Here is a 72089-nt window from a genome sequence, read left to right as displayed (position 1 = left end):
CTTTGTAAAAGGCTTGGGCATGTACAACGTGTCTAGCTTCAGCCACCTCCTTCTCCTCCATTGCCAAAGAAGCAGAAGCCAAGGAACCATCTCCTTATTGTTCTCTTGCATAAATGGGCCAACTGCCCATTGGGGGAGGGTGGCGCCTAGACATTTACGTGACCTGCTGTGGAAGGGTGGGGTTACTGTCTCAAAATCCCTGCTCTTAAAAACTAGGGAAAGAAGGCCCTTCTAAATAAAAGGAAAATAAAAATAATTGACCTGTAAGCCTGCTGGCTGCTACTAATGGGAAAGAATGCTAGAGCACTTCACTGCTAGCAAGGAGAGCTGAAGAAAATGCAGTCCAGGCCCATAAGAAACATGAAGATTGCCAGCCCGTCACCTTGCTGTTCAGCATCAGAAGGCCACCTTCTTTTGTTGTTTTTTTTTTTTTGACCAGACACACACAATCGAGCTCTTTTGAATCTGGCATCACAGATGTTGAGACATATTTTTGCAGAGCAGTTTATGATGACATTTATGAGCTATATTGCCTCACAGTGATCTCTCAAGGTGAGTGAAGGCAATCCAACAGATGTGGAAACTAAAGTCTTGGGAGCCCCGGCACAAGCCCCAACAGGTAGAAGCCCAAGAAAGGGAGTGACAAACCAACAAACTGTTCAAACCAACAAATGTAACTCCTGACTGGGGTGTATTTGTTTTTGAGTGAGAGAGGAAAAGTATATTTAGGGAGACAGTTGGATAAAAATAAGCATTGAGGGAAAGCTATAGGAGGCAAATCTAAATCAAACCTATCTTTAATATGCAGCCAACTCAAAGCATGAAAAAGTGTATTCTAGAAATATTACAAATATTCCTATATATTTTCTGTTCCTATAAATAGTTTCCTATTCCACTAATGAGGAACCTGCTTCCATCCAAACTGAGAGGAAAAGATAATTTCAAAGATATTAGACATGCAGGCTAAATTCAGTCCCAGCCAAAGAAACAGCAAAAGTTCAAAGTCAGACTGATATGTACCTAATGGCTGCAGGGATGACCCATATATTGCCCAGGTGGGTTTGAATGTTGCATTTCTGTCAGTGGCCTGATATCAGAGGACTTCTGTATAACCCTTTGGCTCAGAGAGCCTAAATACAAAATGTACTCTCTCTCTCTTTTTTAAAAAAAATTATTTATTTATTTATTTATTTATTTTTGGCTGCATGGGGTCTTCGTTGCTGTGCACGGGTTTTCTCTAGTTGCAGCTGGCGGGTGCTACTCTTCGTTGCGTTACACAGGCTTCTCATTGCGCTGGCTTCTCTTGATGCGGAGCCTGGGCTCTAGGCATGCAGGCTTCAGTAGTTGTGGCTCGTGGGCTTAGTTGCTCCGCGGCATGTGGGATCTTCCTGGACCAGGGCTTGAACCCATGTACCCTGCATTGGCAGGCAGATTCTTAACCACTGCACCACCAGTGAAGTCCCCAAAATATACTTTCTTTAAAGCATTGTGTCACATTACTACCATACAAGATTCTGGGTAAAGATGTATTTTCCACTCAAAAACTTTTAAATTTTTATTAAACTCCTCCAGCAAGATAACTGTTTTTAAACAAATTACTTTCAGAGGTGGTGTAAGCAAATCTGTGAGACAAAGGTTAAGATGAGATGTGCCATGTCACTTTTTTTTTGTAAGGACATTTTTAACAGCAGTTTTTTCCCCTCTTTAAAATGTTGATTCAATCCTATTTGCCATCAGTGAGGTATAAAGAGGTTGCATAGCATTGGAGAGAGAACATTGACGACCTTGTCAAAAAGGAGGTCATATCTCACCATGCTAACTGCAGTAAAGAATAAATTTCAGGTGCTGGGATTCTGCTTTTCAGATCTTAGCTCATGTTGTCTCTATTGTGCATGTAGCCTACTCAAAGCCATATTCTTTTTTTAGCCTTATTAAGTTTTTCATGTGCCTGGGGCATTGGAAGTATGGTCTCAGAACCGAGGCCGACCTGAAATTGGATCCCAGCTCCCAGCTTACAAGCTGGAGACCTTGAGCTTTCCTCCGTTTTTCTGTTTGTTCAGAGCTTTTCTATCTTGATCTGTTAAAAATGACATTAGATAATTATGAAGGCAAACCGAAGAACTGTGTTAAAGCAAATAGTGAATGGTAAGTGGCACCATGAAGCCAATCAGTTGCTAAAAAAGAAACTTGGACACCATCCTTGATTCGTCCCTCTCTCTCCAGTCCTGTCAATCCCTGCCTCTCCACTCTCACTCCCATTGCTTCATCCCAGGCCATTAGGCTCCCATCTCGAGTCTCACCCCCTTCCTAATGCATTCTCTGTGCTGCCACCATATTGTTCTTTCTGAACTGCAAATGTGATCCTGTTGTCGCCCACTCTGACTCCTTCAGTATCACCCACTGCACTCAGGATAAAGTCAAGCAACTCATCACCTGGCCCCAGTACATCTACCTCTCCAGTCTCATCTCTGGCTCTATCATCCCCTATCCCTATCCCTTCTTATCCCTCCCGTAACTCTCTCTGCTCCAACCATACTGGACTATTTACAGTAGTTAATATTAGAATTAGAATTATCTAAGATTTTGTTTAAGTGCCACCTCTTCTTGAAAACCTTCCCTGACTCATCCCCTACCCCATCCAGTATGGGTTGAAAGCCCTTCCCAAAGTCTCCCAAAGCACCCCATGCTCCCCTCAATTATAGCACATATTTCTCTGGGAAGTCTTTTTTGTCTTTGTAATCCCAACACCTAGCACAGTGCTTGGCATGTGGGATGCACTTCGTGGTTGTGAATGAATAAATAAATGAACTCATACACTTAGCACAGGGTCAAATGCATAGCAAACATTCAGTGAGTCTGCTTTCCTTTCCTTCTTTCTCGAATAAGGCCCAGAATCAAAGGATTTCTGAAATGGTGACTGTTCTGCAGGAACTACTGTGAAGTTTTGTCCTCCTTTTATTCATCTCAAGACATAACTATCTACTTTTTATCCCTCTCCTTCCCATCTCTCTAAACACACACACACACCACATCCCACAGAGGCATCTCTTAGCATCTCAGAGAGGTCCCTTAAACCGGCTTTCCCTTCCATGGAACCTCTAGACACTGGACCCTTGGAATTCCCCAAGAGTCACTTGGGGAGCTTGTGAAAATACAGACACCTGTGCCCCACCCTCCAGGCAAATTAGTCATGTTTCCATGAAAATTGTATCAGCATATAAATAATGCTGATAGGTATGATTTGATTTTCATCTCTTTTCCCTTTCCACCCCTTCTTCAAGGCCCTGAATAATCCACCCACGTTGCTGAGGTTTCACTACAATTCTGAAGAATTGGCTTCAATTCTGGGGTCATGCAGAGATGAAATTTCATGGGGGGGAAAGTCTGATCATTTAAAAAATCAACTTTTCCATGTGTAGCCTTTTAGTTTGCTACAGAAGAATAATCCCTCCAGGGAAACAGGAAGCCCAAACTAGGAGCAGCCGTTAAAAACACTTGACAACTTGTAGAAACCAAGGAGCTATAAAGCCAGAGCCCACAGCCAAGCCTTCAGCAAGTCTCATCGGCATTTCTCTCAAATATATCCCCAATCTAAATGCTTGCCCGCACCCCCCCCGCCACGCCCAATACTGCCACTCAGTCCTTCAGTCCTCACCTTGACTACAACAGCTCCTAAGTGTTATCTTACCATGCTGACCTCATTCCCTCCCTCCTGGAGAGGAGGAAGCTAGATGAGCGTGGTGCTAGAGAAGATTGGCAGGACCAGCTGGTCTTGGATGGCCCTTGAAAGCCACATGAGGAGTTTGGATTTTTTTCTGAGTGAGATGGGAAACCACTCAGAAAACTGGAAACTGTGGAGTTGTGATCTGGGAAATAACGTGATTCGATTTAAGTTTCTTTTAAAAATCACTCTGGTTGCTGCTTGGGGAATTGACTGCAGTAGGAGCCGAAGCAGGGACACCAGCCAGGAGGCTGCTGTAGCAGAAGAAGTGAAGTAAGACCTTGAGGCTCTCTTGTTTTTCCTTGAAAATGCCAATCTCCTTCCTACCCCTTTGCTCTTCTTGTACCCTTGGTCTTGAATACTGTTTCCCAGATCATCAAATACCTCATTTCTCTCCATTTATTCCTGCCTTAACTTAGATGTCACCTCCACAGAGGCTTTCACTGACCACTGTATCAAAGACAACTTCCATCTCTGCTGATCATTCTCCATCCTCTCACCTTTTTTCCTCCTACTATTCATTATTACCTAATATTTTACACAGTATATATCTTTGGTTGTTTAGTCTTATCTCTTCCACAAGAGTTTACATTCTATGGGAGCAGGGACCTTGTCTCTCTTCTTTGCCTGGCACAAATAAAAGTAAGTGAGACTCAATAAATATTTGCTGTACGCATGGGTGGATGGATAGATGAATACATTTATCTGTTTATAGCATGGTCTGAAACAAGTTAAATGAGACCAAGTTCTATTTCTTAGAAAACACTTATATTTCCAGAAAAAGGAAATAATGTGTAAAAAGCACCAAAGATTGCTGGTGTATGATAATTATTCATTTTTATTGAGGGTTCACTATATTCTAGGCAGTACTATGAGTTTTACTTAGTTTGTCTGATTGAATCTTTCAGCAAGCAGCCTTAAGAAGTAATAGATTTTATTATCCTGATTTTTAGACAAGGAAACTGAAACTTGGATACCTACCCATTATGGACTCAGGAACACTTGTAAGTTCATTGCCTTCCAATTCTGAGAAGCCCTTGAAAGGTGGCTTTAGCCTTGAAAAAGAAAAGTTGCTGATAGGCTTGTTTAAAATCCGAGAAGTTTTTACAGTTTTAAAGCCTAAATTGGACCTGGTGTCAGCTGATCTGACAACCTTCCCTTTTTTTAATCCCGGGTAATCCGGTAATCTCCCAGTGATGAGCAGAGCATGTACACTCCATTAATACTGGGTGCAATTAGACGCCGCAGCCTCAGCCTCAGGTGCCCAGCAGGAAGCCATAATTGACGATACAGATCTGAGTGGGGCAGCATGGTCACAGGCTGGTCACCTTTCCTGTCCGTCTTCCTCATGGAACTTGCTGCACTGATTTACTGCTCACCTCTTCTTTGACCAGTGACTAATGCCCTGAACTGGAAGTTCCTAGGTGCAATTCTGTTCCTAACCCAGATGATTGCTGAGGTGAGCTATAAACACCCCACTGAATCACACCTGAAAATTTACACAGAATTCTCTCTCTATTCTTCACTCCCACGATGGGCTAATACCCCCCAAATGTGTGAAGCTCCTCATAGGAAAGACATGTGTAGAGTCAAAGTTAATACTGTGAGTCTCAAATTCAACATTTAAAAAGGCACTGGCAGAAATAAATATTTGTAGATCTACTGCATCCTTAACAATGTAGTCATAATATGATCAATTTTATTTTCATCAAAAATTTTTTCTTTTGTTTCTAATCACAGAGACAGGAAAGATCCCCTTCCTGAAAATATTGGCTATGTATAATTTAGTTATAATTTTAGGTTATCCACAATTGGAATTTGATGTTTATATTTATCATTAATAAATGAGATCGTTTATATTTCTGTCTAGTATCCTAATAACATTAGCATGTCTCCCCCCGCCCCACCTTGTATGAATTAGACACCAGCTGATTCACCTCTTCCCACCTTTAGGGCTTTTCTAAACATTTTATTGTAAAGGAATTACCTTTTATAAAGATTTGGCATCTTTTTTTTCTTTCTTTCTTTCTTTTTTTTTTTTGCTCCCCTTTCATTAGGAAAACAGCAATGGATTCTTCTCAGAGATACACATTGATTTGTAGGAAGGCAGTCTAAGAAGCAATTTGTTCAAGAGCAGAGATTGTCGTCTGTACAGAAAATTGTACCAAGATCTCTTTCCAGGGTAAATTAGGGAGATATGTGGGTCTTATCCTTACACATCTAATGGGTACAAATCTTTCTTTTACTTCAGGGCCTGAGGTTGTTTACAAATAAACACAGACCAAGGTGATATTCTGCCCAAGATAGCACTATGATGGGAGTTACAGAGTCTTTTGGTTAATGACCTATTTGAAAAAATACACCACCACACATACACTTGATTCAGGGACAGAATGCAATGCCATGTTGGGTGGCCCAGTACTGAGTACTATGATGAAAGCCCTTCACAGTGGTTTCCAAAGAAGGGGAACCAGAAACACTAAAGTCATACTTTCACAGAGCTATAAGAGAAAGGAGTACTAGCAATGAGCCCCCATGGAAAAAGGCTGCCCTGGCTCCATGGCCCTAACTAAGCACAGCCCTGGGAACCATTAGAGAGGGGCTCTGGCAGATCTCAACTGACACATGAGTGAATGGCAGGAGGCAAGGGAAGGAAACTGGGGCCTACCCCAAGTCAGACTTCAGCGATGCAAGGCCATTACACACACACACACACACACACACACACACACACATACACACACACACCATTAACTGTCTTTAGGAAGGCACAGTTCGCATTTTAATGATAAGCAAATATAACAGTAAATTGTCTCCTCTTCTCATAGAGATGGAAAAGATGTAAGCTCTTTAAAAGGAACAAAGGAGGTAGAGACCTGAACTCCCAGGTCTGAAGGTGCTCTGTGAATGACTGGTTGATGGACACAATCAGCTTTTGGTTTCACTGTATTTGTTGTGCTTCAAGGAGCTCTGAGCATGTTACTTAGCATACCTCTGTAGGGAAAGTGTATCAGTAAAGGGCCAAGGTGGAAGGATGAAGTACAATTCTAAGTTAGTCAATTTTCTTCCTTAAAATGACTCCCTCTCCCCACACCCAGCATCAGTAATTCTGGGTGCTGTCCCACAACTCTGTCAGGCTCAGTCAACCCCAGCTTCATCACCTTTTCCCTTCGCACCGGTGGTTTCCAATTCAACGGTGCTCTCCCCCTGAATGTTCTTATGGCTGGATCTTTCCTATCATCCAATAGGAGCTAAAATGTCACCTTCTAAGAGAGAACCTCCCTGACCACACTGTCTAAAAATTACTTTTTTATTCTGTAAATACCTGTTTATTTTCCTCATTGCCCTTTTCCTAACCTGAAATTCTTTTTTAGATGTTTAATGCCTCTCTCCCCCTTTGAACATAAGCACTTTTATACGAGGGCCCATTTCTTCTTTATCGCCATCCTCCGCTCAACTCAGTAACTGTCATGTAGAAAATATTCAATAAATATTTACCGAAGGAATGAAAAGACTTAGCTGAAGTCTCACCTTTTCCATTTCAGTCCACAGTGGTCCCTTCCCTTTGCTGGGAAATAAAGCTCTTGAAATGAGTTCTGCATCCACATTGTGCAGTACTTCATTATAGGGTCTTGATGGTACATCGGTCATGTCATCTTACCTCATTTATATGCTATTGGAGTTAAGGATCAGATTTTCTACTCTTCTTTTTTCCCAAACCTCCCCCACCCCCAGCATAGATCTAGATTCACTTGTCTTGAAGCCTGTGTAACAGAAATGTTAGCTCTGGGGAGAACAGTCCTTTCCCCCAGTGTGGTCCTTCCCCCATAAAGCCCTCTAGAGAGCTGCAGACCTAATGCTCAGATACTGCTCTAAGAACATGATGTGAAAGCCCAGGCCTTGGGTTCAGAGTGTCAGGAGCAAGCTGTCACCTTCAGGAGAATGGGTTTGCTTGTGGAAGTCTTGAACTTCTTATAAACATTGCTCATTTCAGGCATACTGTGAAAAAGCTAAACAGCTCTAAGAGCTGATTGTAAATTATTGCAGATTTCCTCCTGTTGCTTTCAGATTATTTGTTTAAAAGGGTCTGGTAAATACCAGATCTTTATTATGATGACAAATGTCCTGCCAAAAGAAGAGGGAAAAAAGCTCTTTCAAAATTATTCTGCACAGAAATACAGGTGGCTCTGCCCAGCAGAGCAGACTCCCCCCACCCCCAGGCAGCCTGTCAGTTCTAAGCCTTGGAAAGAGCTCTTTTTAAGATTAGGACTTGCTTTCAAAATTGCTTTGACTAAGAAGCCAATGCCTGTTGTTTTGCTGACGTTTGCTCCGTGTTGTCAATCTTTGGTTGACAAAGCAAAATGACCCCCAAATCCAGAATCCAAATGAATAATTCAAGCATTAAACTTTAGAATATATGTTTGATTCTTCAAGATAGGGAGTCCCACCACCTGTCAGATGCTTTGGACGGGATAAGGCAGAAAGAAGAAGGCAGTGTACAAAATGCAAAAAAAAAAAAAAAAAAAAAAAAAAAAAATCATTTAGTTGAGCATCAACTCCAGATTTCCAATTCAGCCAAAATGGGAATTCAGAGACCTGGCTCAATTTTAACTAGAGAAAAAAATGGCAAAAGGAAAAGAAAGAAGCATTCGTTTTTCATCAGAGCCTTAATCATGCAAGATATCCTAAAATCCCAATTCTAGTGAACTCATATTTTCAAGACTTTATTTGTGGTGTGCTCTCTAGATAGCATCACACACATACACATGCAAACATACCACCACCACCGCATGTCTCAGAGATCGAATTAATATCTCACTCTTTCAGTAACTCTGATCAATTCCTAAACTACTTTTGCTCTGGAGATTCCCTCAAGGAATCTAAGTTGAGCTTAACTTTGAAAACATTAACGTGGTCTCATATCCCTATGAAATAAAGCTTTATACTGAGCAAATATATAATAAAAACGAAGTAATGAAAAAAATAATTGTGCTGTTTTTGAGCACTGCTGTGAACTGAATTGTATCCCCTTGAAATCAGTATGTTGAATCCCTAACTGCCAGTGTGACTGTATTTGGAGACAGGGCCTATAAGGAGTCTATTAAGATTAAATAAGGCCATAGAGTGGGACCTTAATCCAATAAATCTGGTGTACTTATAAGAACTAGCGTTCTTTTAAGAGACATCAGAGATCTCTCTTCTCTCCACATGCACAGAGGAAAGGCCACACGAGAACTCAGTCAGAAGGCAGGCACCTGCAAGGCAAGAAGAGAGGCTTCACCAGAAACCGACCCTGACAGCACATTCATTTTGGACTTCTAACCTTCCAGAACTGTGAGAAAATAAATTTCTGTTATGTCACCTAGTCAGTGGTATTCTGTATGGCAGCCCAAGCAAACTAAGACAAGCACTCACTCTTGCTTAGTGATTACCAAGTATTTCGTATGCATTATCTCTTTTAATCTTCATAATAAACCCTGTGAGTTAGGCACTATTATTATCCTCATTCTAAACATGAGGAAACTGAGACATAGAAGGGTTATGTAACTTGCCCAAAGTCACACACGGTGTCAGACCTCTCTGACTCCAGATGGTATCAGAATAAGTAAATGAAAATAAATATCTTTAAGATATATCAAGGCTTAAAATTTTAAATATTATGGCTCACATGTGTCATTTATTCCTTCCATTAATATTCCTGGATTTTTGTCAGTTGTGCTAAATTGAACTTAACTTGCGTTAATAATCCCAACCTAAATTAACCAACGTAATGAGCTCATAATGCTCACATTTAATCAATACCCACTAGGGAACAGTTACATTATCATTTTTCTCACACTGTTTTGCCTTTAGGGATGGTATAATCTGTTATTGAGTATAAAGTAGTAGGTGGATTTAAATCTTTTTATTAAGCAATGCTGTCAAGTACTACAGTTATAACTGCAAATCTTGACTCATCTGATGGGAAATGTGCTCTGGATTCTAAGTCTGTTCTTCTTTAGTGCGTATGATTTAATGGGAGGAACAAGATGATCACGAAAAATGTCTTGAAATATCTATTTTTATTTAGTGTACCATTTATTTTCCAAGAATACGAATGAGTTATATAGTTTTCATACATGGAGAACCCATGGAAAATAGGAACTTTGAGAATGTAATCTATTGGCAGGACACCAGAATGGTGATATACCCAGACTTGGAGTTATGCAAATATTGGCTCCATTTATAGTATTACTACTTACCACTAGTGTAGCCCAGACAAGTTACTTAACCCCTCTCTACCTCAGTTTCATCATGTATAAAGTGCAATTAATATATCAACTTCCAAAAGTGAATATAAAAATTAAATGGAATGATGTTTATAGAGAGCTCAGCATTCTGCCTGGCAAGTATTAATACTACATGTTCAATAAATGCTAGCCGTAGTTATTGACATCTGAATCAGGTGGGGTTTTCTTCTGCAATTTATTTATGTAGTCATTCAGCATCCTGGAAAAACTCCTGTTTGGCTCATGGGTATAATCAAAACAGATCCTGTGGGTACATTCAAGGTACTTTCAAGCCATCAGAAGATATAATATGGGAAGTGGGGTGGGGGAAACAGAGCTAGAAGTAGGAAAAAAAACATTTTTCAAAATGAAGAACTGTTATTTTCTAGCTCCCAAGAGACTTTCCAACAATAAACAGCAAAAAGTAGGAGATGATTACACTTTACACAGAGACAGCTATTTATAAAGGAGTTTTAAATGATACACAACAAACACTATTGGGTCCACCAACACAATAGACAGGGGTGCAAGCTGGTCTGTAGTTAATGCAGATGGCTTAGGAAATACCACAGAAAGTCACTAGAATGAGCTTGAACCCCAGTTACATAGACCCAGGCGTTAGACTAGCACCAGCTAAAGGCCTGGGAAGCCCCAGGCTTAACTAACAGAAATTGGTCAAGTAGCAAACACATGTAAACCGTGACCCTCAGCGTGGCTGCTGTTGTCCAAAAGAGCCCAGGTTGCCCTGAAATCAAATCATCACCCCGGTGACCCCAGTGGGAGAGGACAGACTGGTGAAAGGCTTCAAAGGATAAGGTCGGAAAAGCCTAGCTTTGACTTAGGTTATGTGGCAATGACAGTTAACTAATCCCCATAATCTGTTTCCCCTTCATGGTCTGGAGTTGTGGCAACATAGGTTGTGCAGCCAGGAAGATAATTTCTTAGCCAGAAAGATAATTGCATCTTGGCAATGTGATGTACCTGAGTTCTAGCTAACGGGGGGTGGGGGGGCTGGGTATGAGTAGAAGTGACGTGTGCTACTTCTAGGCCCACTTGTAAAACCTCCCACACTTGCCCTATTCTCCTCCAGCCACCAGCCAAAAAAAACCACTATGATGACTTTGGAAACTAAATGCTAAAGATTGCAGAAACTCCAGATATCAATACCTGGGTCCCTGAATGATGAGGAACACCCCCTCCTCCCCACTCCCCATTTGCCTTAAACAACTCAGGACATTTTATGGGCAAGAAACAAACTTCCATTGTGTGTGAACCCTTACACATTTTAGTGCCTGCTTGTTATAGCAGCTAGTGTTATCCTAACTAGCACAAGTTTTAAATATTTGGCATGTGAATATTGCTACATAGAGCACAGGAATTTAAACACTTTTTCTGTTCTGTGTTCTGTTTTCTTTTTCTATTCTGATCTTTGCCTTCAATTCCTCAAAGCCATAATTAGCATTAGAATATTGCCACTTTATTGAAATGTAGTGGGAATGAATAAAATGATACCTGACCTACCACTCTGAGCTCCCTGGGGTAAAAAGTATAGTAAATTAAGTATAGTATATACACAGTCAGGTTTTAAGGTACCTATTAAACACAAATCGAGTAGAAATCAAGTTATGTAAAACTTAAAGTTATCTAAAACCCAAGAATCCCAAGCCAACCCATTATGTACACAAGTGAGTGTGAACAGCATTATCTTGTATATTAAACAGGTAAAATTAGCTTTACTCCTCCTTGAGTTGCCTTAATAACTAAGAAGAGTCAGTAACTATGCAAAAACAATCTCTTTCATAGAAATGTAAACCTCTGGGTTTGGTGTTAGACATATGTAAATCTGTATAATCTTTCTGTGAAAGGTAGTGGCAACCTAACGGTGTTTCTGTGGTTGTTAGTCAGAGATGGAAGTCACTAATGGTGTCTCTAGCCTTTTGTGCTGATTTTAAAGACTAGAAGTATATCTTGAGCATATTTCTAACTAATTTGATTTTATAGTAATATCTCTTAAAGGTTATCTTACATTATGTTTGATCCAAGTTTCATAAAGGAAGACAAACACATGGTAGCTTAAAGTTAGGCTGAAGTTAGCCAACATTGGAAGATGAATTATTCGTCACCTGATGATCTGAACTTAGGAAAATCCCCAATCCTAGAACTTTAGCTAAGTTTAGCACCAAGTCATTCAAGATATATCCCTTCATGCCTATAGTTTCTTTACACTGCCATGATTCATTCATTCACAAATACTTACTGTGCCCCTGAACTTGAAGCTGGGGATTCAAAGATGCCTAAGTCACAGAGACACAGTCTAATAGAGAAGACAGTCATATAACTATGTGACCATAAGGCACAGCAATATATCTAATACAGCTGTGCACAGTGTCTAAATGCATCTCCAGCTCCATCATTGGATCATAGAGTATTATGGGATAGGAGCTAAGGGGAAATGTTGTATATTTTGCCATCTGAGCTGCAAATTTAATCTGAGGCTCTAAGGTTTGTGAGTTCACCTCAATTGCCCAATGTTCTGTTTCAACGTGACCAGCCAGCATAACACTATGGCCCTTTCTTATGATCTAGAAATTTTAGATGCTCAAGTGAAGAGGCTGCCATCTTGAACTGGCCAAAATTCATGTCATTCTCAGAAGTGAAAAGTCTTATTTACATGATTTCTGGCCTTTGATCCATCACTCTACCAAAATATTAAAAGCCCAATGTCCCCTCTTGTTTTTCTTTTACATATTCATACTTGGGCCAGAAAATATTAGTGAGAATATAGAGGCACTGAAGTAAGTGGTAGCCATCTGGCCTGGCCAACTTCTAAAAAAAAGAAAATTCCTGTAGAAGATAAGGCCTTCTTTGGATGACACCTGTGCTCCAGGGAAATTGACATATTATTATGAGCAAGAGAAAAAAGTCATTCTACCACATGGGAGTAATTGTTAGCAGGCAAGAGATCATGTAATACACAGCAGTTGTGGATTTTAAGGGCAAGATTCCAGACCCTGATATAAGCCCAGTTGTCTGTCCAAGGTTAATGGGGTAATGTCCTTGCTTACTTCAGCTCAGGGCTTCATTTACTTTGTAAACTCTGAGTATAGGTTCTGTCTTTTGTCTATAGGAGTCAGGATTTAGTGTTCTGAAGGGGACCAAAGGATTTAATGTTTAGTGGAGTGTTTGTCCCTCTTTTTGGCAGGCTACAAACACATCTCCCTTTCGAACACACCTCTCTGAAAAGAGACATGGAGAGGTGAGAGTCTTTGTTGACAAATATAATAAATTCTTACTTTGTTTAGAGAGATTTGTCAGGCATTGTGTTATGAGACTACCTGGCCTGCCTGCAGCTGTAATTACTACTACTGAAGCATAAGGTTTAAATCATCAAGTTCCATGAGGCCAGTAAGTGCTGTGTAGTATTTTTCATTGAGGCTCTCTCTATTCTGTACAAGCTGCCAAAATGGCTGCCAGTTTTTTAAGAAAAGCCATGCAAATGAGTTTGGCCTTGTTGGGTGGGGATGAGGGGGTATCCATCATGTATCAAGGCAGTGAATTGATTGACTCCATTTTTACTTTTCAACCAAATGTTTTGGCAGCCTGCAGAAGAAGGTCAGACAAGCTGTCCTGGTTGAATGCTATTGTCATCAGAGTGAAGGAGGCTAGTTTCAATGGCTGCAGTGCCATGTTCAACATCTATTTGCTTGGGAGCAAAATGATTATCATCGGAGAGCAGCAAAGCTCAACTGCGAATTTTGTATGATATTTACAAAATATCCCTTGCTCTATGAACATACTGACTGAGATGACAGTGGAGCTCCAGGATAAGTCCTTGAGAGAAGCAGCTTCAGAGAACCAGGTGTACCAACAGATTGCCCACTGCCCTGCAATTCAGAATTGGCCCATGTCCACCTTCTCAGGTCAGTGCCATTTTTGTTTGCTGGTAAAGACGTCCTTTTAACTGCAGTTCAAGAATGCTAAGTCAGCATCCCAAAGTGGTGGGAAGGCTTTACCTATTTTACACTCACCAAAAACATTTCCAGTACTGGGCATAGTCACACTGAAGAAAGGTAACAAAAAGTTAGAGAACCTGAGGAACCAGGAGAGCAGGCCTGATGCTGGACCTTTGTGCCTCAAATATTGAGGCTGCCATTGGTACTGGATACCATCTACCGAGAAACATTTCCAGAGTTTGATATTCTAAGGTAATGTGTTAAAGTATTTCCTTATGCCATATTCTCACCCCAAGAAAGCTCAGAAGCTAGTCAGGGACACAGACCTGTGTACAAATGACTTCATCACTGTATGATAAAGGTTAGTAATACAACCTGGGAATCGTGAACTTGTTTGGGGACCCTTCTAGTTTGGATGCACATCATTGAGGCTCTGTCTAAACAGTCAAAAACTTAGGATCAATAATTGGTCAATCCATCATAAAATTGGATTGCGATGATGCTTGCACAAATCTATAACCCTACTTTTAAAACATAATTGTACACTCACAATGGAAGAATTTTACAGTATGTAAAATTGCCCCAGTAAACATTAATAATTATGTTTACAATAAACAGTATTGTTAAATAAACAATAAATAGCCAATCTGTTATTTTCAGATATTTTGACAACTAGTTAGTGGGTTTTTTTTTCATATATTACCCCTTTTATTAAAAAAATTTTTTTTAACATCTTTATTGGACTATAATTGCTTTACAATGGTGTGTTAGTATCTGCTGTATGATAAAGTGAATCAGCTATACATATACATATATCCCCATATCTCCTCCCTCTTGCCTCTCCCTCCCATCCTCCCTCTCCCACCCCTCTAGGTGGACACAAAGCACCGAGCTGATCTCCCTGTGCTATGCGGCTGCTTCCCACTAGTTATCTATTTTACATTTGGTAGTGTATATATGTCCATGACACTCTCTCACTTCATCCCAGCTTACCCTTGGCCCTCCCTGTGTCCTCAAGTCCTTTCTCTAAGTCTGCGTCTTTATTCCTGTTGTGCCCCTAGGTTCTTCAGAACAATTTTTTTTTTTTTTAGATTCCGTATATATGTGTTAGCATATGGTATTTGTTTTTCTCTTTCTGACTTACTTCACTCTGTATGACAGACTCTAGGTCCATCCACCTCACTACAAATAACTCAATTTTGTTTCTTTTTATGGCTGAGTAATATTCCATTGTATATATGTGCCACATCTTCTTTATCCAGTCATCTGTCGATGGGCACTTAGGTTGCTTCCAAGTCCTGGCTATTGTAAATAGAGCTGCAATGAACATTGTGGTACATGTCTCTTTTTGAATTATGGTTTTCTCAGGATATATGCCCAGTAGTGGGATTGCTGGGTCATATGGTAGTTCTATTTTTAGTTTTTTAAGGATCCTCCATACTGTTCTCCATAGTGGCTGTATCAGTTTACATTCCCACCGAAAGTCTACGAGGATTCCCTTTTCTCCACACCCTCTCCAGCATTTATTGTGTGTAGATTTTTTGATGATGGCCATTCTGACCAGTGTGAGGTGATACCTCACTGTAGTTTTGACTTGCATTTCTCTAATGATTAGTGATGTTGAGCATCTTTCATGTGTTTGTTGGCAATCTGTATATCTTGTTTGGAGAAATGTCTATTTAGGTCTTCTGCCCATTTTTGGATTGGGTTTTTTTGGGGGGAGTTTGGGGGCTTTCTTGTTTTTTATTCTTGGCTGCGTTGGGTCTTCATTGCTCTGTGTGGGCTTTCTCTAGTTGCAGTGAGCGGGGGCTACTCTTCGTTGTGGTCCACGGGCTTCTCATTGTGGTGGCTTCTCTTGTTGTGGAGCACGGGCTCTAGGCATGTGGGCTTCCGTAGTTGTGGCACATGGGCTCAGTAGTTGTGGCGCACGGGCTTAGTTGCTCCGTGGCATGTGGGATCTTCCTGGACCAGGGCTCGAACCCATGTCCCCTGCATTGGCAGGTGGATTCTTAACCACTGTGCCACCAGGGAAGCCCTGTTAGTTTTTTTAATATCGAGCTGCATGAGCTGCTTGTATATTTTGGAGATTAATCCTTTGTCAGTTGCTTCACTTGCAAATATTTTCACCCACTCTGAGGATTGTCTTTTCGCCTTGTTTATGGTTTCCTTTGCTGTGCAAAAGCTTTTAAGTTTCATTAGGTCCCATTTGTTTATTTTTGTTTTTATTTCCATTTCTCTAGGAGGTGGGTCAAAAAGGATCTTGCTGTGATGTATGTCATAGAGTGTTCTGCCTATGTTTTTCCTCTAAGAGTTTTATAGTTTCTGATCTTACATTTAGGTCTTTAATCCATTTTGAGTTTATTTTTGTGTATGGTGTTATGGAGCGTTCTAATTTCATTCTTTTACATGTAGCTGTCCAGTTTTCCCAGCACTACTTATTGAAGAGGCTGTCTTTTCTCCATTGTATATTCTTGCCTCCTTTATCAAAGAAGAGGTGACATATGTGTGTGGGTTTATCTCTGGGCATTCTATCCTGTTCCATTGATCTATATTTCTGTTTTTGTGCCAGTACCATACTGTCTTGATTACTGTAGCTTTGTAGTATAGTCTAAAGTCAGGGAGCCTGATTCCTCCAGCTCCATTTTTCTTTCCCAAGATTGCTTTGGCTACTCGGGGTCTTTTGTGTTTCCATACAAATTGTGAAATTTTTGCTCTAGTTCTGTGAAAAATGCCATTGGGAGTTTGGTAGGGATTGCATTGAATCTGTAGATTGCTTTGGGTAGTATAGTCATTTTCACAATATTGATTCTTCCAATCCAGGAACATGGTATCTCTCTCCATCTGTTTGTATCATCTTTGATTTCTTTCATTGGTGTCTTATAGTTTTCTGCATGCTGGTCTTTTGTCTCCTTAGATAGGTTTATTCCTAGGTATTTTATTCTTTTTGTTGCAAAGGTAAATGGGGGTGTTTCCTTAATTTCTCTTTCAGATTTTTCATCATTAGTGTATAGGAATGCAAGGGATTTCTGTGCATTAATTTTGTATCCTGCTGCTTTACCTAATTCATTATTAGCTCTGGTAATTTTCTGGTAGCATCTTTAGGATTCTCTATGTATAGTATCATGTCATCTGCAAACAGTGACAGTTTTACTTCTTCTTTTCCAGTTTGGATTCCTTTTATTTCTTTTTCTTCTCTGATTGCTGTGGCTAAAACTTCTAAAACTATATTGAATAATAGTGGTGAGAGTGGGCAACCTTGTCTTGTTCCTGATCTTAGCGGAAATAGTTTCAGTTTTTCCCCATTGAGGACAATGTTGGCTGTGGGTTTGTCATATATGGCCTTTATTATGTTAAGTTCCCTCTATGCCGACTCTCTGGAGGGTTTTTATCATAAATGGGTGTTGAATTTTTTGACAACTAGTTTGAATTAACTTCATTCCTAGCCCAAGCAGTTTTGAAGAAATATGGCATTAATATAGCCCCTAAATGCCCCAATTTTTCATAAGAAATTATTTGTCAAAATCTGACCTGGCTTATGTACAACTAACCATTTTTAAATCAAGATGAACATTTGTTTTCTCATATCTCCAGCTAAACAGAGAATATCTTTTAGATCTAGGCAGCATAAATAAAAACAAGTATTTCAGTCATTGAGAAAGAATGAAAATAAGAATAATCTCACAATTGATCACAGAAAGTCCATCCCTTTAAGTATAATTATTCAATATTCTGATAAAACTGTATACATAAATTTCCCTCAGAGAAAGATAGTACTTAATTTTTTTAAGTGAAATCTCAGTAAACAATATGGCCTATTTCCCTAGGGCTAGATGCCTTACATAGAGGGGCAAAAAGTGCTCATCCATTTCACCATAACTACTAAACTTTTGGCTGAAAGAGAAATATCCTTCTTTCTTTAATGTAACTTCTGTTTTCACTGGTTTGAAATAATGACCATAAAATTTTAAACAGCGGGAAACCTTACAAAAGCCAATTATCATGGATTCAAGCTCTATGATCCTTGCCAGTTTATCTAAAACTAGTTTAGACCCAAAAGTAACTTCCCATAGAAAAAAGTTGCTTTTCTCGTGGTCTAAGAAATCAATCAACTCTCAAATACTATTTAATCTGTAATATAAGGAGACCACTATATCTCTAGGGGATTCATGGGAGGCAAATGGTGAACATCTAGAGCCCTCCATTTGCATCTAATTACCCTTTTTATTATAATACAAGTTTCAGTGAAATGCTTTTAGGTTTGAAATTACAAAATCATTTATTTCTACTATTTGCTGTTTTTCACTCATATAGGAATTAATTTTATGCAAAATGGCCTCACAATTATTATAAGGGGTAGAGGGATAACTGCGAATTTTCAGTTATTGTTTGGTCCTCACAATAATCTTTTAAGCCAGGTAATGTTATTATATATGTTCAATTGACGGAGAAGCTGAGGCTTAACAAAGCTGGAAGATAGTGGCTTAAGAAAAAAGCGTTCCCCAAGGACTGGCTAGAAGGGGGATTCTCCAGGGAGATGAGGTGTACGGTCTGTGAATTTCAGCCCCAAATGGAGCAGCCTATGCAGGACAGGACCTGGTTAGGTTAATAATATTTTTGACCTGTCACTTACTATGGAAAATTCTAAATTGACCACAGCTTCCAGCTGCTTCAGATGGGTTATTTTAATAAGAAATTGCACTCACAGACTGTCAGTTTCCTGACTGATAAACCTAAATGCAAATAGTATTTCATACTGTTTGAAAGAGGCAAAGATCAAGCTGAACAGTACCTTTTGGCTGGGAACTCCCTAAACATTTTCTAGGAGCTCTTTCTTCCTGCTGGCAGAAGAAAACAAATCTAGTTGGTTATTATAAGATGTTTCTTTTTCTTCTTTTTACCCTCAAAGAAAAATACACTTTCCTGAGAAATCTGATATTATAACGTGCTCTTTTAGATATTGCCACATAATTTACACTTCTGGCAAAGATTCTCCCAGCAGCCACTTGGGATACATTTTCATTCAGCACATTGGCACTCTTATGTAATTTTGATAAAGGTCTTATTCACTGGGATAACCATGATAACCCACTGTCCTTTGGTTGTCCCAACTGGACTATTTGTTGAATGGCTTGAATTGCTGAGTGACTGGATAACCGTGTTACCCACGAAGCACATTAGGTGGAGGTGAAACACAGATGATTACATTTAAGGGCTCATTAAGATCTGGCAAGGCAGAAGCTGGGTAGATCTGCTTGCATTAGCCAGGTCCTCCAAGTCTTTCTGTTCTCCATGTTGAAACTTGGCCAATCTTGTCAGTCCAGTGACAATGGAAAAAAAAGAAAAAAATGAAACTCTGTTAATAGGATTATACGATTTGGGGAGTAGAATGTTGTTACAGATGATTTATTTTGAAAGCTGATTTCGTTTTAGTGAAAACAAGCTCAACCCATTACACCAGAGGCCATGGTGCCAAACACAATCATTTCTAGTTTGAAAGATGTGATTGCTTTTTAATGTGGAAATTTCATGAGGTTACAAAGAGGAAAAAAATTCAACTACTTTCATGTAACAAAGTCACTTTGGGATGTGGGTTACAATGCCCTGACAGTGTCCAGATACCCTGACCACATCGCAAGTTAGAAAGGTGGATCTGTTTGATTTACACCATTTCTCAATTGTGTTTCTCTTATGCCTTTGAAATAACATAAGAGTTTTTTTTACCAAAATAAATAGAAAGTTAGATAACCTAAATACTGGAAGTATACAGAATCAGGCAAGGATAGGCAAGATAGAGGAAACAAATACAGGTAAAGAAACTTAGTCTACAGACCTCTGTGTGTGTGTGTGTGTGTGTGTGTGTGTGTGTGTGTGTGTGAGATAGAGAGAGAGAGAGAGAGAGAGGGAATTCTCCTTTGCCAGAACAGTTTTATTTGCTTACTCCAGTTTGACCAAACCAAAAGCCTGTTATTTAGCCTGTTCTAATTTAATCTGGTGATTTGCTTTCACCAGGTTCCATAGCATCTTCTTTTCTCACATGTACCTTTGGGGGATTTTAAAGGAAATAAAGACTCATCAAATCAATTTTTAATGTGTTCATAGGGTATGGCTGAGATTATCATAATGATGATGGCTAGGTTTTGACTCTGCCATAATTTATCAGATATTATAATTCTTTGTTAATGTGTAATATAATGTGAAATTCTTAGAAAACTGTTGATGGGACGAGGAAAAAGTGTTTCTACTGGTAAAAAAAATCACTAAATTGAGAATGATCAAAAAGTTAAGCCATCTTGAAGAGAATTGAATGTTTGTTATGTGGAATGCATCTCTCCATTCTTGAACTAGGCTTTTATCCCTAGCTGGGAAGGATGGAGCCATAGCAGGGAATATAGCCATGACAATGTAGCATCACTTTCAGAACCTTGGATAGGAATGACATATACACCATGAAACCTTTTTGTCCTTCCAGTAATTGGTTGTTATTTTTTGCCTGTGCATTTTGAATGCCTGTTCTTTGTGACTGGCAGAGGAAAAGCAGGTGAAGAATCCATATGATTGCAGTGCTTCTTGCAAAAGCTTGGCTGACAAAATTGCTACTGCATCTTTGGGAGCCAGCATAAAAGAACACAAATTTGAGCATCAAAGGAACTGGGACACTGGGAGGGAATGGTGCTGGCCTTTTGTTGGAGTAAAATTTAGTGGGAATGAGTTAGGAGTCTGATAAACAAGCAAAGCAAGACTACAATGTCCAGTTTCAAATTTAAGCAAATCCTAGTTAGCCCCTGACAGTTCCACTTAGCACACCATTCATTTAGTACTCAGGCCAACACTGAACTGCCAGATCAGCTAATGTGGTAAGTGTACATGTCCTTCCATTTTCCTTTTTTGATTATTTCTTTTCTGTTCATTGTCACTTCAGTTCTGATACCTAAATACCTACATAGATTATTTTACTTAACATCAATTCCTGTAAGAAGGAGACTTGAGTACAGTAAAGTAAAATTTGGGATCATTATGGATCAATGTAACTAGTGCTTAAGGGAAGGGCTAAGCACTTTAATTTATTGAATGACTACCATGTTCCAACTATTTCATGTACTTATTTAATCCTCACAAAACCTTGAGATATTATTATCCCACTTTGAAGAAGGAGGAATTGAGATGCAGGGATGTTAAGGTACCACAGATTCATCTACTCCAAAGCCCATGTTCATCCCACTAGTTCATTCTGTCTCCCAACTTCACTTATGGCAAAAGCCTATTGATTCTTGGGGCTGAGGAATGGACTTATTCAGTAATATGAAGTCTAGTTATGACTCCAATTAGGATCTCAGAGTCCTTGGTTATGAGACTTTGAGGAAAGGGTTTGGAGATCTTCAGATGAAAGAAAAATGGAGCATAACTTTCTGTAGTCAAATGTATATTTGATATATATATGACAAAGTGCTATTGGCTTATGTAGGTTTTTTCAGCAAATAAGTCTCTGAGACCTTCATCTCTATATTCTTGGTACCTAGAATAATGCCTGACACATAGTGGGTATCCAATGAATGTATGTTGAAATTAACTGTGGGATCCATAATTATGGGAATAAATCAGGAAATTTGTTAACTAGTGCAGAAATGATATTTCAGATTTATTTCCAAAGTTATCATATCTGAGGTGATACTAAAACATTTATCCATATTTTACTCTTTTATGGTATGATGACAGTGGTGATCGTAAGAAGACTTTGTAAAATGACATCTCTCGTTATGTTCCTTTTTAAAAGGTGAACTATACATGCCCCTACAACAATATTCCCATAATGAATGAGTCTCATGGAGTATTGATTAATGGCTTCTTCAGTTAAAAGAAAAACCAGTTTCTTCTTGGATTTCAGTGGTTGCTAAGACTGCGCAGTCTATACAGGAAAAAAACTGTGTGAAACCAGACTCCAAGCTCAGAGGGCAAGCATGCACACTGCACCAGAAATCATGCTATTCCAATCCAAATGTACTGAATCCTCCTGTAATGTGTGGTCAAGGAGTTAAGTTCTAAAGGAAAATGCAAACAGCCTAACGTGGAAACCATGTCTGTCTGTCTCCTTCAGCCTCTGAGCCTCTCTGACAGGACTCTGCCAAGGAAGGTGTCTTAATGCTTCACCCAGTAATGATAGCCTCACCAAGTGCTTCGAAGGAGTTATACAGTAAGGGCCAGGTTTGGGTTTGGAAAAGAGAGGAAGCAAACTGACTCTGTGGTTTGTTATGAGATCCTGGGAGGAGCTTTGAGCGTTACAAAGAGTCTTTCCTCTTCCAACCCTTCCGACCTCCTCCTCACTCCCTCCTGGGTTTCATTCTTTTTTCACAGAAGCTTGGCAGCAGGCAGAGTGAGAAAGGCTAGCTGAAAAAAGGACCCCTCCGTTCAGGTCTCCTTCGCATGACCTATGACTGCAGCCCCAACAGTAGATTGCGAAACTAGAAGCCCTCTTTCATTGAGTACGTCTTACCAAGAGGAAAAACTGCTTTGTGTGATGACTTTATGGCAAATCCTGGCAAAAGCTTTGCCCTGCATACTGAAAGAGAGACATTTCTAACCGCAGCTCATGAACCACACTTATTTACTCTGGCACATGCCCACTATTTGTTCATAGGCTTTCTGTCTCTACCAATGTGTTCCAATTTTGGAGGCTAAATCACTGCCACTACTTTCCAGGACATTCCGCTAGGCTAAGCAAAATCGCCCTAAGCAGTAGTCAGAAACCACTGGAGTAGTATTGTAAATACAGACTATTTGACAAAAATGAAAGATAGCAAACATCTTATCGTTTTTGTGCTGCAGAATTCCATGGGTCATATCTTGCAGAAAGTCATGCAAGACACTAACAAGAAACTAGAGCAGGGTACAAGGGCTTTCATCCCCACTAAAACTCAGAAATTGTGCTTGAAACCACTTTGAAAGTTGGTCACAGTCTAACACAGCTTTAAGTACATACTATGACCCTGTTCAGGAGTCATGCTAGAGATTAGATGCAACCTAACCTGTAGTAGCCTTTTGTCTGGTATGGATTTTAAAATAAACATAAGATCTGAAAACAGTGGAGCAATGCATTTCTGCATTCGTTGATAGCCATCCCATCCCCATGTGAGTCTCTACCTTGGGCCTAATGATGGCTTAATGGGTCATGTTGAACCAGGTTGATTTCAAGATCTGGGATAACTGGGAAATTCTCCATTTGTAATAAAACCTCCCAGCACTATTGAGCTGCCTTATTCCTTATCTCACCCCAGGCAGGGACTTGAGGAAAGGATACATTACATGATACTGCTTCTCTATCCATACCTCTTTTGCCTGTTTTCTATTAGATTTGTTTCTAACCAAAGCAGAGTTTTTATTTACCCATGTGTTTTAATAATGAATAAGAGTGTGTGTTATACATTCTGCAACTTTGATATCAGTGCATCAACATGACCATGTTTGTTTTTGGAAAGAGGAAGGAAGCTCACTCCAAAATCAAGTGCTCAGTATCCACCAGTATTCTTTTGAGGTGGCTTAGCAGATTCTTGAAGTACTTATTATATGTTTTACAATACCTCTTGAGACTTATTGAAACAAGTCTCTTTCATCCTAAGGGTGAAGCAAAATTAAGTTGAAATAAGCCACAATTAAAACTCCATGTGTTGCTTTACAAGGCAGAAGAAAGGGTATCCATATCTCTATCCATGTGTATTCTGTTAACCTTTCAGGCATTTTAACTTTGGGTAGTGGACAGCATGAAGGGGGACTAGGTAGGAACAAGGCCACAACATCAAACTGATAGTGGGGTGGAAGGAACATTTGACACCTCCCGCCTTTTCTGCCCCCTGTCTGTTTTTAATTTTGCTAAATCATTCCCGTCTGGAGATTGTATATTTTAAGTTGCCTCTCCAAGCAACACAGAGGTACAGTGTCAGAGAGCCTGATCTCAAAACCAGGCAAAGAGATGTGAAAGCTGTAAAGGCCCCAAGCCACAAGAAAGACAGAAAAGGAACAGGGTGGGGTCCTGGCTTAAATGATATTAGCCTTCAGGGTGTATGCAGTAACTGGGAAGATGCACTGGGAGAAGTAACCTTTCTCTCATGGTGAGTGTAAGACTTTTTGTATGTTTGTGTTTTAAAAAGTTAATATCCCTTTGAAAGTTCTAAAGGTGACTTCCCAGGAAATGTGAACTACCATGAAATTTTACTGGAAAAGAGATTCCAAGGCAAGAGACTTCAAAGTGAGATTTGTCCATCATAAATATGAAGGTAATAGACAAAGGGGGAAAACTGGTGACAAAACCTAAAATGTGTTTTGCACATGTGCACATGCATAGAAACATCATGATGCTATGGAGCCCATCAATAGTGACTTTAAGAAAAAAAAATTACCCTCTCTGTATAGCCTAACACCACTCCCAAGTCATGTAGATCTGTTTGGGAGAATTTCAGATTCACGTGTTCTAGGTGTTGGCATTTACACGTACATGTTTCTAAAACACATCTATAAGATGGGCATGTTAATAGTTTCATCTACAGAAAAATTATAAGTCTCAGATGAGAAAGCAAGTAAAGTGCTAAGCATGGTGCTTGAAATAGTCAGTACTCAAAAATTATCTGCCATTATTATTTAAAGAATTACATGATGTGGGAATTTTTAAAATGTAGTGCAATCATGATAACCAATAGCTTCCTCTCTACAGAGAATAAGCTTGAACCTAATTTATAGTTCTTTCAATTTTTTGTTTATTTTTCATATATACTTCCTCCTGCTCAGGTTTATTGAGGACTCTGTGAATGCAGCATCACTGCAGCCTTGTGCACCACTGTAGTAATCTCTAGACAGTGTTAATATTGTAGTTTTAATGAAAGGAATGGTGTGGGCTTACACACACAGATACGCATTGCATTTGAAAAAAAAACCCAAAATCTTCTGAATGGCATTTCTTCATGTTTTATCACCATTTAAAGGAATAATAAAACTACCTATTTACTTTTTTTCTTTTTATATATATATATACTATAAAATTTTATTTATTATTTTTGGCTGCATCGCGTCTTAGTTTTGGCACGCGGGATCTTTGTTGGCGGTGCGCGGGCTCCAGGGCACATGGGTTCTGTAGTTTGCAGCACGCAGGCTCTCTCACTGAGGCGCATGGGCTCAGTAGTTGTGTTGAACAGGCTTAGTTGCCCCGCAGCATGTGAGATCTTAGTTCCCCAACCAGGGATCAAACCCGCGTCCCCTGCATTGGAAGGCGGATTCTTTACCACTGGACCACAAGGGAAGTCCCATAACTACCTATTTACTCTTTTGCTGATAAAGCAGATGATGTTTATTGTAGTTCTGTAATGTATTTACCTCATCACTTTCCCAGAAAAATCCCTGTTTAGTTGTGTGTCTAGTTGCAATGCCATTCTTTCTTAAAAGTGATAAATTATGGCTTTAGGTTGTTTTCCTTAAGCATTTTTTTTTGTATTTGTTATTATCTAATAGTTAGAGAAGCAGTGGAGAAGTTACCTCAAATGAGAGAACAATTAGTAAATGAAGACCAGAGATTCATGGTGTTTGTGTGTGTGTATGCACAGGCACATGCACTTGAGCCAGCACTGGAAATCCTATGCCCTGTGTGCATTTATGTATGTGAAAGACATGCGTTTACATACAGAAACCACATAATTATTAGGAACCAACAATGGTGCCCTTGATTCTCACTGAAAAACACTGTAAGTCACATGGGAAATTTTCCTAAGAGCTTAAATCAGAGCCCTGCCCACTCAGTAACTCAGCAAATGTGTCCCGGCTAGGCTACGAAGATATTCAGAAAATCTTAGATTAGGATAGCAAAAATGAAACATAAACAGTGTCAAATCAAAACTGCCATGGGCATTTTTAAAGTTATTTGGCTTAAGTCATCATGTAATCAGAAATAAAGCATTGCTGCTGCTTTCAAAGGGACAGTTAGAGAGCAGAGTGAAGATTTGATCAGAGGCATATAAGCACTTAAAAGAAAACAGGCACGGATTGTGAGATTACAAATTCTAAGTAGGAATCAGCTGCAGGCACTTCTGAATCATTTGTCTTTCTGATCTTTTAGGAATCAGCCTGTAGGCAAACCACGGGGTGAGGCCGGGAATGCCTGGGTGAGGGTGCATGTGCACGTGGGAGGGGTGCTGAGCACCCTCTCTCAGTGCCAACCCCCCGCCCCCAGGAGAAAGATACGTACACTCCTTGGTCTACCTGTTGACAGAGGAGTTAGGCATGTTCTCCTGCTGTCTTGCTCCCTGCCAGCACTTCCTCCCTCACCAGTGATGAGACCGGGCTATGCAAAACAGGTACTCTGACTGTGCCAGGCTCGAGGGCTGGGCCTTCCTTACTCAGACTAGGTCTTTGTGCATGATTTTAAGGGTGTGCTAAAAAATGTGTCTATGTCCCTAAAATATTACTCCCATCAATTTTCAACATAGCTTCTGAAACTTCACCACTAAAAATTCACATCTTTGAGTTAATGCTACTCATCCATAGTAAGAGGGGTGGTGTATTAAACTGCTTTTACCCTTTCTACTCTCATTCTAATTAGATTACCAGATAATGCCCTGCTTTCTTGAAAGTGGAAGTAAATATCCAGTAGGAATGGGGCACAATGCAGGTAGAATTTGATAGAAAATTTGGTCAACTTGAGAAGTGGAAAAGGTCCAGAGCATATCAGCTCAGGTGAGGGCCACAGTGAGGGGACCTTGGGTAAACAGATTACAGAATTACACCTCTAGGCAGGGGAAGTAGGAAAGAGGAAGAGCCATTCCAAAATAAGTAAATGTTGCCAAAGAACTACTTACCAGCATTTCCTAAGGCTGGTCCTGCTGCTAGAGTGTAGACCTTCCAGCAAAATATATTGTGAAAAAATGTCACCCCTCCACCATAAACAAATACCCCACCCCCACTCTGTCCTTCTGCCCCCGTTTCTCATTTGGGAAACTTACAGTTACTATGGCAGCCTCCAAGGTTTTTTGGAGGAACAAGAATGTTCAAGGAAGCTAGAGCTCTTCAACCAAATGATTATACCTCAGATTTCCCAGTTCTGACACCCAAGCCCTCACTTTGGAACATCAATAAATCCTTGTTATATTGTTGCCTGAAACATCACAAGTAAACCTCTTGAGAACTGTAGAGATGTACACAGGCTACTCAGCATAACCTTGTCAAAAGAAGATACAGTACTTTCTGGTAGTTCCTATCCCATAGTCAGGAATAGGTTATTGTTTTTAATAAGAATATATATATATATATATATATCTCTTTTACTATCTTATCAATTCTTTACCTTCTTTTTGCAGGTCTTTATCCTTTAAGAGAACTGCAGATGGTTTTAGTATATAATATATAATATGGCCTGTTAAGATTATACCAATGAAATTGGTTTCCTGGAAGACCAGAAGCCTGGACTATCACCACACCTCCAACCACTCGATGCCACTACTTCCGAATCATGGGACTTCCCTATCCACTCAGGACTGTGGGGCTCTTGGGGAAATTGCCCAGGCCATGTTTCACAAACAGGCCCTGGAACTCGTGGGAAAGGAGCTGTCTTGACTCATAAGAAAGGGGGCGTTCCAGGTTTCATTATGCATTTTCTAGAGGTACAGATGAGGTAGGGTGAAGGAGGTAGAGTTCATGCCTGAAATAGGGAAAGAGATAATTATCAGGAAAATATTTCTTTAGCTATTCAACCCAGTCCCTTGGGTTAAGAAGGAATTTAGGAGCCCGGTTTTCCTGATACCTTCTTAATTTTGATAAAAGCATGGATTTTAAAACAACGACAACAACAACAACAGGGGAGTGTCATTGACATTTCAGGATCCATCAGTGTCTTCCGATAAAGCTGCATCAGTAATAGTATTTTTTAAAGATGTACTTTCATTTTTAGTAGAGAAGAAAAAAAGAAAAGTGAAAAGCACACTTTAGCCACTTCATCTCATTCAGTTGAATTTTTCAGGCAAACTACAAACAAGAATGATAAAGTCATTCAGCCTCTGTTATCCCAAATGTCCCTAATGTTTTCCTAAGTATGTAATTTACTCTCATAGCAACTGCATCAGGAAGACAAAAACCAGCAGAATTATCCACAGTTTACAGATGGGTTAAGAAACAGGCAAACAATCAGGTGAAAAACAATTTAGTTCCCTCATTACTTGTTTTGTCTTCATGATCCCATGTTTTTATTTTATTTTATTTTATTTATTTGTTTATTTATTTATTTATTTATTCATTCATTCATTTATTTATTTATGGCTGCTTTGGGTCTTCGTTGCTGCGTGCGGGTTTTGCTAGTTGGGGCGAGTGGGGACTACTCTTTGTTGTGGTGTGCCGGCTTCTCATTTCGGTGGCTTTTCTTGTTGAGGAGCACGGACTCTAGGTGCACGGGCTTCAGTAGTTGTGGCGCACGGGCTTAGTTGCTCCGCGGCATGTGGGATCTTCCCAGACCAGGGCTCGAACCCATGTCCCCTGCATTGGCAGGTGGATTCTTAACCGCTGCACCACCAGGGAAGTCCCCCCCATGTTTTTAAAATGTGTTTTAAAAAAAACAAACATTGAATTGATTGAGTGCTTTGGTGCTAGGAGGACACAACCTCAGAAGAAAAAAAAAGGTGGTCAATTTTCCAAAATTAAATAATGTATCAATGGTGGTACAGCTACTAGAATCAGCCAAGAATATATGTTATAGAAACATTTAATCTCAGAAATGTCATTCCATTCATCAACTCAAGAAAAGCTTTCCTTGTGAACCACAAAGATTAAATAGTTTTAACGGAGATTATATCTAAGGAGGCCACCCAAATTCACCTTTCCATTACTCATTCCCTGGTTGTAGTCTAGAGACATTAGGTATCTTGGTCCAGAAATACATATTTTCCATTGAAATTAAGAATGTTGGGTTTTCCTTTCTTTGGGCTAAAATTAGTAGTGAATCACAGACTCTTTCTACCAGATAATGTTACTAAGGAAAAATTGTCTCTTTAAGGTTCTTGTGGATTAGATAGGCAAAATTTTCCCTGTGCAAGGCTGTGCCTCTGAACAATTATGATGCTGACCCAGCAAAAGCAATGTCTACATTTCATCTTTGGAATCTGAGGAGGAAAACTAAAACAAGTGGTCATTACTGAAGGGGGTTTCAATAATTGCTTTAATGGGACAGAGTGGTTTTATGTGAAGGTCTTTGTGACAACCCAGGAAGAAACAATCAAAAGGAAAACTGTTTTTACAGCTTGTGACAAGGTAATACCAATAAATAGGAATGGCGCCTTGATCGTTCATCCCAGAGACCCTAATACTTAGTTTGACTGTATAATTTATCGTCCAAAGCAAGATTTTTTTTTTAGAGAGCGAAAGGGGGTGCAATTAACAATTACGCTGGAACAACAGGTATGAATTAGAACATTTCAGGTAAACGGGACAAATGATCACCCTACTAATACTAGAAAGGAGAAGGGGATTAATTATAAGAGAAGAACACTGACATGGGTCAGGTTTCTAATTAATATTTAATATGAAAAGGAATTTTTAAAAAGAGTTTAATACATGCTCATTTTAACTATAGAGGTTGGTGATATCCCAGTCATATCCTCTTTGTACTGATCATTAAATCAGTGAGTCTTATCTTGTTAAATGGTAGGTTATTTTATATATTTCAGACACATTGAAAGGGACGTTGATTTTTTTTTAACCCTGAAAACCGATTAGTAGAGCATAATAATGCCCTTGTCTCCTGAACATGAATGCCCATTCCATTGGGGAGTAACCTACTTACATGGAAAACAGGAGTTTTCAATCTATCTTTTTGGACGTGTCGTGTCTTAAAGGTAATGTTTATTCCATATCATCTTGGGGGATAAAAGACCATTGTTAGCATGGAGTCTTGGCACATAGTAGATACACAGTAAATATTTGTTGAATAAGTGAATGACATGTACTTAGCAGAGTAATTAATTTTTTAAAAGATATATGAATACATATATAGAAAATCATGTATTTGCTTTTATTCAACTCTTTCTAAATAGTTGCATAAACAAGATAAAAGTACATACTGGAGTCAACAGATTATCACTTTGCATGTCCTTAAAAATCACAGCAAAGCAGGTTGCTATTCAGAACTTACAGAGGAGACAGTATCTCTCTATAGATCCTGCAAGCTTAAAATATGAAACAGTTTTTCTCTTCTTTTGGATTATTTGTTAGTTTTAAAAATAAAACAAAACCCAGTTTTCACACTTAATTGAAGTATTCTATCCCTCCCATGCTTAGGACGGTTATCTTGGAGAAGGGATTTGATGTTGGTGTTGAAGAAAGCTCATCAATGGCTTGGCAAGAAATAAGAGATTAAGAGTTCTGGAAGCCTGTATAGAAAAGCTCATAGAAGAGAACAGGTGAAACTTTAGGAAAGGACACCAAGGAACTAATAATAATTTTTTTAAAAGGATTGTTATATCTGATGTAACTTTGGGGGGAAGCTGGGTAAAGGGTACACAGCACTTCCCTGGACTATGCAAATACTTGTGAGTCTATAATTATTTCAAAATAAAAAGTTTAAACAAATTTTTAAAAAGAAAACAAAGTGAGAAAGTTGAGATGGAGAAATAAACTGCCTTAAGACAAATTTCATGTAATTTGAATATGCTAAAGGAAACTATAGTGAATCCCTCAACATTCCTTATTCAATATTCAGGAAATATTTTTTGACCACTTTTCTCTATAACAATCATTTTTCTTGACGTTGAGAATACTGTGGTGAACAAAATAAAGTTCCTGTTCTCATGGAGCTTATATTCCAGTGCAGATATATAATGAGTAAATAATAGTCTAATAGATACATAATGCTTCAGATTATAGTAACTGCTCAGAATAAAAATAAAGGAATAAAGGGGCTCAGCAAGATAGGCAAGTGCTATTCTAAAAGTGTTCAAGGAAGGCTCTCTGATAAGGTGACATTTGGGTAGAATAAAGCGAGGGAACTGAGCCATGTGGGTATCTGAGAAAAGAGCACTGCAGACAGATGCTACAGCAAGTGTGAAGGTCCTGAGGTGGGAGTATTCCTGGCATGTTCAAAAAGCTGCAAGAAGGTCAATATGGCCTGAGAACAGGGAAGGGGTGATAGAGGATGAGTTCAGGGATGTAGTGTGAGTACAGGAAGCATTATAGGCCTTGAAGACAAGGGGTCTGTAGTTTAGGGCCAGGTTGGGGTTTGGTCATAAAAGTTGAAAGACATCAGCATGGAAATGGTATTCAAAGTCAAGAGGCTAGATGAGATCACCAAGAAAATGAGTTTAAATAGAGAAGGCAGGTTGACTCAAGAACTGAGCCTTGAGCAGTCCTGATATTTCAAGATGAAGAGCATAAAGGAGAAACGAAAAAGCAGCAGACTGTGAGGGAGAAGGAGATCCAAGAAAGGTGTCCAGAAGGCCAAGAGAAGAAAGTGTTTCAAGAAGGAGAAAGTGATCAACTGAGTTGAGAGGGAAAATGAGGATTAAAAATTGACCATTGGGGGCTTCCCTGGTGGCGCAGTGGTTGAGAGTCCGCCTGCCGATGCAGGGGACACGGGTTCGTGCCCTGGTCCGGGAAGATCCCACATGCCGCGGAGCGGCTGGGCCCGTGAGCCATGGCCGCTGAGCCTGCGCATCCGGAGCCTGTGCTCCGCAAAAAAAAAAAAAAAAAAAAAAATTGACCATTGGATTTGGCAAGTAAATGCCCTAAGTGACCTTGACAAGACAGTTGAGGGAGAGTGGTAGGGCAGAAAGCCTGAGAGGAGTGGTTTTAAGAATGTATGGGAAAAAAAAAAAAGAATGAATGGTAGGGGAGGAAGTGTCTTTACAAAAGGAAAGACAACTCTTTCAAGGAAAATTGCTGTAAAGGAGCACAGAGAAATGGAACAGTATTTGGAGAAGGTGTGGAGTTGAGAGAGTTGAGTGGAGGTTTCACCACTAAAACTAAGTAAACAAAATAAAACAAAGCCAAGAGTTTTGTTTTTGTTTGAGATTGGAGCTATAGCATATTTCTGTGCTGATAGGATTGATCCAGAAAGCAGAGAAATTTTCTTGAAATAGATAGTTAGACTTAACCCAAGGTTGAAGTCTGTAAAGTAAGAAAGGGGGATTTTAGCTGCATCATTCTGGATTGATTTAAAGGGCAAGTTGAGAGAGGAACTGTCACTAGTGTTACTATCATTTCTTGGTCATGACCTTATCTGGGCCCTACTCATAGAGGGGAATGTAGGAAAGCAAAGATAAAGGAACAGAAAGTTCAGAAAACTTCAGGGAAGAAGTCAAGGAAGAGATCTGAAGTGAATCTGTGGGATATAAAAAACAAAAAATGGCTGACTGGAAGGGCTGTTCTGGGAAATTTTGATTATAGGTGTGTAGAAGTCAAGTGCAATCCTTTGGTTGGGTTTATAAGTTTTTAAGTTATTTATTGTGAATTAGTATGTAGTTTGTGTAAAAAAAAAGCAGACAATATAGAAGTACATAGGACAAGAAAATGAAAGCACACACACACACATACACACATACACATTCTTTCTCATATTCTACTCTCTAGGGGGAACCACTGTTAATTTGGTGCATATCCTTAGAGATGTGTATGGGTGTATTTATAACATACATACATGTATGTATAATTAATTTATAAAAATAGAATCATATACTATTCATACTATTCTGCAACTTGCTTTTTATACCTAACAACATGTCTTTTGTATTTTTCCATCTCAATAAAAAAGGCTCTACCTCTGTCTTTATAAAAAAAAATATGAATAGATAATACATGAACATGATACACTATATAAAAGGGACAACAGGGTATATAGAGAATCTCCCTCTAATTTCCCAGCAGTCAGTTTCTCCCCAGAGGCAACCACTATTACCAGATCCTTAAATGTTCTTTCACAGCTAGGCAATGTGAATAAACACAGATATGTTGTATTTATATAAATGGTAGATTACCATACAGGTTGTTGTATATCTTGCTTTTTAAATTTTAACTATATATCTTAGACATCATTCCATATAGAGCTGTGTCATTCTTCTAAATGGCAACATTGTATTCTGTCTTTACTTAATCAAATCCTATAGCTGGATATTTCTAACTTTTCACAATGAAGTGAATTCAACCATACTGAGCAAAAACTTAGAATTTATTCAGCAAAGGAAAAGAGAAGAAACCAAAATACAGAAGGACCAAAAGAAGGCATTTTAAACTATAAAGAACTGTAGATTAAAACTAAGTCTGGAAAGAAAAAAAAAAAACTAAGTCTGGGGCTTTGTCTATGTGGCATTAAAATTAATTCTTCAAAAGTAATTTGAAATTCTAGGTGCTAATATTTTTATTTTCAAAAAGGAATTAATCTTTTTATTACTTTCAAAGAAGATATGAACAATGAAGAGCATCTCTCTGTTTTGAATGCCTGAACCCTCTTAACAACCCTGATAAAGCATTTTTCTGGGACCAATCAGTGAAGGTCTAGAAAGTCATTTTTTGTTCATAAAAATGCCTGGTTAAGAAATCATTCTCCTCCATTTGGTATTTGTTAATGGCTATTACAGTTGACACTATTCATAGAGGCTGGTTTTACAGATATTCTGAATAAATTAATGTCACTGAAATGACACATCTACTAGGAAACTCCAAGGGGAAAAAAGTGATGTTTTTCCTTGTATATAAAATACACTATTAATTGAATTGTCTAGAAAGACAATGTTCTGTGGTGGCTGGAGTTTTAAGGTATGAGTCCTCATGTCGTTCTTTGACCACTGGGTGTGTGAAGTTGCATTATTCTATTCTCTTTGCTTCAATTTCCCATTTGGAAGGCAAGAGAAATAATTGTGTCCAGTGCCTCTGCCTACACCCCAAGCCATGCTGAGAGAAGCAGAAATGAGAACCGGCACATGGCAGAAAGTTTTCCAGTAAGGTACTGTTTCTGTCATCATGTTAGTATGACTCTGACCTGGTGATGTCTCAAAGTGGGTTCAGAGGCAGCGAGATTTGTGTATCAGAGTCAACTGGGGAGATTTGTCGAGCCACTCCCTGCGTTGCTCCTTCCTTCCATCACCTGTTGAGAACCACTGTAACTGAAGAAAACTTCAGTGACTGGTTCCAGCAGGTATGGGACATAAGTACTGGGTTCTAAAGAGTGGGAGATGGGCACACGTTGATTAAGGTCAAGGACTTCTGTTTCAGGAAGAACGGAGTTGAATGTTGGCCCCACTCCTTCATTAACTATAGGATTTTAAACAATCTTTTCCACCTTTTGAAGCCTTCATTTCCTCACCTGTAAAACACCTGCCTTTAAGGTTGTGGCTGCCAGGTAACTAGTTAGTGCTCAATAAATAGTTATGCCATTGTTTCATCAGTAACTCCAACCTTAATTGTCCACTCTGAACCATGGACTTAAGGCGATATTTGTCATTCTCTCATAAATGTTTAATAGAGGTAGGATCCTTACACACATATACGCTTAAATGTAGAATTTTAAGGCCGGAAATAACTTTAAAACCATAAAGATTACCCTCACCAAACTCTTACCTTATGGATGGTGAAACTGAGGCTCAGAAAAGCAAGAGATTTATCCAAGGTTACAGGGATATGTCGAAGGGTCAGGACTAGAGCCACATCTTCTGTCTTCCTGTCCAGCACTCTTCACTTCCTGCCTCTCAAACCACACATTTAATAAATATAAAAATACTTGCTTTAAGAAGTTAACGATGAGAAACTTATTTCCTTTCTTTGGCAGGGTCAGTGATGTCATCACATAGAACAAGAAAAATCCTGTGAGATGGCCCTCATCCAGCGAATAAAATTAATAACATAGGAAGATGTGGAAAACTACATCCTATTATTGCAGAGGTGGCATCCAAAGACCCAGAGACGAGTGAGTGACAGCCCAGGCTCTAGGACCCAGATAGAGACCCACATAGTGAGGCGAAAGACAGTGAATCAGGAGAAGAGTTTCCAATATCCCTAACGGCCCCAAATCTGCTTCTCCAGATTGTTCCTGGACTTCAAGCTGCTGTGCCTCCCTTGAGGACTCTCAAGATTTCCAAAAGCTTCAAGTTTTTTCACATGGCTGCTTCTTTCTCATATCCTCAACTCCTGCTCTGTGACTAATACAGACACCAGTGTATCTGCAATGAACTTATACAATTCCCCTGCCCTGGATGAACCACACCCACAGGGAATTCAGGAAGCAAAGCAGGGGCAATGACTAACACCAAGAAACCTTACATTCAGGTCAGCAGATGAAGGCAACAGATCAAGCCTGTGACTCTAAAAACAGGCCCAAAGGATCTTCTGGGCTCCCTCAACAGGGAAGGGCATCATCACCAATTGAAGAGTTATGCTATGGGTCTGATTCCCAGGACCAAGTGGAGTGGAGGGGAAGGTCACAGAACTGGAAGCACACCCAGTCCAGTTCTGGACACCTGCCTGTCTGCCCATGAATGACCACTGTGGAATCTGAGGCAAAAGGACAGCCCCCAAAACTCAGCCCGGACTCTCTGACTCTGAGCATGGCCTGGCCCTGCAACCACAGCAGTCTCCATTCCGGTCTTGGTCACCATCAGGAAGGCATCTGTTACCTCCTGCTTGGCCTCCAGTTCTGTGGTCGCCAGTATAACCCAACGGCCATAAATTTCAAACTCGGCTACATGTTGCCCTACTTCTAACTCTAACTGCCTGCAACTTGCCCTTTGAGAAAACAGCTTTACTCCTGAGTGCTCTCTGCTAAATGAGTGCCACCTTGTCTCTTTCCCCCACATCATCATTATAATTAATAAGCAACAATATCATCCCTGGTGGTTATGTTCTTATTAGGTGTTAACTGGCCTTAACATCATTATCTCATTAGGCCTTTCCACCTAAATTACTTTATCAGCTTCCCTCTGAAGGGGGTCTGGTACTGTCTGGCTGAAAGGAATCCCCTGCACAAACACGAGAAAGCGAAAGGATAGTCACAAGCATTTAGACCTGCTCCAGATATTAATCTTTAAAAATTTATGCTATTTCTACTACTAGGAATACTTTACATTGCTGTAAACCTATCATCCAGTGTGTTTAAAGCAATACCCAGGAGCTTTTTAGCTTAATCTCACTCATTTGACGAGGAAAAAAAAATATTGTAGAAGAATATATTCTAAAATATTTACAACAGTTAAAACTCTCTCCCCCCCATCACTGCCCACGTTTCTATTTGGATAAATTCTCTCCAGTTTTTTTCCTTAAGAGGCTGAATTTCAAAATTTTATATAAAAAACTGTGAACAGATTTGCTTACTTAGTCCCCACTTCAGTTGTTCTAGATGCAATCTTTTCTTCAACTTCCCCTGACAGTGCTTAGCATTTCTTTAATAGCACTCATTTTGTAATTTAACATTTTGTAAGAAGTAGATGAAGACAATTCTACTCATAGATGAATGGACAACCCAGACTAATACATTTCTCTAGAAATGCTTTCATTCCTGAGGACAAATGACACTTACTGTTTCCTCTGTTGTCCTCATGATTTCACATTAACCGTGAACTCTTTTCGTCTGTTCCTCCTTTATTTCTAAGTTGTGCACGTTCTCCAGAGGTTGGGGGACATGCTGCCGAGAGTTCAAGCCTGCCCTTTCCACCTATTAGTCATGTTTTGTTTTCCATCCCAGTTACCTCCTCCCTTCCTTGCCTTCCTGTGTACCTTAATCATCTCCCATGTAATTCATCATTCATCCTCACTTTCCATAGTAATTTCCTATTTTTAAATGTCTTATTATCTCATATTCCTCATTAACCACTTATCTTTCAAACTCTGTTGTTCATTTAATTTTCTCACAATTTATGTAGTTATTTGGTTTGCAGCATTCATTTCCCCCTTCTTGCTCACCCACCCATCAATCATCTCTTTCCCTTCTCCTTCCTACTTTCCAAGTCCCAAGCTCTTTTTTTCTGAAGGTGTGGATCGTGATTTGAAATGGTGGAGATGAATCTTAATGTCCCCAGACTCTCTATTTATTAATTTTTAATATCAAATTATCATCCCATGTGGGAAATCTAGGTTTCTAATTCTCAAGCCTTCCTACAGAGGCAATCAAATTTACTAGGTCTCTGTACTTAATTGGAGATAATACAAATCTCAAATGAAATATTGCACAGTTGGTGTTTATCTGAGATGCGCTGACCATTCTTTTTCCCCTTTGCAATTGGAGCCCAGTATCATGGCCAAAAGACATTAATGTCTTTTGCATCTGTGTCATATAAAACTTCTCTTAGATTGAAAGTAAACCCCTAAATACAAATCCTGCTGTCATCAAACTTTCTGTTAATGCCCAGTTTCTTCTCCAAGAAAAGCATGACTTTATTTTTTAAACTTTTTTGTTTGAGTTTTCTTTTGTTTTTGAAACTTCACAGGCCTGAGAGCCTTCTTCCGTTTCTCTTGATCTTCCTTTCCTCCTCCTGAAATCTCAGGATAATTAATTTCAGCAGACTCTGGAGACATTCATTCTTCCCTTTATTTTCTCTGCTTTAGGATCCTTCCTCACTTCATCCTTTTCCAACAGGTACCTTCCTATTTCAAGTGTATGACAGGGACCAATTCCTGTCTTTGCACAGTCCCACCTTTATGTTCTTCCTTACTTCCCCTCTACTGGTTTATTTTACTCGACACATGCACTCTGTTTCCATCCGTGAGCATGGTCAACAGTTTGTGTGGCTGCTGAAGTTCTCCCAGCCTGTCTCCCTGATCAAGAGGGCTGCCCTCTTCTTCCCACAATGCCCCTCGAATGCTGGCAAGGGAAAGGCATTGTGATCATCAGCTTTATTAGTGATAACATCAAGGCAATGGGAATAAACATACTGACCAAGAGACAGCCTCATTACCCCATGATTAAAGAAAGAATTGGGGCAATTTCTCAAATTCTGTCTCCCTATTGTACTCCTCTGGAGATCTGTGTTCATTTTTCAATGGATGTTTATTGGATTTCCAACTCCATCACAGGTATATGATGGAATAAAGTTAGTAAATTGTAACCACTGAAACCTACCATGCATTTCCATATGATTATGAGTTTCATTCTAAGCTAGCCTGGGAGTTTCCTGGCGGTCCAGTGTTTAGAACTTGGTGCTTTCACTGCCGAGGGCCCAGGTCCAATCCCTGGTCAGGGAACTAAGATCCCACAAGCTATGTGGCACAGCCAAAAAAAATTCTAAGCTAGCCAAAGGTGTAGATTGCTTGTGCATGGGAAATCCTGCCCATTGAATTAGTATATTTCTTTGAAAAGAGTTCATTTTCTCTGAGTTAATCATTTTTTATATGAGCCAAATCATCTACTCTTTTTTCAAAAATATGACCCCTTTCCACCTCACTATTATGTTATAATTCATGCACGATTTCTCTTGAGGTACAATATAGTCTAATTTTCTTTATTATTCAATTTGGATCCTGTTAAGTGAGACAGGCACTTACTGACAAGAAGGAGCATTTAAATTTTGGCAAATAAGTTCATTTGTATTCAGAAAGCTTTGCACCCCTCATATTTAATAAACCTTTCCATTACAGAGTAAAGAAATCCTGCAAAATAGTCAAACAGATTAGCAATGGGGCCACCAAAAGAGTGCATTCAACCCCGATTCAGAGATGTCTCAGTTTATCTGTTTTCTGTCAATCATTAAGAAAGATGAAATATATAATTATGTACAAGGAGACAGAACTCCTAATTGTTTCATCCTAGCTGAAGCAAAAGAATTTTAATTGCTTGAAAAAATTAGATTTTTGTTTCCTCTCAAGAAGGACAGAGAAAACAAATGTAAATTGCCTTAGAGTCAATGGCTGGAGCTACAAGACTTCGGAGTAGGCAAATAAGAGGTAGTCCATCATTTGTATTTTTTCTTCATAATGGCCAGTATCCAGATATTTGGAAATATGAGACATTTGACAAAATATTCCCTTTTCTGCTACAGCTCCTCCAGCATGTAAAAAAAAAAAATTTCCCTTTTCATTAGAATATGTAGAGTTGTATAGATTTACTGATACCACTTCTGCTTAATGAGAGTAACACTGCACTGATATTTGAATGTGCTGTCAATTATTCCAGGGTCGATTTTCCATTTATGTGAGTTATCAGGCCCTTTGTTTCTCTTGTAGGTCCTGTCAGCCATCTGATGTTGTGAACCTTACACTGTTTTTAGTATATTTACAAGAGGTAAAGTAACAACAAGGAGAAGAGATGAAGCATTAATCAATCCATTTAGTAATGCAGTACAGCTGCAAGAAAAAATGAAAGCAATAGAGAAAATTAAAGCTCTTGGCCACAGAGAGGTATAAGCATTAACTGGAGGTGTCAGTACATTCCTTGACCTCAAATGGGAGGCAAAATTGAGAGTCAAGAGTAATTAATTCCAGCGTTTAAGCCAGATATTGAAGTCCCTAAAACTATTTCCCAAGATAAAAAGTCTCAAATAAAACAGTTTATGTCAGCAATTCTGAATATGAAACTCCATTGATTTATTTTTCCATACAGTATTTTCTGCACTTAGAGATAACTGTCAAATAGAGTTGCTAATGATGGAAGAAACAAAGATAAAGAGAAGTCACTTACATAGGATTCACAATGAGGTAAGAATATATAACAATATCTTTTTGTCTGATTAGTGTTTTCCCTTTCCTTTTTAAAGAGGCCACCAGCCATAGTGAATATATGAAACACAGTATACAAGAAAGATGTCTATTTATTGAGAGGGATTTTTTTGCAGTTTAGGAACTAGTCACCTAGAGTCTCCCCACCTGAGCAAAGATGGGTTGCAGAGGATGGGGTAGACAGTGACCATCACTGTATAGCGGATTATCTCAGACTTATTCCAAGAAGTGAAGAGTCATCTCTTCCTTTTATCTGGACATAGATCTTTTCATGGTGACCCTGGGCTGAAATACTTACCTGGATGTGTATCTCAGGGCACCTCAAAATTGCTTGAGCAGAATGAGGCACTTGCCTGTAGCCGGTTACCCACTAGCACACTCCCCTGGAACATCATCAAAAGGAAAGCCAGCAGATGAAAGGAAGGAGGGTTTTGTCCCCTCTCCTGTGAAAGCTTCTGGAGTGTGGGAAAATGTCAGATTTACCTTGTATCTCCAAACCTAGCCCACACCCAGTACAAAGCATGTGATGTATGCTCCATAGAAATGTGATGAAGGAAAGGAGAGGGAGAAAGGCAGGGAGAGAAGAAAGGATGAAAAAGGGAATAAAGCCTCTATGAGCTCTACAGGGTATGTTTCTAGAGCCTTCTCAACTCCAAAGGGGAGAGACAGACTCATTGTATCCTACAAGGTTGATAAAAACCCCTCCAAAAAATAAGTCAAATGACTATTGCAGATCTATTTGACCTAACAGCTTAGGAACAGTTGAATTAGAAACTAGACAGTTGTCCTGTAGTCCAGGGCCTGATGTTAACATTTTTAGAGATGGAAGGGATCTTGAAGACATTCAAGATATCTCCAAGTGGAATGTAATGTGACTTGACCATAGTCACATAGCTTGATAGTCTTAGAATAAAGACTAAAACCTGGGTCTCAAAGTTTCCAGCCCAGCATGTCTCACACTGCAGTTTTCCTACATAGGACAGAAGCAATTGCTGGTTCTATCCCTTCATATTTCCTGACCCAAGTCACTTAATATCTCCCCTTCCAGAAATCCTACTAATCCTAAGCCCTTCCCTTGACACCATGGGACTTTAGCTTGCTAGGGAAACAGTCCACACTGGTTCACCGAGCATTTATAGAATGCAGACTTATAATTCTTGTAAAAGCTTGGTCACTAGGCATGATTAAGGCAAGAGAAAGTACTCTATTAATTGGAATCCTGGACTTGAGAATATCTTTGTGGCCACTTGTTTGCTGTAGCCACTGTTCTTCACACTCAAGAGAAACTAGAATATAAGTTCCATGAGGGTAGGAACCATGTCTATCTTGGTCTTAAGTCTCCACAGTGTCCACTAGGTACTTTTAACTGTCTGTTAAATTATTGAACACGACCACAAGTTCTATATTTCATGATTCCAAGAATGTTCCTTGATGTCCTCATTTGCAAATAATTGACAGTACCACCCTTCAGCAAAATATTTTTGAAAATCTCAATTCCACTTGGTCTCCATCTAGTTAACTCAACACAGGATCTGATCACCCAGCCCACAAGAGTTCAAGCTCCATTTGACTTGATCTGCTCTGTTAGCTAACAACTCTTACCCCCGAGTAAATGAAGGCACATTAAGGGCTAACATTCTAGAACTGGAAGAGAGACAATCTATGACTGTGTCTTCATTTACAAGCCCTAGAGTGCAGAATGGAGATGTGTATGCTAATAAATTGGTGTCTCCTTCAAACCACTGCTTGCAGGATCTTTACTAGAGGACAGGCTGAGCTGTGTGTGGAGAAGAATTGAGCAGGAGGACCACTGGGGTAGTCTGCCTACCCTCCATGGTCACAAACAATCCAGCTGGGGCACCCAATTTATATATCCCAGTAGGAAAAACAGGATCTCTGCAGTAAACCATCCCCATGCTCCTCTAGATTCTGATTACTACCTACTTTCCACCACCAAGAAACTTCAAACTATTTCTTCCAGCCCCACACAGAGTTCTCCCGAAAAGAACAGCTGGTATTATTTTCCTCTCCCTATATTTCCATAGATGTGTTAGCACACTGTGGACATTTTAGTGCCCTTATGGGTTAGTCCTCCAAGCAGTTGTCCAGCTGGTCTGTCTTTAATTTGACCCTGATGGCAGCCATTACTTGAAATGAAGAAGGCAATCTAGTTAGAAACTGCAGTTGATGTTCCTCTTCTCTCAGGCGGTAGGTAGCCCATCCATAAGGTCTTCTTAATGGTGGTGTCCAGGGGCCAGGGTTCAAGAAGCTCAGAAGCAGTGGTGGGAAGCAGTATAGGAAAAGGCCATGCTCCTCCAAAGGAGTGGGTTTTCTGTCTCAGCAACTGTAAAATTATAAATCAAAGATTAAAAAGTTAAGCCACTGCTTAAGTGAGGATCTTGGTAAATACATGGCTTAAACAAAACGCGTTGATGGATTCATTGGCATCTAAATGAAGTCTGGTTTTTCAGACAATGGGGCAGAGACTACAGGAACACACAAAGTATGCCTAAGGATTCTCTGTTCCTTCATTTATTTCGCTAAGCCAAAGAAAGGGGAAAAATTATAATTGCTATTAAATACAAGTGAATCCGTATGTAGAAAGGATGTAGAATGAGTGGGCTAGGGAGAGACAAACTGGGGAAAAAGGAGAGAGCCCACAGAATCCAAAACCACCCACTGTTTCTTCACAGTGTTTCACAGGGCTCACCTGAATGGAGTTTGATTTTGTGACTTGAGTGAGAGTTGAATAAAGAATAGTATTGGGGGATAAATTTGGATTTAAGATCCCATGAAAAGTGAGAAGTACAGTGACCCAAACTTTACCCAGTTCCTGGGCAACCAAAATGATTGATTTCCAGTATAATTAACGAAATAAGAGTGATAAGAACTTCACCTGAAGATGGTCTAGGTGAAGCATCACTAGTTTAGGGCATCTCTGCCCAAAGCATCACAGGAGATGTATTGTCACACCACTGCCAAGGTCTAGGCAAAACCACCAAATCAATGACTATCTTTGGCTGCCATCCCCTCCCTTGCTGTGCCACTCTGTCCCCTACCTCAGGCTCCAGGAACCCAAGTGCATGTGCTATTACCCATCCACTCAAATTTCTTTAATACCACAAATACTAGTTAAACAGGAAGTCTTCCAATGGCTAGATTTGAGTATTTCATACTAGAGTATTAACAATTGGTGGCTTTAACATTCCCATGGGATATTTTCAATTTAAAAATGGACTTATAGGGCTTCCCTGGTGGCGCAGTGGTTGAGAGTCCGCCTGCCGATGCAGGGGACGCGGGTTCGTGCCCCAGTCCAGGAAGATCCCACATGCCGCGGAGCGGCTGGGCCCGTGAGCTATGGCCGCTGAGCCCGCGCGTCCGGAGCCTGTGCTCCGCAACGGGAGAGGCCACAGCAGTGAGAGGCTCGCGTACCGCAAAAAAAAAAAAAAAAAAAAAAAAAAAGGACTTATATACATGAAACTCTTAATTACTGGAAATATGGGAAGAAGAGAGAGGAGAGGAGGAGCAAGGAAAGGGGTAGGACTTGTCCTGCTTCTTGTTTAATCTCACCACCATTCCACACCAACCCCCAGCCTCCAAACAGTGGGCTTCAGCAACTTTGCCTCCAGTGACACTGAACAGCGGCTAACTCCAGACTGAGATAGCAGGTCTGTCCTCAGAGACATGAAGAAAAGGATCCTTTAGAGCTGACATCCAAGCCTATAGGGAAGCCTCCTACAGATACCAATGATCATGTCTGCATTCTAGATGTCTCTCCTGGTCCAAATCCCTCATTTTACAAAGAAGCACACTGAAAGGTGAGTGGCATACCCAGTGTCACACAGGGACCGACTAAATGGTAGTGCCAACACTAAACCTAGATCTCCCAAATTCTAGTCCACTGCCCTGCCCAAGTAAATCCCCATGAGCACAACCCACTGTTTTAGCTCCAGACGCAGGCGGGAGGATCAGGTTCTTCAAACTCTACAGCAGTATTTGGGTAGTGTCTGAGTAGTAATTTCCCCTTCCTGGACAACAGTCTGGTTCAGTGGGTCTGGGGGAGGCATAGGAATGTTAACAGGTCCCCTGGGGGATTCTGATCCCTGAGGTATAGGAACCACCCCTGTGCTTCTGTTGTTACTCCTCTACCTATCAGCACCATGCATATGGCTGGAAGGTCCCCCTGAGGGTCTGTTCTGGGGACATCCTCTGGAGCCCAGAGATCAAAGGGCTGTTGACCATTGGGGCACAAGTCAGAGCCCTGAAGACAAACTCCAGCCTTGAAATCTCAAAGAAAGAATGCTTAGAATGTGCCAGAAAGGTCTCCTCTTAGGCCCTGTTGACCTTAATGACTTTGTGGCCAGCAATAATCCAGCCATACCCTCAAGGTTCCTGTATGACCAGTCTTCTAAAATGTGCTGAGCCCCTACTTTGTGTATCATTGTGCAGCAGGTCTTAGATGCACAAAGAAAAGGAAGAGCATCATACATACTTAAGAAGAGCATCAACAATACAGAGCAGTATCATTGAAATGGAACACAGTAACACAGCTCAGTGTCATACAAGCATGTTCCACGTAGTCCAATGATTTCCAAACCCACTGCCTGGCAGAAGCTTGTGGCAGTTCCTAAACCTCCATCCTGGAGATTCTGATTCAGCGAGCCTGAGGAAAAGCCCAGAATTTGCATTTTTAACCAATTCCCAGGTGAATTCACAGATGGGCATTTGAGACCCTTATATTGTTTTTGAGGGCTGACTGTGAAGAATCCAAAGGAATCTAGCTTAGTTGCTCTTTATAGTCACAGTTTACAGCTCCTCAACATTCCTAGCCTACTCAAATTGGCCCCTAGATGCATGTCTGTTTGGTTTTATTCCTCTTAGGTCAGTCTTGGCCTATGCTATCTTCCTACTTCTTACTTCCTGCTTAGGGCTTCCTTTATCTTCCCAGTAGGAATTTGTTTTCTGGAAAAGAGTACAGCTTTATCCTTTGGGGAAACACACAGGCAAAAGCCAGTGTACACAGCCGTATTACAATATACGGCTTTCTGTCGACATGAAACATCTAGAATAGGCAAATCCCTAGAGATAGAAATCATATTAGTGCTTGCCAAGGGCTGGGGGGTACGTTTGAGGGATGACAGCTAACGGATACCGGGTTTCTTTGGGGGGATGATGAAAACATTCTAGAATTAGATAGTTGTGATGATTGCACAACTTTGTGAATATATCAAAAACCACTGGATTATATATTTTAATAGGGTGATTTTTATGGTATATGAATTATATCTCAATTATTGAAAAGCTCATGTAAAAGTATGGGCCCCACGTATATCACATACAGGTGGATCACCTGGCTCCCTGGCTCCTTACAACTATCAAGTGACATCTCCAGGGAAACAAAGGCAAAATTTTGCCAGGGTAGCTGATGACAATAACAGCTACCATTTACTGCATACTTACTATGTGGCAGACACCATAACACATAGTACATAGTTATCTCAGATGATATATAGAACCAAAGATGTGGATACTATTATTATACTGTTATTGTTAACATTTTACAGATGATAAAATGGAGGCACAGTGGGGTTAAAGAACTTGACTAGGCCCATAGCTAATAAATGGCAAAATTGAGTGCTAGGGAGGTGTGGTTAAACAGGCACCAAAAGACTCTGCCCAAAACCATGTCCCTCATGGATCTGATATTCCCACCGTTAGATTTGGGGAAAATAGAATAATTATAAAAATAATAATAGTGATAACAATGTAGTGAAGATTTATTGAATGCTTTCCATGTTCCAATCCCTCTACTAAATTCTCTACATAGATTATCTCATATAATCTTCATAAAAACTCTGTGAGGTACACGCTAATGTTATCCCCAATTTGCAGAGGTGAAAGTAAGGCAGAGGATGCTAAAGTAACCTGCCCCAAACCACACAGCTAGTAAGTGATGGAGGCAGGATTTGAACACAGACCCTTAGTGCTAAGTCACTGTCAGAGATCCAAACTTAGATTCCTACAGGGTCTAAGGATGAAAGAGTGAAGTGGGCCCCATATGTTTCTTGAAATGCAAAACAGTATCTACCCATCTTTTATTTATCTGTCAGTAAGTCTGTAGATACTGAGATGTGATACAATTCTCTCTTAATACTGTTAATACTTAATGTTCTTAATACTTAAGACAGAACAAAGCACAGGAGCAGTAGTAAATGGAAAATGACACTTTGCCTCAATGTTGGGGACACAAAAAAAAGTGACAGAAACAGTGGCAAATTGGAGAAAGAAGACACTTCACCTAAAGGGGCAGCCACCATTCAACTCTTAACTCTTCATTGCCAGGTGTGTATATGGTACAGTACTGCCCTATTTTCTGAGATAAGCCAGAAAAACAGAGTTTTACATGAAATCTTTTGGTTTTAAAAAAATGGCAAAGAATTCTGCAAACTATATTTGTCCTGTAGCAGTCCATTCTAAACCTCCAAATAAGGTAAATGACCTCCTCCAGCAGTTCTTTGTGACTGGAATTTAGGATCGAGGGTAAAAAAGTGACAGGATGAGTCTAGAATGGTGAAAAGGGGCCATGTATGAAAACTCCTGATGCACACCTGGGGAAGGTAAATCTCATTCTACAGGCTCGGGAAAGCAGAAGCTGTGTGGTTTTGTTTTGTTTTGTTTTGTTCTGTTTCAGAAGAGAAAGGGACCAAATCAGAAAGACATTTTTGAGATCCATGTGAAGGACAGAATAGCTGGGAAAGATAGCTGAGGCAGTGAGACCAGTTGTCAGCCCCAAACCAAGGCGGTGGCAATGAAAGCAAGAGAATGGACTTAATCAGCTAAGCAAAGACCTTCCTTAATAAATGATAGATCTGCTTGTATCAAAAGAGAGTATACGTACACTCAATCACATAGCTATAGCATCACCTGATAAAGAAAAGACCATCATCATGAAGAGGGAGACAGCAAACATAAGGAAGAGAGCTATGGGAGAAATAAGAGGGGTTTCAGGATACAAACTTGTTTGAGGCTGGGTTTGGCATGTAAAAAGGAAAGAAAATGTACTTGGCTAGGGAGGAGACAGATTGAAAACTGCCTAGGAAAACAAAAAGTGAATGAAAAAAATAAAAACACCTATAAGGAGGTCATATATTAAGAAATTAAGAAGATATATAGGGAACCAGCAGGGAAAAAAATAATCAGGCAATGAAGATCAGTGAAGGTCCCTAAAGTCCATATTTAATGCTGATCATAGATATCAGGGAAGGCATTTTAAAAAGATGCTATAATAAAGGCAGCAAGAAGATTGCTTTAACAGAGACAGAATTCAAGAACAGAGACCACAATAGAGGTATTTATAAGGAATAGAAGAAAAAGAGGGCCAAAATATGGAAAAGGATTTTAGTTATTGGAGATCAATGGGAAAAGAAGAATTTTAGAGATGTCAGAAAGGAAAATATGACAGGATTTTGGAATATTCTCAGAGTGAAAATAAGGTCTGTTCTGTAAAAAATACAAAGTTCTCTCTCCACAAGTGCTTAAGAAGCAGCCCAGAGGATGGCCAAAGATAACACCAAAGCTGCATTCCAAGGGCATGAGGGGGAGAGTGCAGTTACCAGAAAGTTCCAAAAGGGAAAGGAGTGAAAATTTTCATCTTTACCAAGCTTGCTTTTCATTGGTTATAACATGGCCCAGACCGGAATAAAGTGCTCAACAGAACCAGCTTCTTCAGAGGTAACCTTGTGATAGGCCAGAACATTCTGGTAGAACTGCAGCTATCACAAAGGCAGAATTTTTAAAAGGAGGAGCCTTCACCATATACATGGTCCAGGGATAAAAAGGGCCAACAACAACAGTAACAAAAGATCCTATTTAAAAGCATAAAGTTGTACATTAAAGGGGAAGAAATACCAGGAGAGAGGAAAGAGCAGCAGAAAGGGACATTACTGAAGTGTGTGTCATATAATACCTGGCAGCTTATGTACAGTATTTAAGTCCCACGTCAGACAGTCAAAGTTACTCCATTTTGCAGGAGAAAGTGTAAAATAAACTATGTAAAATAGTTACTTGCTAAAAATCACATGGAAGTAAGTTTTAGAGCCAAGTCTTGTTGGATTCTCAAGCTTATGCATTCTCCACTATACCATACTGTTTGACTGTGGGCCATCTTCCACCCAGATTACTGCAAAAGCCTTCCCAACTGGTAAAGCTCACCCTCTCTATCCTGCATCCAATATGTAGCCTAGCCAGAGCAATCATCCAAAAACAAATTTCACTGTGGCACTGCCCTACTCAAATCCCTTCAATAAATTCCCTTTGATTTTCAATGGAGTTCAAACTACTTAGCATTCCCTACAAGGTCCCTCAGGATCTGGCCCTGCTCACCTCCCCAGCCTCATCTCAAGCTCCTCTCATTGCAGGTGACAATTCAATGACTCTGAATATATTTAAGTCCCTGGAATGCACCATGGATCATTCTCGCCTCCAGGCCTTTGCACGTTGTCCCTGATGCCTGGAGCACTCTTCTCCCTGACCTCCTGACCCCTCCTTTTAGGTAGTCTAGGTAACAGTAGTACTCGTTTCTCACAAAACTTAACACATTTTATTGGAATTATCTGTATCTGTTCTGAGATCCCTACACTTCCTCTACTGTGAGCTAGCTACAGGAGGAAAGATCCTGTTTCTATCTCTTTCACTCTTGACTCCACAACACCTAGCACATGCACTGGTGTATCTGTTGCTAAACACATATGTTTTGAAATGGATAATAATTTGATGAGGCAAGGGCCATCACAAGTTACTAAGTGAAGCTATATCAGTGGAAGCCAAACCCATAACTGACCCCCAAACCCCTACTCTTGACATCTGCAATTTACTGTCCATTGCTGAAGATTCTTACACATTTCAAAAATTACACCGATATTTTTTAGACATGTGATGTATATGCTTCCTGTGCTCAGAGCTATAAATAATTTCAAGGACAAGCCTCACTTCTTGCCCTAAACAAGCTTACAGTTTAGTGGAGGAGCTTTCATTTTGCCAACATGTTGCAACTCACATTCTCTTTAAATCCTTTCAAGACTGAGCTGAGAAGGGATCCTTGACAGTTTATCAAGAATTTGGTAACTGCCAGTTGACTCCTACTGGTCCACAAGGGGCTTAAGGGCTGAGGCTCATCATTATCATCCCAGTGGTTAGATAGGGCCTGATATATAGTAACAGGTTTAAAAATCACCAAATGAGTGAAAGAATAATGAATGGGGTTTCCCTGGTGGTGTAGTGGTTGGGAATCCGCCTGCCAATGTTGGAGACACGGGTTCAAGCCCTGGTCCAGGAGGATCCCGCATGCCGCGGAGCAGCTAAGCCCGTGTGCCACAGCTAGTGAACCTGCGTGCCACAACTACTGAGGCCTGCATGCCTAGAGCCTATGCTCCGCAGCAGGAGAAACCACGGCAATGAGAAGCCCACGCAAGGGAGAGTGGCCCCTACTCTTCACAGCTAGAGAAGGCCTCCGCACAGCAACGAAGACCCAACGCAGCCAAAAATAAAAAAATTAAAGAAAAAAGAATAAATGAATGAATGAACAATCAAATAAATCAGGTCTTGGAATAAAGCTTTGGAAACTGGGTCACAGCCTTAGCAGGAGTTCTCCTCCATCACTAAACAGATAAATGACTTGGTGACAAGTCCCCTAAGGAAGAACCAGCCCCTTAGACACACATACATACTGGCCAGCCTGCAGAGCCAGTGGAGCATGGGGGCAGGGAAAAAGGGAGCAGGGTAGGATTTTAAATGATTCTCTTCTGTGTCCTCAGGTTTAGAGGGGAGATGCTGTGGGGCAGACACACCCACGGAGAGTATTGAGATGGCTTCACCCAGCTCTCTACAACCCCAAACCTGCTCCCTGAGGCACACCATAGAGGTAGGTCAAGGAATAAATAGGTAGATAAGTCAATGTAGTGTTCAGCACACATTTTCACTACCTAGAAATAAAACACTTTGGTGGTATATTATTAAAGTATATTAATAATTACCAACGTGAATATTCAGTTGAAACGGATATTTGCTAGTTTCTGTACCTTTCAAAATCAGAACCAAAAATCTGAACAGAAACAGCTATCTAAACAGTATCCTTTTTACACGCACACACACACACACACACACACACACACACACACTCCTGAAATTTTCCTCCCTGCTGCCAACTTGTTAGTTATTTGAATAAACATTATTTCTGCCACTCGTTTTAGCACCAAATAGTACCTTGTAGTCAGTTAAAAAACCTTTATCAAAGTTAGAGTGTGGTATTATTTTGACAGCAGACAGTCCTTTGCTTTTGTGTGGAATCACTGTGTTGCCTGAATTTTGCTTTTGTGCAGACAATCAGCAGGTCATTAGCAAACCGTACAAATTTCCCTGGACTCAGGATGGAACCCTGGGGACCTGAAGCCGTAATTGAGAGAAGATATGGTGTTGCTGACAGTTACCTCTGATGGCAGTTTAAAAAGTATGAAAAAAGAAAAAAAAAAGTATGATTGCAACCACATGACAGCTTAATACAACAGATCCCTGAGCTGTTCACATGGCAAATTCTGATTAATGGTATCAATAATCATTATGAATTTTTAAGTTTTGGTGGGGCACTACATTACCTCCTACTATTAGAGGACAAGACCAACAAGCTCTTTTATGAAATTACCATGTTTATCATTATTTTACTGCCTCTGGTTTTACATATTGGTGAACATGATATAACCTATAGTTTATTCAAATGGAGGGGGGGGCAGGAGTCCTGCTGCATATTTAGAAGGTTCATGAAAAAACTTTTGCATAAGAAAGTGAGAGTGAGATAATCTGAAATTCAGTTTATGAGCCAGAATTTGCCACTTTTACACATGCACATATGCGTATGTGTGTGTGCATGCACACACACAGGATAAGGTCTATTTCACTACTTCCACATCTGGCAATGATGTGGGCATAGTGAAAAGATTTCAGATTCCCTCCAGAAAGCCCTTAGGCTACAAGAAAAATCATCCTACATCTAATAAACCCATCTGAGAGATATCTCCCATATGGTAAAACCCTGTTTTGTTTTATTCCAACAAATTGGTCCTTGGATTCCTCTCACAGCTGTTGCTGCTATTGTTTAAGCTGTATTGAGCCCTGGAATGAGCAAGGTGTTGCGTACAACAGTCAGGACTCCTGTATCACCAGACTGTGCAAGCATTAGGTGATATCACCTGTGAGGAGTACTGAGCACCCAAGACATTTAAAGGCCTGATACATAATAAGCGCTTAACAAATAGGGGCCAAAAATATTTTTTAATTAGAATATTCTGGGAGTTTAGTCTCAGGAGAAAAATGGGAATAGGTTCCTAAACCTGATTACCAACAAGAGAATAAGAAAGCTGAAATAAGCAAACAAACAGATAACTTCCGCCTTCACTATTCTCCATCAGTTTGGTTTGGCTTGAGAAACACTGGTGTGTGCCCAGCACTGTAATAGCACAGGAGACACAAAGACAAATGTGGCCACTCCCTGACCTTCTGCTGGAGGAATGACACACCTGGGATTCTTTCCAAGTGGGGTCTTTTACCATTGCAATAGCATTTAGAAAGTTTATTATATAAAGCCATACAGGTAATATAATCCCACGAATGGAAAGCATTTGCTCTTCTTAATAGTGTTTTTCCAGCTTTACTGAGGTATAATTTACAAATAAAATTCTAAGATATTTAAAGTGTATATTGTGATGATTTGATATATGTATACCTTGTGAAAGCATTCCTCCATCTAATTAATTAGCACATTTTATCACCTCACACCTTTTTACCAACCCCTCCCTATTTCCCCCACCCCCATCATGACATAAGTTAATTGGCTTTTTCCTATTTGCAGGGGGTCTCCTCCTTAATTTATTGCTCCTATAAGTAGAGGAATTATCTTTTTATTTTGCTCTGACTCTACCAGAATTGGTGGATGTTTCAAATATGCTCAAAATAAATAAATGTGAACTAAATGTACACTCAATAAAAAAATAAAGCCTGTTACAGCAAGCCTATAGTTATAATGCTTACCTTATATATAAAATACATCATATCCGTCACCCAAAAAAAATTACCAGTATCAAGAGATAATTCTAATCCTTTTGGTCTATCTGGATGCATCATCTGCAGACATATGGCTAGATTTCCTCAACACTTTGAATTGTTCAATATAATCACTAGTCTTGTGGGTGAGGTTTTCGCCCCCTCAAATTCTCCTTTCCATTTTTACCAAATTTCAGCAAATTCCTTTCTGAAGTTTAAGACAGACAAGAGGCCTTGCCCTCTCCATATTAACCCTGGGCCATTTCTGGTCAACTTGGGATTGAGGGGCTCACACTTCCTTCTCCTCCTTTCCGTCTTCCTACTTTACTAGCCTTGTTTCCCTCTGTTTTATTTTCCTCTGAAGTTTTTTCCCATGTTTTGAGTATTAATTTAAAAGCTCCCTTTTAACATGCTCTAAGAAGAGCAAAAAAAGAATGAAAGGGCTAGAAGGGTGAACAAATAAGGAAAAACAAGAATTTTGAGGCTCCTCAACCTTTAACCTCAGTTCTTTTTCTGTGGATGGCCAGAAATGGATGAACATTTTTTTTTTTTTTTTTTTTTGCGGTAAGCTGGCCTCTCACTGCTGCGGCCTCTCCCACTGCGGAGCACAGGCTCCGGACGCGCAGGCTCAGCGGCCATGGCTCACGAGCCCAGCCGCTCCGCGGCATGTGGGATCTTCCTGGACCGGGGCACGAACCCGTGTCCCCTGCATCGGCAGGCGGACTCTCAACCACTACGCCACCAGGGAAGCCCTGGATGGACATTTTAAAAAGACTAACAGGGAAAAAAACTGCTAGGAGGAGAAAGTGTTGGAGAGATTCCAGGAGAAGAGACATTGCTGAAGGAAGGAACCCATCTCAACTTCTTCCTTCTTCCTCTAATCTATTTCCACAACTCATCTTCAATGGCCCTTGTACTCCTGGTGGGATTGAACCCTTTGAAAGCTAAGAGTAGATAGAAAGGATAAATGACATGAAGTAAAATTCCATTTAAAAAAAGAATCCAACATCCCCAGGGCCTCTAAATTCATTGCTTAAGTGTTTTCCCTTGCACCCCACCCACACTCTCCCAGGCCAACACACACCACCAGGCCATCCCACAACTGAACTTCTGGTTGAGCCAAAAGAGCACTGGAAGTTCGGAAGCAAGGCCAGAAACCCAGCAGAGCCCCAGGCTCAGCCACCACCTTTACAGTGCTGGGAATGCACCATCCCCAAAACAACCCCCAGAAAGCTGGGGGTGGGGGGAGGAGCAGCCAGGAATGTCAGAGGCAATTTGGGTTGGCACCAGGGATGCCTCACCCACTTTCCCACAGGGCTCCAGTCTTTGCTATGTCAGAGGGTGCAAGAGTGTCCTGACCCTGCCTCCCAACTTCCAGTTAAACCAGAAGCTGGACATTCAGGGGAAGGGCCAGGAATGCGGCCAACCAAGTGCAGGGACATTATTGCCACAGCTTCCATCATGGCTCATAAGCACAATCCAGGCCATACAGGTGTGTTTGTTGAACAGAAACATTCTGAGAGTCTGTTTAAAAAGAAAATCTTCTGTTCCAGATTTTGAACAGTAATGGCTCTCCTTTGTTGAGCACTTACTATATGTGAGCTAGACTCTCCATGCAGTAGGTCATTTAATTCTAACAAGCACCCTATACAGTAAGTACTATAAGTATCTCCCCTTAGTATACGAGAAAACTGGAGCTGAGAAGAGTAAAGCAACTTGATTCAAGCTACTAAATGGACAGATACAGGATTCCATTCCACACAGATCTGACTCCGAAGCCCACGTTTTTAATCATCATGTGTAGAAAACCAAAATTCCACACCTTTGAGAGTACTCTTCCTAGAGAGGACTTTAAGGCATTTTGACCTTGTTTTGTTAGAGGAACAGAATTCAGTAGCCAGACAGCACATAGTTTCCTATATCTGTCAGTGCCTAAGGCCAGAAAAAGATTCTAGAAATCAGATAAACAAGCATCAGAGATAATCCACTCACAGAACAGAACTTGAGGGAGTGTGTGGGATGGAGTGTGAATTCTGGGTTCAGTCTGGCTTAGAGTTGATTTGTCTCAAGGTTAAAGTCATTCCCTTGTCTTTCAGGGGCAGCCAATATATGAAGATAGATCTCCCATGAACTTTAGTCACAGCTCTAAATAAACAGACAACATGCTAACATATGATGCTAGTTCTTCCCTTTCCAAGTCACATTTTTATGAGAGTATATCAAAGTACTAGGAAAGTTCTGGAACTTCCTGAAGAAAACAGTAGATGCAAAAATGAAGACAAAGTCAACACTGCCTTTATGTCCAATGGCCCCTAGCTCCTAATGTAAAAGCACCCTTATGATTTTACAGCAGTTTCAGTGATAAATGTAATTGATAATTTAACCTAATTATAAAATAAACATGTTGAGACAGTTTTTTCCCTTCCACGGAGACCTTAAGAATTCTCATGCTGATGAGTTTGGAGGCATTAGGACTATTTATAAAAGATTCTAGTCAGCCCAAACTGCTATTATTACTCCCCACTCCAAGTACCCGTGGATTCCCAGGAGGCTTCTATTTGTATATGTGGTTATCAAGGGAGCTTCCACTTCTGGTGGAGAAAGAATGGCAGCAGGAAGCAATCAGTTAATGTCCCCACTCTCTCAAGACCTCCCAACCCAATTGTCAGGATTGCTCTTCCCTTGGTGAGCTATGAGCTAACAGCAGGTGTTCACTCCCTTACCCCTTTCTATCCCACAGGCTCCTCCAAGGAAGAAGGATGCCCTTCTAGAACAATGGTCACATGAAAAAAGCAGAATGAAGAAAGTCAAGACCACGCCTATCTCAATCTCTCTCAAAAACGCAGATACCTAAGACCGTACCAAATAGGTCCAGGCCTACAGGGTAAGCCAACTCCCTATGCAATGTAATTTAGAGAGAATCAAAAGATCCCAAGGTATATATCCCCTGCTATTTTCATTTATTCATTCAGTCAGCCAATATTTATTGAGCACCCGTGTGGGGGGTTTCTAGAAGGTGGAGATACAACGGTCCTAGGTGTGCCAGATTTAGCAAATAAAAATCTTGTATTGATATTTGACCTGGAAACTCCAAATGGTCAGCAAGAGATATGCCTGACCACAGGAACTTATAATCTAGGGCCCTATGCATTCCCTAAAAAATTTTAAATCCATTAACTCTTTAATGCAAGAGCTGATTTATCTGATTAGCTTCAAAGTACACAGAGTGGAGGAATAATACACAGAAGAGGTTCATTTTTAGGGGAAGAAAAGAGTTAGAAAGGTCCAAGACAAGGCAAGCATGAGTAGAATGTCACAGAGGAAGTAACAATGATTGACCGGGGACAATGCAATGACTCTGTGTCCCCAGTTGGGTGGCAGGGGGTCGGGTAAAAGGATCCTAATGAAGAAATTATTGCTGAGAACTCAGCTTGTTTCAATTGCATTCCAAGTTAGTGACAAGTTAGTCAAAAATGTTGTCAAGGTTGGTAAACATTTCAATTAGACCTGAGCAGAAAGCATCGAGTGGGATCCCATGCCAACTTATGGTTTGGGGTGGAAACCATACAAAATGTGGTGGTTTTATAGGGTTTGAACCTGAAAGCAAGCAAAATGTGGTGGTTTGAGCTGTGTTTTTCTTGGAGTTTTTTAGGTACTCAGGCATAAAAATTCACAGTCAGGCTTGGGAGGTCCAATCTGAAACAATAAAAAGTTTTTACACTATCCTTTCAGCAACCACAAGAAATAGTCTTCCAAGAGAAGTTGTAGACTCTAGTTTTAATATCTTTTAAATACAGTTGATAGATGGACCAGCTAGGCCATATTTACGTAGCAAAAACTGATTTTGGTATTTGGAAGGAGGAAAGAAGGCTGTCTTTTTCTCTACCAATATTATCTACACAGGAAAAAGAAAGCAAGGGTTTTTATGCATGTCACTGTGTTAATCATAAAACTAGTGAATGATTAGTTCCATTGGCAAAAGTTTCTTGGTCAGCCTGCTGTGAGCAACTCCCTAACTTGAGTCTGGAGTGAGAGTGGGAGGAGTAAAATATTTATTTTATATGTCAGTTATTAAAGCCACTTCAAATCCATCATGGAAATATGTGGAGCATAAATAAATAGGAAGTGGCACAAAAGAAGTGGCAGAAATGGAAAGATCCACTTGCATCGCAACCCTTACCATTTTCCTCACTAGTTATTTAAAATTCCATACCGCATATCGTCTTATGCCTGGTGCAAAAACAAATTCCTGTCTCTCTGTTTTTTTTCCCCTTTCCTTGATCTCCTTTGTCTGAGCAGGTAACTGAAATGCCTCATAGGAACATGTGAGCGTGGGGTTAGGGCTGCACTGGGCTTTGAGTAGGACTGATAGCATAGGAGTACCTTGCCTGGGTGCAAGAACATAAGCTGCATGACCTTTTCTTGCAAGCAGCTGTGAGGCCCATTCTCTGGACCTGCAACCAAGTAAAAATATTTACTTTGTTCTTTAGTTTGAAGAGCCTAATATCCCTTCATCATCAATGGAAATTCTATTGTTCCCACAATGGTGTGGAAATTCCTTTTTTATTTTTAAATTTTGTATTGCTTTATTTATTTGTTTGCTTGCTTGTTTATTTATTTTTGGCTGCGTTGGGTCTTTGTTGCTGCGTGGGCTTTCTCTAGTTGCGGTGAGCGGGGGCTATTCTTCGTTGTGGTGTGCAGGCTTCTCATTGCGGTGGCTTCTCGTTGTGGAGCATGGGCTCTAGGTGCATGGGCTTCAGTAGTTGTGGCACGCAGGCTCAGTAGTCGTAGCTTGCGAGCTCTAGAGCGCAGGCTCAGTAGTTGTGGTGCGTGGGCTTAGTTGCTCTGCGGCATGTGGGATCTTCCCGGACCAGGGCTCGAACCCATGTCCCCTGCATTGGCAGGCGGATTCTTAACCACTGAACTACCAGGGAAGTCCCTGCTTTTATTTTATTTTTGAGGGGACTAGAAGAAAGTTTATAAACATTAATTGTGGTTTACATGAGCAGAACCCCAGGAATCATCATTATTTTCACTTAACCCATATATTTATCGTTATTCCAGGAAAATCTAGTTAATTTGGACCTTGTGCCTTTGAAACATTTGATAATTCCAAGATGCCAAATCAGCTTAACTGTTCCTTTCGTGGAAGAGAGTTTTCAAATCTAATTAAATAAGCTTTGCAGGGGGTGATTAATCTTAAGAAAACAAACTGCTTTCAAACACTCCAGTAATAACTGTTTCTGACAATTAATGAAATGATTACAAAGAATTCTGACCTACTTATTGAAGCAGACCCAGTTATGAGGGCTCAGCTGCAGAGTATTGGTCCCTGGCTTGTGTAAATACTTTCTGTACAGTAGGTTACAATATTCTATATTCTCGTATATCATGGTTTATACTGCTCTTCCATCAGATTAGCCTTCCATAGTGAGGGTTTCCCTGGATTTCTGTTCAAGAGTTGTTGAACCCAAGATACCAGTGAAACAAGCCTGAATGGTCTTTTGAAGATGTTTATGGTCCCTCCAATCTCTATTAATGACTTTTACATATATCCTTTTACATATATCCTCTAAACTAATTGAATAATTGGATTCATTGGAAGCCCACTTGGCCAGGGCATTGTGATAGTTGAAACCTAACTATTAACACTCATACAGATAATCCAAATCACTATCCAAGGAACATGCATATGCCACATGTTGAATAGTAGTATGGTCAAATGTCTAAGGATTGGACAGGTAACCCAACTTGTCCATGAGTTCTTCAGTTAAAATGGGAAACTTACAGAAGATATTTTGTCCTGAAAATACAGAGTCCACAAGCAAAACTCTACATAAAGTTACTTATGGGAATAAATGTTATCTTCCTTTGAGCACTCTCCTTGAGGGATACTAAGTAGCAAAAACTAAATGTAGAAGAATTCATCCAATTACAACTCATTTACAAATAAGAAAAACAGAAAGAAAAGATTGAATATTTATTCATTCAACATACATGTATGGCGTATTTGCTGTCCATCAGGCTGAGTGTGAGCTCTGAGAAAGAAAGATAAATACTATATTATGCTTGCCACAGCTTATACTCTAATCAGGGAGACAGATAAATAAATCAACAATGACAGTAAAACCTACAAAATAGAGGCATAAAGACAGACACCTAATTTCAAGCATCGGAAAAGACTCCCAGGATGGTATTACTTGACCAAAGGTGGAGAGGTGAGAAGTTAGCCAGGTGTGCAATGGGCCAGGGAGAGCTTTCTAGAATAAGGGGATAGCATATGCAGAAACAGAAACCAAAAGGCCTTGTTAAGCTCTATATTAATGTTAATGTTAAGCATTAACTGGTATTCTTTGAACATTTACTTTTCATAAAGCACCTTGTTAAGCGTTTTATAGGCATTTATTTCACTTAATTCTACCATTACCAGATAAGTCAATTCTATTGTTATTCCAATTATACAGGAAGGAAACTGAGGTTCAAGATTATCCAGCAGTCTGACTCCAGAGCCCTCCGTGGTCACCCCAGGTTCTAAAACTCCTCAGGTATGGCAGACTACAAAGTGCGTCTTTCCTCTATAGGCAATGGGGAGCCACTAGAAATTTTAGGTGGATCCCCTAAAAGTAAGTCTAACATTTTTTAATGAGAAAAAGACCCCCATTCTTTGCCAAGTGTTGTGGGGATTTTTTATCTGTTGATTCAATACCTTGATTACTTCTGGCTGAATTTGATTTCTACCTTGTTTAGAAAATGATCAGTGACTTTAAAAGGTCCTTTTGTGCGTGTGAATCATAAACCCCAGAATCAGGAAGGAGGTAACAGTGATGCTGTTTCCAACAAGCAGGAATGGGTACCTGCCACATGTTACTCTGATAGGCCGTACAGAAACCAACGTGAGTTGTCACACTGAGCATATATGGTAGGGTCCGTCATTTATACCTATTCTTGTGTGTGGGGGGGTCATATTTCTAAATCCAAGTACTTTAAATCTGAATACTTCTTCTTTGCTTTTAGTGGATGGTTTTTAAAGGGCAAGATTTGCTTAGAACCATGTTAAAGATAGAAGAGTGGAGCTATAGTGACCTAAAATGATCTAATTTTCTAGAAAATTACTACTTTCTGCAAGCTGCATAAACTTTAATTAAAAAGACAAGGAGGTCTATTCTTTCCTTTTACACACATGTGACATGCCAGCCTCTTGGGATTTGGTAAAAGGAAAAGAGCAGATTGAAGAGATTAGAATTTTTAGCAAAACTCTAAATATAATTAAGATATAATGCTGATTTCCATCTTTACGGACTGAGAAGTAACCAACATTTGTTGCTTTTTCCAGAAAGTACTTTTGACTTCAAAATATGCATAAAGTTAGCTTACAAAATGAACTGTAGAGGCAGGTTAAGTCACAAGTAAGACAATGCACAAATCAGCTCATGTGAATGTGACCACATGTTTTTCAGCTAAATATCACCAAAATGAGCATTCCTGGGATGCTTACTGCAATGCTTTATGTATCTGTATCCAATAAAATATCTCTAACATCCTATCAAGAAATATTGTGGTAGCTTCCACAGCAAATTATCTAGAACCTGATTTTAATGGTTGCAGATTTAGAGGAATGGATCAGGGAAAAGGGAGGCCACTAAAGTGAGAACAGACACTGAGTCTGAAAATAACCTCAGCAATTCACAGGACACAGTCTATGACCACTAAAGATTTCTCTGCCTAAATAATCCCTCCTGTGGTTCTTTTTCCTTCACCTCCTTTCTCTCCTTGCCCTCTTCCTTCCTGAACTCTCTCTTTCCATTTTAGTCCTCCTTCCAAGCTGTGCTCCCAAGCTAGTTGTCTAAAATCACTTTAAAAGGACACATTTGATGTAAAGCAGTTTAATGTACTTTGTCCTACTTGTAAAAGCATTTGGGTAGCCTCAGTGTCAGTGTGATTTGGGCTGTCATGGAGGCTGGCCCACTGAGGTTAAATGAAAATCAACTGTCATAGGGATGACTGGAAGGAGAAAAAGTTTTTTAATGAATTCAGATATCTGCATGTGTTCCTCCCATTCTACAAGATCTGAAGAAAACTGGGTGGCAGCTGTAACTTCCTAAGCTGCCTCTTGCAATATAATGTTGAAGCTATGACAGAAAACTGAGAAATAAGGATGTGTATATAGCACAAATGTTTATGTACACATCACTTTTGTTGAGTATGTAGCTCAGCTCTACTAACTAAACTAATTGATTAACTCTATTTATATACATGGGAAGTGTTTGAAAAGCACTGTAAAATTGATCTGAGTGTATATATGCAAGCAGAGTGAAATACTGTATTGTGTGCATAAATATCAGGTAGCATAAAATAAAATACCCCTGTAGTTGTTTGTTTAGGGACACATTTGGATTGAGTGAGCATTATAACAAGCATATCTTTAAAAGCCACAAAAACATCACACCTTTTAGTTTTAATAAAGTCTAGTTTTTGGCAGTTCTTTTATCACATCTGTCATCTCCTAAGCTTTCCTTAGCCAAAGCACTCAGTCTTGAATTTTGAAATTGTCAGTATAGGCCTTCTAATCTTTAAATCTTAAATTATCTAAGCAGATTAACAACCATTATTCTATGCCTACAGGACTCCAGGGTAAAAAAAGCAAAGGAAATACAGCTTTTTTTTCCCAGGCAATTAAGCTCCTGTGGAGGTTGCATTGGGGGCATGTATTTGAAACATGGTCTTAGGTATTTTTGTAAATAACCAGGTAAACAAGATGAGTACCTTAACTCCAGTATCCAGAGCTATAAGACAAAAAGTGGCTCCATATAAGAAGCTTAATTGTCCAGCTTTTAAATAAAAAGTTATTCATAGATCATACTGACACTTTCCAATTTGCCAACTGGCCACGGTTGTCCTGAAACCAGGAGAGATATCTCGAAGAAATACTTTAAAAAAAAAAAAAGGAAAAAAAATTAAAGGACGGGGGCTCCTTTTCACAGCAGTGTCTATCTGTGTGGTGACCTGATTTCTGCTATGATCTCCCTTCGGAGATCAAAGCAGGATTAATGTGATTCTTTACTGTTTGCGTTGCACATCTCAAAGCTCTGGAGACCTAAGCAATAAGTACAAATGCAGCCCCAGAACACGGGAGAAACGGAGTTTGAATGGGGAGGGTTAATAGCGCAAAGGCTAGCTATGAAAAGTTATTTGGGATTTGAGAAGCAATACAGAATTTAGAGTACTTTGTATTTTTAAGCACACTTGCTTTCTGTTTTTTTCTGGGGCAAGACTTTTGGCTAGTTCATGAGGCCAGCACTGAATGTCATATTAATAAGTCTCCACAATGACCTTCTAGCTCATTTGGAATGTTTTGCAGCTGCTAGTACACATGAAAAGGGAAGGGAACCCTGCCGCATGTTTTCACACGAAATCACTTTCACCTTGCAACTGGCATTTACGCAGAGGATTTAAAAGAGGGTAAAATCTTTTAAAATACCAAAATGTTGAGCTTTTGTGTTTCCACCGCGTGTGGCATTCCTGGATGGTGGAAACCCTCAAGAGCGAGTGTTTCTACCATCTTTCAGAAGTGCTTGTACTTTGTCGAGGAAAAAGGCAAGTCCCCTATTCTTGGAATCTCAGAATGTAAAGGGGAAAAAAATCGCTTTCGTTTTTAATGCTTAGTGTATACACCTCTTGGAGGGGGAGAAAAATCTCCCCTCTTCCAAACTTGACTGTGATTTTTAGCTGCGTTACTTAGAGGAGGGCGCGCCAGAGAGTAGCTCAACGTGCAGTTTTACAGGGACTCGGTACTCCGCGGAGAACCGGATTGCGGGGGTGGGAGCGGAGGCTCTCTCAGCCCCGGGTGTGACCCCCACGATCTCCCCTCTTGGTTTATACAATTTCACCCCAAACTCAACTCTTCCGCAACTCTGCACGCCCAGGCACACATACACCCATAAACAACGAGAAGTTCCCAACGCCTAAACCCCCTTCACCCAGCTGAGCCCTGCTTTTCCTTCGGGCAACTCCATCGGGTTCACTCTTCCCAGTGCCTCTAGGTTAGCACTCGAAGACCATTTCTGTCCTTTCACCACCTCCTCCTAGTTTCGCCTCCCGCCCCTGGCTGGAGGCCACTCTCCAAACCGGCCCACGCTTCGTGGCCAAAGCCCAGGAAGTGGCTCGAGACAAAGACACCGCAGGATGGACCCGGGAGAGAGGTCTCGACACCACCCGCCACTGGGGAACTGGGGGTCCTTCCCGCGCTCACCCCCGCCCTGGCACCCATAGGGGTTCCACCTCCTTCTGCGTAAAGTCCATTACGCCCGTCCCGGCGGAGCCGCGTGGAGCTTGGAGCCAGGCTCTTTCCAGGGCAAGGGGTGCGGGGGTGGGGGTGGGAGTCCCCTCTGCTGGAGCCCAGCCGCCCCGCGCCAGCGCCCACGCCGCGTCCCGGCGGTGCCGGACTCCCGCCGTCCGCCCCCAGCTCGTACCTGGAGGGGAATTCACCGGGGAACCTCGTGAATTGCCTCAACTGGAAAAGCAGCCGGCCCGTGAAGCTTTTTGTCCGGAACACAATTCCCAGGGCCAAGGATAAGGGGAAAAGAATCTCTTTCAGTGCTTAAACACTCTACATTCACCTCCAGTTGCTTTAACCACAGCAAATACAAGCAAATTGGACTTTCTTGGGCCGTTTCTTTGCTTTATGTAGCTTCATCTGACGGTGTTGTTAATTTTCTTCTCATTATCATGCGAATTTGTTAAGGGGACATTTTCAGCTGGAACTAGGATTGTTTCGGAATCAGTAACTAGAAATCAAGGATGCGTGGAGGGAGTTACCCGAAAATTCAACTGGAAAAGTTCGGAACATCAGTATCAACTCACTCTCCGCCCTTCTCTTTTTCTGATTTTACACTATTATTCTCTCTGCAATCCTGGTTTGGCCAACGGTTACCTATTACTCGGAAACAATCTTGTAGCTAAAAATATAGTAGTTAGAGACCCACGACTCAGTTAAACAGTGTTAAGTTTTAAAATATTGCCGGGTGGGTTTTCTTTTTTTCAAGTTTAAAGTACCAGTTGAAATCTTAAATACAATTCGTCGCTGTATTTGAAAAGCCTTTATATTACTGAAAATTTTCTAAGCGCCGGGATCTGACTTTGGAAAAAAAATTAAAGTTAGAATTCAATAAAAGTTATTTAATTGTTAAAACGTAGTGGTGGTCTCACAAGCTTTATAGTTTCTGTCAGGACATTGCTAATGTTTTTATACGTAGTCTAGTGGTTTGGATTTTTTTAAGAAGTTTTCATTTTTAAAATGTCATATTTGGGGCATGATCCCTTAAGTTCCTACTAATATATGATCTTTTTAATCTAGCAAAGAATCTAAATTTTAAGGAAGGGAAGTGCAGGCTTCAGTCTCTGTTTCATGTTCTTTAAAGGCGCTGTGCACTAACTCTTTTGACTTGTATTTGCCAACTTAGAAACAAAACTTCAAAGGTAGGTTTAGAAAATTAACTTGAAAGAAAGAGGGTGACTTTTATCTATTGAGGGAAGGGAAAGTGTTTAAATCAGCTAAGATCTACAGGGTAATTAAATTACATAGTGTCCAAAATATATAACACGGGGAGAGGGCTTTAAAATCGATCCCATCTAACAATACATATATGCAAACTGGTAAGAAGTCCATAACTACCATTGCCAGCCAGCGCATTGCCTGCAAATTACATTCAATTGAAACTCTGCTAAGAGTTTATCCTCCACTGTAGTTTGGAATTGTGTGAAGGCAGGTATGTACGGGATCTATGTATATATAATTCTTATACTTTATATATATTTAGACATACATTCTTTTTAAATGTTTATGTGGTTAGTCACTTTAAGAGCATCAAAATAAATTGTACGTTGGCTTACACTATCTCCCAGGTATTCCCAAACACTGATGAACAAAAATCTGTATATCGGAAATGAAGAGCTACCCATTTAAAGGAAAGAATGGAAAGGGGAACTCGATTTATTCTCATTTGTTTATCGCTAGACGTTCCCCCCTCTCTGCAAATTCATTTGAATAGCTTTCAAGCCGGAAAATGGAAATGTGGCTCCTGCCCTCTATTTCAGCGGCAGCAGCAGCGTCCTGGCAACAGCGCAATTTTCTATCATCAAGGATAAATGGCATCGAACAGAACATTCTGATAAAAAAAAAAAAAAAAGAAAGAAAGAAAGAAAGAAAAAAAAAAGCCTCAGCCCAAGGAGCCCATGATTGCTGGCCTTCCTGTCTGTCATCCCTTTACAAAATCCTCTCCGCAAACCTGAGCGGCATGCTGTCAGAGCTAATAACGTCTTCTGAAGGGGCTTGGGTGGGGGGGGAGAGGACATAGTCTTCCGTGCACAATGTTCCCATTTATTAAATCGAGTGCTTATTTTTAAATTGCAAATATCTTTGTTTGGTTCACTGCAAATTAAAACCAAGATGTAGGAAGTTACATGATGCAACAATTATTCGTGTCATATCAGAGAATCAAACCCCTCTCTCGCCCTTCTCTTGGTTAAGGTCGGATAAGGGGGAAGGGGGAACCTGGGGGAATCCATGGCAGGAGGTTTTTTTGTGGAAAAATACAAATCCGTTCGCCCTGCAGGTAAGCTGAGAGTAACTGAAAGCCAAAGGAGCGATACCAGGGAGAACGAGCTGACCGCGACTCCGGGAGCGCGTGTGGGCGCTGTCCTCGCCGCGACGCCGCACGCGGGTCAAGCAGAGCTCCCAGCAGAGAGAGTCACGGAGCTTTCCCGCGGGAGACTTTGAACGTAATGGTGGCTATTTCTCGCCTACTGCGATTTCTTTCCAGAAAAGGCTATTCTGCTCTAAGGAGATGGATCCCTGGGGTCCCAGTGCCCGCATAGGGGGTCCTGGAGAAGTTCGGAGGACACCTTGGAGGAGTTCCCCGAGTTGTACGCTTCTCCAGCGAGGCGGGGGCTCAGAGCCGAAGAGCAGCACCCCACACATCCAGACGGGCTTCCAAATGCTGTCCTTGGTTTTTCTCAGCGGCCTGATGCCTGGGGATGGACGGTTGGGCTTGACTGGTGACGGGCTCTAGCGCCTACCGAGTTCCAGGGCCATCCACGCTCCTGCGCTTTGGACTGAAACCCCCACGGCCCGGGGGCGGGGGGGTGGTCAAAGCCAGTGCAATGGGGAGCAGCGGTGTTGACCCTCTCGTCCTCTCAGAGCGATCGCTAGGGAATTTTTTACCTCGTTGAGAGGGAGAGATGAGGGAAGGGATCTAAGGGAGAATCAGATATTAATATCCTTTAAAGCAGGTCAAAAGAAAAGAAAAAGAATAATGGAGAGGTATGTAAAGCACCTTAAAATGCAAAGATCCTAAAAAGAAGTAAGAGCCGTGGACCGAAGTTGGGATCGGCAGAGATGAGGTGGGGGTGAGGGCGGGGCGGCGAGTAAGCAGCTTATTTTGTAAGGAGCTCCTCGGCTGAGAACGGTGGGAGGAGGGCAATGATGGGGAAACCTTTGCTTAATGAGGAAACCTAATTATTGCGCATCTGGAAGCCTTGATCCCAACTACGAGCTGAAGGCGGGTACCCCGCCAGGGAAGCAGTGCGCATGCCCCAGTCGTCGGATTTGCATGATAAGGTGCACACGTGAGCCAAGTATGGCGGAGCCCGGGGCGGCGTTGGCGGCCAATAGAATGCTGCTCTTACTGCATCTCCGGGTCACATTGACATCGCGGTCCCCCCACAATAGGCCTTTGAAACCCACTTTAAAAATAAAAGTAGTGTTTTAATATTGATTCTCGCCTTGGCACGCTGGATTCCTGTGGAAAATAGACATATTTTATAACTACACATACATTTACTACAAGGAAGGGTTAAAGTAGTCAGAATTTAAGAAAAAGAAGAGAGGAGTCTGTTCAAAGAGCAATGACGGGAAGTCAAGGAATCTTGAGGACTGCTGCCTTCAGAGCCCTGAGATTTGTGTCAGTGTTTTATCTCCTGAGCCTGATCTGTCACATGAAAATCACTCCTACTTCATTGACCAAATGAGTCTCAGAAGCAGAAACATTACATGTACAGGCCTGGCTTGAGAAAAAACCCAAACTGACTCTTTCTCCACCCCCATCCCCAGACCTCATTGTTGCTGGGCAGGCAGAGCACCTGTGGCTCTCCACCCCTCTCCCTTTCCCAGACACCAAAGTGGTCTGTGTGGCGAGATCCGTGGGTTAGCTCCCACATCTGTGAAATGGGGCTAATTATAGAAGGGCAGAAGGAGCCAGAAAGGTAGAGACATGACATGGATCTCCAGACCCGCTGGGCCTCTTCCACCTCCACCCAACCTCTGAGGTTGGAAAGGATGAGATTGATTCTCTGGGGCTGCAGAAAGGGTGGGCCAGCTGGGAAATATTACCTATCCTGCCCCGTCTGCACACAGCACTGCTGCCTGCCCTCACTGCAGCACTGTCCTGACAGTTACCAACCACCCTGTACTCTTCCCGCCATATATCCTTGCCAGAATTACTGCCCACAAATGGGCCTTCAGCACCCCTTAGAGTGCTTCTGTCTGTGACAGGAAAACTGCTTGTTCGTATCACTGAAATAAAACAGGTGGGGATTATTATTTGCAGCTCCTCTCCCCTTTTGTGTAATTCACAAGCCTCCAATGTAGGATTAGGCTTCAAATGCATTTGGTCAGGTACATACTTTTTGGTGCTCATTTCAAACAATGTGATGCTTAAAACCATCCCAGCAGTGCCTCTGTTTGTCTCTTAGGTCTTCCTCATCCACCAGATCCTTCCATTATAACATAGCCTTTTTTTTTTTTTTTGGAGGGTGTGAACCAGAGTTCCACCCCAGCCCTCCGAAGTGCAAGCTACTAAAGGGTGACTTCAAGGTCTTATCTGTTAATCTAAGGTCAGTAGTATTTGACCAATAAGTATTAAGTTGACATACTATTAAACATTTAGCTGGGGCTTCCCTGGTGGCGCAGTGGTTGAGAGTCCGCCTGCCAATGCAGGGGACACGGGTTCGTGCCCCGGTCTGGGAGGATCCCACATGCCGCGGAGCGGCTGGGCCCGTGAGCCATGGCCGCTGAGCCTGCGCGTCCGGAGCCTGTGCTCCGCAATGGGAGAGGCCACAACAGTGAGAGGCCCGCGTACCGCAAAAAAAAAAAAAAAAAAAAAACATTTAGCTGCCAACATCCACCTCTATTTGTGAAGGAGATACCCACTGAACCTTCAGAAGTGCTGGTTGGTAACCTCTGAACAGAGAAAAAGAGGTTATCACAATTGTGTTTTGGGGTTGCCTTTGCAGAAATCCAGCTTTCTCCTAAACTGGCCCAATAAAATCAAAAGAGCCTTCAAGATGAGATAGCCATGTTGTTTAAAATACTTCTTGAACAATGAATTTGGGGTTTTCTTAAACTGACTTATCTTTGTGCTTTAGGAAAATAATGGTGTATTTGAAAGAAAATATAAACCTGAAAAAAAAAAAAGTCCATCAGCCAATCAGTAATTTTCACTGCCCCCAGTTGAAGCAAAATCCCTGTCTTGGGAGTGGCTGTGATAAGTGAAGGGGGTTTTGGGTAGAATTGAACTAACATAAGTCTCAAATTCATGTCCCAGAACTTAGATGACAACTCACTGTCATCTTTGAGAAAAGACAAGACTAGCAGATGGGAGTCAGGTGGAAAACACTGAGGTGCAGACAGGACAGTGACTTGGAGCCCAGCCTCCATACAGCTTCAGCCTCTGGGGCTGCTGTTTCCAGGGATCCTCTCAGCCCTAACCCAGACGGCCCTGCAGTCTCTTTGTCTCCCATCTGTGCTGACCTTAGGGTACTTTCTAGCTCCTGCCCATCCCAGCAGGTGAGGCTGGCCATTAGCTCTTTGTGCCGGCCAGAGTGTTGGTAAACCAGCTGAACTGGGAGCACGTCCTTCCCATATGGGGCTGTTCCCCTCTTACTTAAGTTGGGACTTGTCAATGGCAAAGGAGGGTAAAAAGGAAGATTATTGAGGACAACTACAAAAATGCAGTTGGTAGGGCAAAGGCTTCTGGAAACCAATGCTGCCTCCTCCGTGAGAACCCTGAGAGCTATGCCCACAAATCAGCTGGGGCAGAGAAACTTCCTACTCCTTCGTATTTTGGGTCTTCAGGAACCGAGGTAGTTAGAGGGGTGGGGGAGATTCCCTTTCCTCTAGTGCAGGTCAGCCACGGAGCAAGAAGATGGCTAGGGAGCTCGGGACTCTCAGTCCCACGGAGACTTCTTCTCCAGGCTCCCTGCCTCAACATCTGTCCCTGTCTGCTCTCCTGATTAAACTCCAGTGCCTGGAACCCTCTGACCATGCTGTAGGTGTTACTCTAAGGACATTAAAGGTGCTGCAGGAAGCTTTCTTCTATCTTCCCAAGACCAGGCAGCTAACCCAAGCCAGTCCTCAGGCGAGCAGGGCGAGCACATGTTGCCTGGGCTGGCGTTTTCAAACAACGTGGATTACAGGCTGCATCCTGAATATGAATTAGCCTTCTGCGCTGGTGTGACTTCGCTTTGAAACGCAACGTGTCAAAGTGTGGTTTTAATTAAACGTCTTCCGGCCACGAAAGAGTACATGTTTTGTAAAATATATCCTAGCATGAAATTTATTTCCACGATCTGAAATTAGGTACCTTGTAAATGTTTTCATAAAAAAGAAATAGGAAGGGTGTGTGTGAGAGAATGGAGCCGTTCATACTCGCTGCATTCCTTTAAAACGTCCTGCCAGCCGGCCCCGGTGCCGGACAGGTCCCAGGTCGGCCCGCCAGTGGGCCGGGACAGAGGAGAGACAGCGTGCTCAGGACACACGAGTAACCGAACCCGCCCCGGCAGGCGCGGCCCAGCAGCTTTGGCAGTTGGAGACAATTCAGCAGTCAGGCAAGTTAATCCTGAACTGATTTGTTTCGGATCCATCTGCAGGACGCCGGATACCGCTTTCGGCGGCTGCTGCCGCAGACACCTGCCTCCCTCTCCTCCCCAGGCCGCTGTGCCTGTCGCATGAAGTTGGAGAGAAAAGACGGTAGGGCGAAGAATGGCCCTCAGCAGCGTTCCAGACAGCACTTCATATCTCGACAGTTAAAGTTCTCCTCTAAGAATTCCTGGCTAATATTTAGAACATCAGCAATGTTGATCGATAGCCGTCCTAACAGACTGTCCAAAACTGTTCCAAACCAATCTCAAAGCTTCCTTGGACGGAGAAGTACCCCCATAAAGGCTCTTTGTCACCTACCTGGGGGTGTCTAACACCCACGTAGCCCTCAGAGAAAAAGGACCCCATTTCCCTGCATGGGAGGGGGGGCGGGGAAGAAGCCTGCTCACGTTGCGTCTTTCTATTCCATACAGAATTAAGAGCTGGGCCTTTGTGGGATTCTCTTTTCCTAACTACTCTCTGAGGATCCCGCCAATTCTGGCAGGATTTGCTGGGTTCCAGTAAAACTTGGCGCACGCGGAGTGGGGTGTGATGGGAGGAAAAGGGAGGGGGACGCATCTCCTTTCTTCCAGATAATTGGGACCCGCGAAACGAGGAGGGGGTAGCCCTGTAGGGAGAGTTATTTACCGTCCTCCACCTGAAATAAGCAAGACCAATAACGAGCCGCGCTTTCCCCCCTGTTTACTCCATCTCCATTCAGCGACTGGCAAAACAGACCCTGAAGGCAAAGGCAATAATTGCTCCGCGCTCTCTTTACTAGGGAAGTGTGTAGGCATTCGAAATGTACTAAAAATAAACGGAGGAGCGAGAAAATGAAAAGGGGACAGAGTGACAATTTGCCGCAATTAAAGCGTCTGCGCATGTTGCCGGAGGAGCAGGGACCCACAGTGGTTTTTGTTTTCCCAGGTCTGATGATGTGACTAACTCGTTAGGGAATTTTCGTCTCAGGTTGTGTGTATGCGCGTGTGTGTGCGCGCGCGTATATTCAGCAGCCTAGGAGGCCACTGCAAGGGCCGGGTCCGTGGGGGCGGGGGTCAGCCTGGGACCATTTCTGGGCCCTTGAAAACCCGTTTGTCCTCGGGAAAGAGCCGGGTCCAGCTCCCTCAGCCCTCCCCCTGCCCTGCCAGCCGGTCTCAAGCGAGAGCCTCTCGGCTAGCCCTCGGCCGCCACCTCTTCCAGGAACTTTGGGGCACGTTTTCAGCTCTAAGGTGTCTAACCTTAAAGGGTAAAAACATAATAATACTAACGCTTATGTCACCACCACCAGAGATGCAAAGGATAGGGAGTGAGGAGGGAGGGTAAGGGTGGCAGTTAGCCAAATCAAAGCTTGGGAGACATTTTGAAAGCCTGCTTGAAATATTACTCTTAATTTTTGGAAGACTTTCAAGAAGAGAAAGGGGGTGGGGATGGAGAGGACCATAGCTTTCTCCTGTCTGTCACTGGAGCGTCCAAACAGAGAGGGCTCCAACCTCCCCGCACGCGAGAACACACAGTGGGAAATGGCTTCAAGATACAGTAGGGCTCTCTTTCCCTAAACCCTACCTGGGCCGTAAACTTCGCGATAAGGGAGGGAAGGGGGAGTCCTGGGTGTCAAAAATCTGCATTGCCTTGAACCCGGAGATCTGAAGGGTAATCCCAGGCCCTGCGCCTCTGCCTGGGCCTGGCTCAGGCCGCCCAGCCTCGTGCCCAAACTGGCGCCCCAAGTTGATCAGTCCCCTCCCCCCTCCCCCCACCTTTTTCTAGGGCCACGGTAGAGGGTGGGGACGACACTGTGCAGCCACCGTCCAAGTCCAGCTTGGGCTGGCTTCAATGAAAACTGGCAAGCCCGGCGAGTCTCGCAGAAATTTTCTTCGACCCTAATTCAATTTTAAAGCGGATTTTTACTATTAAAATCGCTGCCGAGCAGCACATTGAATTAATCTGACTGTACGGTTTTAATTACAGTGAGGCTTTCTCTACAAATCTGTACAAGACAGTGGCTGGCTCTGGGAGGATCTCTGCCTCCTGAATTCCATTATCCGGCCCCACGTTCCCCGCAGACAGCGGCGCGTGGGAGCCAGATGCGGGCGCGGGCGTTCCTGTCGCCTTCTGCTTCTGCCCGCCCTCCGGCTCCTGTCCTCCCCCGTCCCTTCTTTCACCCCGGCCCCGAGGGGAGCCCTGGACGCCCGCCTGTCTGTTGGCTGCCCTGAAATCCCCAATCGCTGTACTCGCTTTTAAACTCTTGGGCCCAAGACCTTTGTGCCTCCAGAGCCTCCTTCTTAAAATGACTCGTTTGTCCAGGGAGGGTGACCGCTTCTGTAACTTTTTAAAGGGTCCTCCAGCTTCGACTTGGCAACGCGATCTAGGTGTTTGAAGGGAAAGCAGGCTAAGGGACAGGGGGCAGAGGGGGGAAAGTGGTAAAGAAAACTAGTGGGAGGGCCACTAGGTTTGGGGTCTAGCCATCCCCCTAGGCCCCCAAGTAAATACAGGTGCAGCAGGCCCGCTGGCAACCAGGGCTGCTTTTATCAGCCTTAGTTTTGTTTGTTCGCTGAACAACGAACACTGTGGGGCAGTGGTCCCTAATGAACACGATGGAAAGAAAACTTGAAGAGAGGTAATCTCAAAATGAAGCAGATTCACACCCATTCTCTCTCCTGTTCACTCTAATTTTCCTTCTCTCTCAAACTCCCTTTCTTTCTACATCCTCTGCTTTTCCACTCTCTCTGTTTCGCCTCCACACAGAATGTGGGAAGAAAGATGGTGAACCCAAATAGAAACCCCGATGTGTGTCCAAATGGACACAACTCTCAGTGTGTAAAGAAGCAAAGACTTGGAGCTCTGAGGGAGGGGCCTTGCTTGACAGACAGAGAGGGAGAATTTTTGTTCTCTGCACAAAATTAGTGAAACCTACAGAAAAATACTATTTCATTCCCCTGGGCGGGATGGGGAAGGCTTTCTTTCTCCTAGAGTTATATAAAAGGGATTTTATTGTGAACAAAAGAAAAGAGAAAGGGCATAGTTAGGGGAATGAGTTCATTTTAACAACCCTCACTTCTAAGGGCTCTCAAACTAGTTGCCCTCTAAGGAAAGTGTTGCTAAAACCTAATAAATTACCTTTCCACTTATTGGGATGTTAGAAAATAAAGGGAATAAAAAGTGCCTATGTACAGGCATGAGCATGAAAATCACCAGAGCACTGACATCTCAAGGGTAGTCAGGTACAGAACAACTCTATAATGAAAAATGGTTTTCATTTCTTTTTCTGTTGTAACTAGAGAACCATCTAAGAACTCACATGATAGCAAGAGGATGTGCTCCATCCCAGGTTTTCTGAAGAGTTGTCCCAAACCTGGCTCTCCCTTAATGTTCAGGCATTTGCTGTGACTTTGTTGTTGTTACTGCTGATGAAGGGATGCAGGAATTAAAACAGAGGATGCTTCGAGGCATTTAGGAAGATGCTTGGCCAGCTATATTAACTCCTTATTATGCCTAAAAATAGT

At 41.3% G+C, this 72089-nt stretch overlaps 1 long non-coding RNA gene across 1 annotated transcript; it reads left to right on the top strand.

Annotated features, from left to right (window-relative positions):
- Positions 1-45840: 45840 nt before the first annotated feature.
- On the top strand, positions 45841-50263 carry LOC307057861. Its single transcript, XR_013811073.1, has 3 exons — positions 45841-45929; positions 49400-49506; positions 49964-50263. It is a non-coding gene; the product is annotated as an uncharacterized lncRNA (long non-coding RNA).
- The last annotated feature ends 21826 nt before the right edge of the window (positions 50264-72089 follow it).

Source organism: Hyperoodon ampullatus (assembly GCF_949752795.1).
Source record: "Hyperoodon ampullatus genome assembly, chromosome: 9".
NCBI classification, from domain to species: Eukaryota; Metazoa; Chordata; class Mammalia; order Artiodactyla; family Ziphiidae; genus Hyperoodon; species Hyperoodon ampullatus.
Note: the sequence above shows the minus strand (reverse complement) of the source record. Positions and strands in the feature narration are given on the sequence as shown.